The 71787-nt window shown below is 42.5% G+C and overlaps 2 protein-coding genes across 3 annotated transcripts; both read left to right on the top strand.

The window, feature by feature from the left end:
* Positions 1 to 26684: 26684 nt before the first annotated feature.
* Positions 26685 to 40019, top strand: SNRPB2 (small nuclear ribonucleoprotein polypeptide B2). Of its 2 annotated transcripts, none has more exons than XM_003411428.4 (7): positions 26685 to 26793; positions 29141 to 29230; positions 29823 to 29995; positions 36521 to 36661; positions 37444 to 37494; positions 39127 to 39215; positions 39658 to 40019. In XM_003411428.4, exons 2-7 carry the CDS (start codon positions 29167 to 29169, stop codon positions 39815 to 39817), a joined length of 678 nt encoding a protein of 225 aa, XP_003411476.1. In that variant the 5' UTR covers positions 26685 to 26793; positions 29141 to 29166; the 3' UTR covers positions 39818 to 40019. The 2 variants fall into 2 exon arrangements, with proteins under 2 accessions (XP_003411476.1, XP_010589824.1); XM_010591522.3 differs by lacking the exon at positions 26685 to 26793 and adding an exon at positions 26869 to 28356.
* A 6022-nt stretch (positions 40020 to 46041) lies between these two features.
* On the top strand, positions 46042 to 49774 carry OTOR (otoraplin). Its single transcript, XM_023549878.2, has 3 exons — positions 46042 to 47618; positions 47947 to 48086; positions 49211 to 49774. The coding sequence occupies exons 1-3, from the start codon at positions 47504 to 47506 to the stop codon at positions 49370 to 49372; spliced, it is 417 nt and encodes a 138-aa protein (XP_023405646.1). The 5' UTR covers positions 46042 to 47503; the 3' UTR covers positions 49373 to 49774.
* The last annotated feature ends 22013 nt before the right edge of the window (positions 49775 to 71787 follow it).

Genomic DNA, 71787 nt, shown 5'->3' with positions numbered 1-71787 from the left:
TTTAAGACACACAAAAAAGTGGGTTAGGCACAGAGAGCACGGAACACAGTCTGGGGAAGACGGACACACATGTGAGGACCATCAAGGAACCCAGAAACTCTGGGCTCGCAGAAGTCGATACAATGATCTAATTGGTGCCCTGAATCTGACTTCTAGCCCCTAAGCTGTGAGAGAATAAATTTCTTTTCTATAAAGCCACCCACCTGTGGTATTTCTGTTACAGCAGCACTAAGAAACTAAGAGAGATACTAATCGTTAAATGCAAAAAGTAGAATTGGTCGTTGCGTAAAGAGAGGCAAGAGCGCCCTGGTGCTAGGAAAAGCTTCAGGAATAAAATGGGACATCAGCTGGGCCTTTAAGTGGGAGATGTTTGCAGGTGGAAGAAACTAGAAAATATTCCACGACACTTTCCGTGTGGATGGGTGTGCACACTGGGCGAATGTTTACTATTGGCAATTACTTCAATTGCCAGCTGTGTCACTCAGCGTCAGAAACACAAGGCACATGGACCTGCTCACTGAATACTTCAGAGAGCTGGTATCACTCCTTTAAGTTCCAGATTGTTCCCTTGATTCTTACATTAGCTGAGACTTCTGTCGTTTAGACAAAAAGAGTGAAATGTGCTTTGGGGAGGTTAAAACATGATTTATAGGCTGGCATTAACTATTTAGAGTAAAGAATGGACTCTACAAAATCTACTCCCCATCTCAGATTTGAAAACATTGAAGTCAAGTTTTCATTTCTTGCAGACACTTAAATAAAAAAAAATGTTACCATAATTATATATCACTAGAAAGGACTTTATTATGCACTTAAATTGGTGGATTTCTTTTTTTAATCTCTTGAGTAGGAAATTTGACAGAGAGGGTGTCTTGCCTTCAGGTGTTCATTTTCACATTTTGTTTTCAGAAAACAAAACTTGGGTAGTCTCTCCTGCTAAAAAACTACGTTTTCTAGCCTTCTATGTAATTTGGGGAGCCTGTGCAACTAAGTTCTCTCCAAAGTGATGTAAATGGAAATATAGTTTGAGTCCCCTGGAAGCCTACCTAAAAGACAGTGAGAGAAGTCTTCTTTCTTCTTCCTTCCTGTGCCTGGAATGCTGATATAATGGCTGAAGCTCCAGCAGCCATCTTAGACCATGAGATGGTCTTTTGACTGGAAGCATAAAAATAAAGCAAGAAAGGGGAAGAAAAATAGAACAGAAAAATACAAGGAAATTTGGTCTCTAAAGACTTTGTGGACCTGCTTTGGACTGCTGATCCCTGTGTATTTAAGCTACTGGAAATAAATTTCTGTTCTTAGCAGTTGAACACAACTCCCTACTGATACAGATGACTAGAAATGCATAATCAATATTTTCCCAACCTATAGATGAAAGCCTATCAGTGGACCCTGCTGGTGTTGCCCTCTCCACCAGCATTCCAGTAGAAAGGGACAGCCACTGGCCCCCAAGTTGGGCTTCCTGCACTTCCCATAAGTGTGACTTGAATCAATTGTCAATTGGATCAACCCTGTTTATTCTCCTTCCCTCAGTTCTGGGTTGATCTCAAGACTTTGGGGAAAAGAAGAAGTGTCTCTCCTTATGTACAGATTGCGGACTTCTATTATAACCTATATGTCAGAGATGTCCATGACACAAAAGACCTGGGGCATCTTTTAGAAGAGTCATGATTATATTGGCTGGACCTCCCACTCAGAACATGAGAAAACCATTCCTTTCCAAAACTCATGTGGCAGATTGTATTTCCAAAGACAGTGACAATATTATCTATGGTTCCACGTGAACTTCCAGAAATGTCCCTCTTCCCTCATCAAGAGTGGAGTGTGTGTCCCCTCCCCTTGAGCATAGATAGGTCTTTGTGACTGCCTTAATGAGAGTACAGGAGATGAGATCCTATGGAGCTTTTAGGCTGGGTCGTAAAAGGTGATAGAACTTCTGCCTGGCATTCTCTCAGGGCATGTCCCTTTCTAGCTCTGATTCAACATGAAAGAAGTCCAGCTTTTCAGGGATCACCATGGTGGCAAGACCACCCAGAAAGTAGAGAGAGATCCCCAAGAAACCCTGTTGTTCTAGTCCCCCAGCTGTTTGAGTCTTGCTAGCCCAGGTACCAGACATAACACTGACGAAGGCTTCAAGACGATTCTGACCCCAGCCACCCTCTGACGCAAGATACCTTGAGCAAGAACTACCCAGCTGATCCTAGTCAACCCCCAGAGCTGTGAGAGATAATAAACAATCATTGTCATTTCAACCCCCGAATTTTTAAGATGATTTGTTCACACCAATAGATACCCAGAGTCACTGTCTCAGACTATTTGCAGTTTTTTTCTTCCCCTTCCCCCTCCTCCTCCCTCTTCCCTTCCTCCTTCCCCTCCCCTCCCCCTCCCCTCCCCCTCCCCTCCCCCTCCCCCCCCCTCCCCCTCTCATAAATCCTGCATTTGCCTTTGTTCATTAACAGATTATTGATCACCCCCTCGTTGGAGTCAAGTTGCATTAAAAATCTAATTAAAAATCTGAGTAATTTTTTACTCAGCTAACCCTCAATGGCCCCCTATTTTCTATCATTCAAAGAAGCCAGTCACCACTACATATTCAAGTTTATTTCACATTTCATTCCACCTCTAACATTCTGGCACAGTCTATTCATTGTTCCCTGAATATGGCCTATAAATGCTTTATTTGTCTCTGCCCGCCTTCAAAGCCCCCTCTTTCCAGTTTTCTTTGCATAAGCTCAAATTCTCCCACTCCTCTGAACCCCACAGAGCCTGTGCATGGACCATTTTGTATGTTTTATTAAGTGCCTTCTGGGTTAGTTATGATTTTTAAGTGTCCTTTCCTCAAGAAGCTTATAAAGTGTATGAGAGCAGAGATGACATATGAGTCATGCCTTGTAGCTTCCATAGTGTATAAAACATGCTTAAAACAAACCAAACTAAACCCATCACCATTGAGCTGAGCCCGGCTCACAGAGACCCTATAGGGTGGAGTAGAACTTCCCCAAATGGTTTTCTAGGTTGTAAATCTTTACGGAAACAGACTGCCACATCTTTCTCCCAGCAGAGTATTTACAGATGATATTTTTTATTTTATGAGCCAATCTGTTATTTAGCTGAAAAGTGACCTCCAGGAATAGTTTCAGTTCAAAGTTTAAAGTGTATCTCAGGATGATAGTCTCAGGGGTTCCTCCAGTCTGGCCTTTTTTATAAGAATTTGAGTTTTGTTCTATAATTTTCTCCCATTCTATCCATAACTATCTATTGTGTCCCTGGTAAGAACAGTTGTTGGTTTTACCAAGGCACCATCTAGTTCTTCTGGTCTCAGGATAGATGAGGCTGTGGTTTGTGTAGGCAGTTAGTCCTGTAGATTAGTTTCTTCTTTGTGTCTTTGATTTTCTTCTTTATCTTTTGCTCCAGATGAGTAGAGACCAGTAGTTGTATTTAGATGGCCACTCACAAGCTTTTAAGACCCCAGATGCTACTTACCAAGCTAGGATGTAGAATTAAAAATTTATGGGCTATCTTGTGCCAATTGATCGAGTTGTCCCATGAGACTATGATCTTAATCCTTCAAATCTGGTAAACCAATCCTGCAACATGTTTGGTTATGTTGAAAAGTATCCTGCACAGTTCATTTTAAGCCCATCTCTTTCCTCTCCCATTTTACTAAAGGAGAAATCACATGGCCCTTTTAAGATCTTGCTTAGAAATCTCTTCAGCCAAATATCCAAGTTCATCACTGACAATTCCTACCTTCCACCAAACATTTGAACATAATCAGTCAAGTTCTTTGCCACTACATAAAAAGCACCACCCTTCATTGTTCATTCACATGCCCATCATTTCCATTTAAAGCCTCACTAGAAGCACATTTAATGTCCACATGTCTAGCAACATTCTGTTGATAACACCATATGTATTTTATAAGATGATAGAGGCTTTCTCTATGGCTCTCCTCACTTCCTTCTGAGCCCTCACCAGAATTGCATTTGACTTCCATAATTCTACCAACAGTCTCTTCAAGGCAACCTAGGCTTTTACTTTTAGACACCTTAAAACTCTTCCGGTCTCGACCCATTACCCAGTTCCAAAACCCCTTCCACATTTTAGGGTATTTGTTAGAGCAGCACCCTCGCTACCAAATCCTGTCTTATTTAGCTAGTGTTGCTATAATAGAAATACCACAACAGGGTGACTTTAGTAAACAGAAATCTGTTTTCTCACAGTTTAGGAGACTCAACCCATTAAACCAAACCCATTGCCATCAAGTTGATTGCAACTCATAGTGACCCTATAGGACAAAGTAGAACTGCCCTATTGGTTTCCAAGGAGCAGCTGGTGGATTCAAACTGCTGACCTAGTGGCCATAACTCTCAACCACTGCACCACCAGGAGACCAGAAGTCTTAATTCAGGGTGCCGGCTCTAGGGAAAGGCTTTCTCTCTGTGTTGGCCCTAGAGGAAAGTTCCTTGGTGATTTTCCTGTTGCTTTGCACCTATCTCCCCCCGTTTCTGCTTGCTCACTTGTTTGTTTAACCTTTTTCATATCTTAAGAGAGATTGACTTAAGACATACCCTGCACTAATACTGTCTTATTAATATAACAAAGAAAACCCATTTTCAAATAGGTTTATAACCACAGGTATAGGGGTTAGGATTTACAACACATATTTTGGGGGGACACAATTCAATCCATAACAACTCCTCAGGGCAAACCTTGTACAGGGGGTAGCTGGTAGGCAACTCCTTGAGGCAGGGGCATTGGGGGTGGCAAACGGTACTTGGATTGGCCAATGAATTTTCCATATACTTGTGAAGTCCCTGGGAGTTTGGGATAGAGTAGAAAAATGTTCAAGGAGAAGGACCAGCAGGTCTCCCAGCAGATTACCCCTGCTCAAAAGTCTGACTTTCATTGCTCTTAGCATAGCATTCAAATTTCTTAACATGGCTTGCAAATGTTACGGATGGCCTTGAATTTGTTTTTATTAGCCCCATTTTACAGAAGAGGAAACTAAGTCATAGAGAGAGGTTAAGTATCTTGTACAAGCTGCCATAGCTAGTATGTGGCAAAGGAAAGATTTGACTAATCTCACCACCTGGTCTGGCAGGAGACAAAATAATTGATGACCACATGAAATCTACTGATGCAGGAAAATATCAGTTAAGCTTGGCTTTTAGAATGACCAGTTTATTGTATAGCTATTTGGCCAAAGGATAGGATAAATTTCAGCATCGCTTTTGAAACAGGACAAGACAATGCCTTCCACTAAAGACTCTGATGGGCAGGACTGCATAGTCCAAGAACGCCATCTCCAGTTTTCCTCCTTGTATGGGTGTATATGAACCTATAAGCCAGGAGTTGACTATCACTGAACATAAGCATTGCAACCAGAATCTGATAGCCATCCTACTGCTTCCCTCTCCTAAGGGCCCCATTACTTATCAGGAGGAAACCAAAGCTTTGCTGTTGGGATTCATGGTATGTCAGAGCAGGAAGGGACACTGAATAGATTATCAAGAGTAACTGCTCATTTTATAGGTAATGTCACTGAGGATCAGAGAGGGCAAGTAAATTGTTTAGCTCACACAGGTAGTAGTATAAAACTGTGCCTGGAGTTCAGGCATATACTGGAACTGGCTTGTACTATGTTACAAAGACAATTTTTTAAACATTCAGGCACTTTTTAAGTCAGCTGACCATGGCAGGATTATTTACATCATAGAAATCAGAAAACTGCAAATCAGGCTTTTTTCTTCCTCCCTTACTCCTGGAGAGCTGGCTGTTAAACCAGGGCTTTGAACCATTTCTGCCCACTTCAATCACAGCAACGAAGTGAAACCCAAATGGACCAGAATTTTTAAAAGGTGGATGAACTGAAATGACAAGCCCGACTTGAAACATAAGCTCCCTCTTAGAAAACAAAGGCCGTGTACGCATTGCATAGCAACCAAATCTCTTGACTGGCAGTGTCAGAAACAGCTGTGCCAGGCTCAAAGATGGTACCTGACCAGGCTGCTTTGAATGTGTGCTGCTCTCCATAGTCCTGGTAATAATCCAGTCTCTCACACGAGGTTCCTGAATGGGCACACTACACCTCTTCCGAGGCTCCCATTCCAGGGCTTTGACCCATAATTTTTCCCATTGTGGTTCTTGTTCCACTTCACTCAACTTTAAAAAATTCAGGTCTGTTGCAATTTCACTTTCTCGGCCATGACTGAACCAGTTCAAGCCAGTTCAAAGCCCTGTGTAAAACATTACCAACACACCACCAGTGTTAATTTTCTCCCCTGTATCTTGAGAGATTGAACTGAGGTAATTTTGGGCTTGTCTTAGTTTCTTAGTGCTGCTGTAACAGAAGTACCACAAGTGGGTGGCTTTAAAGAACAGATATTTATTTTCTCACAGAATGGTTCAGAAGGCTAGAAGTTCAAATTCAGCATGTGGCTCTAGGGGGAAGTACTCCTTCCTCTATTTCAGTTTCTGTTAGCTGGCAGGCTTTGGAGTTACTGGGCTTGTAGCTTCATCTGCCTCTGTTGTGATCAGAGTCTGTCTTCTCACATAAGTGCTTGCTTGTCTCTGTATCTATGCTGTTCCTTATCATGGAGCAGTGATTAGGTTCAGGACACACCCTGCACTGATATGGCCTCACTAACACACAAAGAAAATCTTATTCCCACATAGGATTACATACACAGGTATAAGGGTTAGGATTCCAATACATATTTTGGGGGACACAGTTTAATCCATAACAGGGTTCTAGGTGTTTTTCTCTGTTCTCCCCAGTCAGTTATCCTACACTCATGTGTTTACCACTCAGCAAGCCGCAGATCCCACACGATAGGCCTTCTCCTCCAGATTTCCCTTCCGAAACCTCTGGACTAGCCTCTCTAACTGCCTGCTTAATATTTACACCTAGACGTACTGTAGTCATTGAAACTTTACCTGCCAAAATAGAACACTTCATTCCTTAACATCTCCTCCAGCCTGCCCTTGCCTTAACCCTTTTCCCAACTATTCACCTAGGTGCTCCAGCTGGAAACCTAGGAGCCATCTTGCTTATTCCTTCCTCCCTCACAACCCCAACACCTCCACATTCAACCCATCGGGAAGGCCTGTCAATTATGTCTCTAAATAGAACTAAAATCTATCTACTTCTCTGCTGCCACATTAATTCAGGTCGCCTTCATCTCCAGCTTGGACAGCAACCATTTCCTATCTGGCCCAGACTTGACCCCTTGAATCCACTTAGAACAACCAATTTAAGGCCTCTGGTTGTGTAACTCCCCTGTGTATGAGTCTGATTTCCATTACACTTAGCACAGTATACAATTATTCTTAATATGGCTTGCACGATGCTATCTGATCCTTCAAATCTCACCTCCATTCACCCTTCCCCTCACCCTCAATCCTTCCATGCTCCAGTCACACCTGTTTTGTTTTGTTTTTTTCTGTTTCTCAAGTTTGGCAAATTCCTTCCCATTTCCAGGCCTTTGCCAGTAGTATCTACTCTGCCTGGAGAATCCTTCATTGTCTTCCTCCTCCCTGCTACCTTCCTAACCACAAGCTCCTTGCTTTTAGGTCTATGAAGTCTCTCCCTCCGTCTCTGTCCTAGTTCCCCACCCCACCTCCTCTGGCTGATTGTATTTTCCACACTGGTTACACCACTGTCTTAGTTATCTAGTGCTGCTATAACAGAAATACCACAAGTGGAAAGCTTTAACAAAGAGAAATTTATTTTCTCACAGTAAAGTAGGCTAAAAGTTCAACCTCAGGGCGTCAGCTCCAGGGGAAGGCTTTCTCTCTCTGTCGGCCTTCTCATCAATCTCCCCCTAGACTAGGAGCTTCTCCACGCAGGGACCCTGGGTCCAAAGGATACTCTCTGCTGCTTTCTTGGTGGTATGAGGTCCCCCAACTCTCCGCTTGCTTCCCTTTCCTTTTATCTCTTGTAATATAAAAGGTGATGTAGGCCACACCCGAGAGAAACTCCCTTTACATCGGATCAGGGATGTGACCTGAGCAAGGGTGTTACATTCCACCCCAATCCTCTTTAAACACCAGCAAAGATTATGATTTGTGTCACATAGGAAAATCACAAAATGTAGGACAACCACACAGTGCTGGGAATCATGGCCTAACCAAGTTGACACATATTTTTGGGAGACACGATTCAATCCATGACACCATTATATCCCTTCCCACAAGGCTTCTACAATGCAAATTTGTCCCTCACCCATGGAGGAATGAAATTGAATTAATTTTCTCTTAAATTGATGATGTTATTAGTTGCCATTGAGTCGGTTTCTAATCATGGTAACCTCCTGTGCAATGGAACAAAACGTTGCCAGGCCCTGCACCATCTTTATAACTGTTGGTATGTTTGAGTCCGTTACTGCAGCTATAGTGTATTTTGAGTGCCTTTCATCCTTGGGCAGGGAGGTGGGGCTCGTCTTCCAGCACTACATCGGACAATATTCTATTGTGATCCATAAGGTTTTCACTGGCTAATTTTCAGAAGTAGATTATCAGGTTTTTCTTCCGAGTCTGTCTTGGTCTGGAAGCTTTGCTGAAACCTGTCCACCATGAGTGACCATGTTGGTATTTGAAATACCAGTGGCATAGCTTCCAGCATCACAGCAACATGCAAGCCATCACAGCACTACAAACTGACAGACAGGTGGTAGTCTCTTAAATTAAGGCTGGTTTATGACTCACTCGTAATTAACAGAAATTGTTAGAAATTTTGCTGCTGGCCTCCCAGACCAGGCTCAAAAGTACCGTGAAACTTCTACCCTATTCTCTTGGGTGTATGCTTAATCTGGAGGAATCTGGCCCTCATGTAAGAAATCCAACTACTCGGAGACCAGCAAGCTGGAGATATCATGCATGGGTACTACAGTCGATGGTCCCATCAGGGCTCCGCCTCTCAGCCATTCCTACCACCAGACATGTGTGTGAAGCTGCTTGGATCCTCTAGGCTAGCCTCTCCTCCAGCTGAGTACTACTGAGTCACCAGGATCAGAAGAGTCACCCAGCTACATCCTGACTAAATTCCTGACACCCAGAGTCCACGAAACATAAACCAACCAGTTACTGCTTTAAACCATTAAGTTTTGGGGTATTTTGTCGTGCAGCAATAGAAATGGGAATGCTTCCATAGTAGTTATCCACAACTCACAAATGTTTAGTTATTTGTCTGACACCCCCACGAGCTTGGAGGCTCCTTGAGAGCAGGTACCGTGTATCTCTTTCTCACTGTCCTATCCACGGTAACTAACATAAGACTTGCTATGTTGTAGGTGTTCAGTAAGTGGACCTCAAAGTGTTACTCTGGTTTTAAACTATCTAATAAAGCTTCACACTGCACAGGAACACCCTACTTTGAATGAAGGAAGGAAAGAGCCCTTCCAGTCTTAGCCACTTGTAATGGAATCTGACGTTTGCAATTTCAGTCACGAGGGAATAAGATAAAACTAATTTCTTTCAGGCTTCTAAACTGACCAGTCTTATTCAGAATCTTCTACCGAGATGACAAAAAGTATTATAGGCTATATTAATATCTTTCAGAAGTTAAAGTAATTTGGCAATATTAAATGTCAGAAAGGGACTTCAAACTAAAGCTGAAAAAAGATTATGATTAAAGAGAGACTATCCAATATCAGTAAGAGATAAACACTATTTCTTATTTTTTACTACCAGTTTTAATAAACTCATTAACCCATGTGCTGATGTTTCTGCCAATGGGTATTAGAGAAAGTTACTATAGTTGCACTGACCTGATTCACCTTAAACAAAATAGACTAGGAAGTACCAGCCATATTTGCATAATTGTCTTGGCTCCCTAGAGAGAAATGATTTTCAGGATTGTCTTGTCTGAACATAATCTGTAATTCAAACTAGAGGCTTCAGAACTTTTCTTTCAACTTCTTTGTGATAGGAATCCAAACTGTCTCTTGGTGTTAAATCTTGCCTGAGATGTCTTATACGTATCCGGGTCTTTTGTTGTAGGATGATTCTGACCACCCCAAAATTGGAATGTGAACATGGCATCTCTGTATGTTTCTTCAGAGTCCTTCCCTGAAGAAATTGTTACTGACCATTAATTATTTTCTCCGCTAGGCCCTAAGATATTTTCTTATACATATAGTCATCTTATAGTAGAGCACAGTCATCTTATACAGATGTTTAATAAATATGGATGAAATTACTCAATAAATGTCTCTTAGAAAATGAATCCTATGGTTATAAATTGATTTCTTTGATTCCCCTGTCAAAAGGTATGAATTATCTCAGATATATAACCTCTGCTGTATCCCAAAACAGCCTGGTGAAACAACTAGTATAAAACTCTTTCCAGCTTTCTAAGAATTATTTCTAAGAGGTGGTAGTATATAAAGTCAGAATGGGTTAGGCTATAATACATTAACAGACATCCCTTAAATCTCGCCGCTGGTGGTGGTGGTGGTGGATGTCGTCTAATCATTGCAGTCACTCCGGGACCCAGGCTTGAGAGAGGTTCCCCCTTTGGATATGCTTCTGTTATGGATTGAATTGTGACCCCCTAAAATATGTGTTGGAGTCCTAACCCCTATACCTGCAGATATAACCCTGCTTGGGAATAAAGTTTTCTTTGTTCTGTTGTTGCTGTGCACCACTGAAGCAATTCTGACTCATAGTGGCCTATAGGACAGTGTAGAACTGCCCACAGGCTTTCCTAGGCTATAATCTTTACAGGAGCCAACTGGCAGCTCTGTTTCCCCAAAGAACTTTTCAATTACCACCTCTTAACCATTGTGCCATCAGGGGTCCTCTTTGTTATGTTAATTAGGTGTCAGTGCATCGTGGGTCCTAAACCTAATCACTTTCCTGTTATAAAAACAGCAGATTAGACACAGAGGTATGCACGCAGGAGGGAAGACAGGCTCCGTGTGAGGATTGCCAAGGAAGCAAAGAAGCCCCGGGGCTACTGACAAGGAAGGAATCTATATGGTTGTGACCCTGATTTGGACTCTTATCCTCCAGAACTATGAGAACATAAATTTCTCTTCTATAAAGCCATCCACTTGTGGTATCCGTGTTACAGCAGCACTGGAGGACTAAGACAGTTTCCAGAATCACAAAGACAGGAAAAAGGCCACCTGGCAAAATGTGCACTGGTTCTTGACGCTTCTGCCAGGAAATGACACATATCCCATGCCTCCACTCTTCATTAGTCAAAGCAAGTCATGTGGCCATGTCAACTTTCCAATGGGTCGGAGAACTACAAGCCCTGTCTCCTTCTGGAAGGAGACAAGAGCCAGAATATGTGCACAGCTGTAACGATGACCGCAAATTAGGCAGTGACCTAGGGCCTCACAAGAGATCAAGCAACCTTTTGCCAAGTGGGGATAATAATTTCACACTTTCTTACCTTCGATTAAAATTTATTTCCAAATATCCAGTAGACGACAGTTAAAATAAAGTGTCAGGTAAACAGCCCCTCTTTTGAAAGAAACAGCCAATATGTCTTTGCGTAAGAAGATAGCACTCTGAGTCTGATAGTACCTCTGTGGCTCCAGAGCTAACTATTGTGCGATACTGGATAATCTACTAACCATTGGCTAAGTGCTCCGCTGTTAACCAAAACGTAGGTAGTACCAGTAGGATTCCACCAGCTGCTCCGAGGGAGAAAGATGTGGCAGTCTGCTTCTGTAAAGATTGTTAAGCTTTGGAAATCCTATGGGGCAGTTCTACTCTGTCCTGTAGGGTTGCTATGAATAGGAATCAACTCAATGAGAATGCGTTTGGGTTTTTACTTTTAAAGAGGAAATGCCTAAGGTCTTGCTACCCCAAATGCGGTGGGGACAAGCAGCAGCAGCATCAGATTCTCAGGCCCTACTCTAGCTTATCGACGGCACTGGGTTTTTTGGGGGGTTACTCTAGCTTAACCAGTTGCTGTCAAGTCAATACAGACTCACGGTGATCCCATGTGTGTCTGGGTAGAACTGTGCTCCATAGGGTTTTCAATGGCTGGTTTTTCAGAAGTAGATTGCCAGGCCTTTCTTCCAAGGTGCCTCTGGATGGGTTTGAACCTCTAACCTCACATTAACCATGTGCACTACCCGGGGACCCTATCCGAACCCCACTGAATCAAAATCTCCAGTTGATCTACAGACACATATTAAAGTTTGGAAACCACCTGAGTAGGACACCTGGGATGTGACCATGAAGTCAATGATAAATCAGGTTTGAAATGACACAACTGAGGCCATAAATTTGTTTTAAAGTTTTCTTTTTTTTGCTTGTTTGTTTTTAATTTGGAGTTTCAGATTGTCATGGGGCTTAAGACTCAAAAGGATTTACAGTGTTGAATGACAAGAGAAGCAAAATCTGCCGTACTTAAGAATTTTACCTGCATAATATTTTGCTTGTTAGGCAGGTCTCATGGGACTGGCATCTTATTATCCTAGTCTGGAAAGGAACAGCAGTGCGTGATGTTACTTTAATAAACTTCAGCAGAGATCAGACGATACCATACCCAGTAAAATCTATGCATTTTACAATACTGAACAGTAAAAAGATTCCCCCTTCTTTGGATTAATTATCAAATCCTCAAAGGCAAGCTACTGCTTCCAAACTTAATGGAATGCATACATTACCACAATCTATCTCAGAGTCTGCCTATTTTGGGAAGAGGGTTTTACCCTGGTTGTAGGAATGACACCTCATTATTAACACAATAACCAGTATTGTGATAGTGCAAATCAAATGTGATAGTCATTTCTGTTTTCTTTTTTCTTCCCTAAAAACAAGAATCTGTCCAAAAAGAATAAAACAGAAAAGCTGAAGTAAAATGAAAGGAGGTAGTTGCATAAAATGATTTCCTCCCTGAATTTTGGAAGGTTTTTTAGGACATTTCAGCCAACATAATTCCAACCATCAAGAAAAAACTGATGTGATCCTCAACAACAATGCCTAGACTTGTTCAACGCATATTGCAAAAATAATTTCACTCTACATAAACTTCCTGATGTAATCACCACCTGGGGCAAGAATGAAGACACAAATTGTTGTACATTTTGTGGCTCTGTCTAACATAAATAAGCCAAAATGTATCCACCATAGTTTTATGAAGCATTTTCCTTTAAATATGGCCACTTCTCAAAACTACCGCAGCAAGATACTGAAAACATTTAATGAGAAACATAAAACACGTTCAAATAAGGTAGAAAAATATATGTGTGTTTGGAGTCACTAAGAGACACCTCGGCTATCATCCTTATAATTCAAACGTTGTGACACAGTTTTATTACCAGCTGTTTGTAGTAATTTTTCTGCTACCACTAAACTAAGTGAGTTTTATCATCTGTAGCTACATGAAGCTTGGTTAGAGTGTTATAGTACTGCCTCTGGGTTTAAGCTGATAAAAAACCTGTTCCACAGAAAAATAAATCATGCTGTTTAACTGGAATACAAGAGCCTGGGACTGAGTGGAACTACAAGTAAACCCATTTGCTCTTCTATTATTTTAAAAACGTGTTCGTTCTTGACATTCAGCTCCTGAACTGACCTCCAAGAGGGAAATTCGGCTACAGAGGAATAGCTGCTTTACTATATACCTGGCCAAATGTTAGATGCTGTAGCGCTCTTAATATAGTTGTGTAACCAGGCCACGCAAGGCTCCCTCCCCTTCATTCCCTTCCTCAGTCCTGCTTTCAATTACTAGTTTCTCAAAATTACTCAGGAAACCTCGGTTTTCAGGAGGACTATTAGCAAACTATTGGAAAGCCCACAGTGACTGTCCAAGGAGAGAAAAGTGCACTAGATCTTTTCAGAAGAAACTGGAAAGGAGCATGCAGACCATTGCCACTGAGTCGGCATTAGATGGTTGCTTTTGACTGTCTAATGTACAGCAGCAGCTGTAACTTATTTGTAAGGGAACACGATGTGTATTCTGTCTTTATGCCTCTTCATTTGCTCTTGTGTTTTCTTCCCAGGAGGAACGTCTTTGCACAGGCGTATCTTGTCTTCTTTGAACTGTTATGAGTTCTTGGCCAGATCCATTTGTACAATACAGTTAGATTATAGCTTATTTTCAGTAAAATCGTTTAACCATTGTGATGGTTTAGATTGTGTATCAACTTGGTTGGGCCATGATTCTCAGTGTTTTGGCAGTTGTATAGTGTTGTGATAACTTCCCTGTCGAGATTTGATACATGATCATCCCACATGATGAGATCTGCTGTAACAAATCAGTCGAAGGGGTGTTTTCTTGGGTGTGTGGCCTGCATTGAGTGTGGGCAGACATTCAGGCAGGGCTCAGGGGCTTTTGCTCATTCTGAATCCTGCAGCTGGCTCCTGTTCTTGGAACTCAAGCTAGCAGCTTACCTGTGGACTTGCCTGCTGATCTTGGGGTTAGCTGATCTTCACAGCCTGTGAGAAACAACCCTGCTCTCCAGCCTACCAATCTTGGGTTTGCCAGCCCCTGTGGCTACGTGAATCAGGAGAAGCCTCTTTCTTGACCTACGGACTTGGGACACTATAGCCTCTACAACCATGTGGCCATTTCCTTGATATAAATGATGCAATATATATGTATTTATAAACTTTACTGGTTTTGCTTCTCTAGAGAACACAGCTGGAGACATTTGGTACCAAGAGTGGTTCTAGAGAAACAAAATTGTAAGGATGAATTTTCTAAATTGGTCCTCAAGTCTGGTTAGTCTTAAAGATGTTAATGACTCTGCTTCCAGTAGTAAAGAGGGTGCTGCTAATCCAGGAAGTGAGGTGGCAATTCAAATATGCAAAATATCAGCATCAATGGTCAAAAAAAAAATAGGTCAGGTATTGGTAAAAGATGAAGCTCTGGTGATTGCATGTATACCTTTCTGCAGTTTTGTCATAATGAGAAGTATAAGGAAGCTGGTTGGTTGGTCCTACTGGTGAAAGAAAGAGATGAGCTCAGAGCTGCAGAGTCAAAGCTCAAGCACTGCATAAATGACCGCAAAGTTACCACTTGTGCCTTGAAAGAAAGCCTTTTTTCTTGTAGTAACAGAGATGATACTGTCAAAAACCAAACCCAGAGTCTTTTTGTAAGAGTGGCTGAATTACAACGCCCGCTCAACTGCCAACCTCAAAAGTTGTCTGAAATTAAAGTAAGGGCATTGATTGGGAAAAAATGGGATCCTGAAACCTGGAATGGGGACATATGGGCAGATAATCATGAAGCTGGAAACACTGAGTCTCTAAATTCCATTGAATCACTCCTGCCAACAGAACCATTAGCCTCTCCACTCCCATCAACACCCAGCTGCATCTAAAGCACCTTTTTCTGAGTTATTGCCTCGGACATTGCCTGAGGCAGATGCTTTACAAAACAATGCTGAATGCTCTCAAAATAAATCCCCACAGATTTTGGCTTCTAGACCTATAACTAGGCTTAAGTCCCAGTGAGCCCCAAAAGGTGAAGCACAAAGTGTAAACCAGGAGGAGGTACACTATACTCTGAAAGAACTGCTTGATTTTCTAATATGCACAAACAGAAACCTGGGGAATATGTGTGGGAATGGCTATTAAGGGATAATGTGTGGGATAATGGTGCAAGGAACATAAAGATGGATCAGTCTGTGTTTCTTGATATGGGCTCACTAAGCACAGATTCTTCATTCAATGTTTTGGCTCAAGAAGATAGGAAAGGAGCTAATAGTTTATTTGATTTGTTCACTGAAGCATGGATTATGTGATGGCCTACACTAAATCAAGTTGAATTACCAGACCTGCCTTGTTATACTGTAGAAGAAGGTATCCAAAGGCTTAAGGAAATTGGCATGCTAGAGTGAATTCATCAGCTTAGACCCACAGACACACACATGGGGTTCGCAGAGGACATACCATTTACCACAATGGTAAGGAACAAGTTTGTGAAGGGAGCCCCAGTGTCTTAGTCATCTTGTGCTGCTGTAACAGAAATACCACAAGTGGGTGTCTTTACCAAAGAGGAATTTATTTTCTCACAGTGTAGTAAGCTAGAAGTCCAAAATTCAGGGCTTCAGCTCCAGGGGATGGCTTTCTCTCTTTGTCAGCTTTGGAGGAAGGTCCTTGTCATCAATCTTCTCCTGGACTAGAAGCTTCTCCACACAGGAACCCCGGATTCAAAGGATGCAGTCTGCTCCTGACATTGCTTTCTTGGTGATGTGAGTTCCCCTCCCCCTACTTATTTCCCTTTCATTTAACTCTTGTAAGATAAAATGTGGTGAAGGTCATGTCCCAGTGAAACTCCCTTTACATGGGATCAGGGATGTGACCTTAATAAGGGTATTACAATCCCACCCTAATCCTCTTTAACATAAAATTACAATCACAAAATGAAGGACGAAGACACAATACAGGGAATCATGTCCTAACCAGGTTGGCACTTATTTTTGGGGAACACAATTCAATCAGTGACACACAGCATCCTTGAAGACTGCTGCGATTGCTATTTTATTTAAGTCAGATTTGACAGTGGGCACTGCCCTAACTGAATTAAGACTCCTAACTACAGTTGGGGTGATTGGAGCCTGTGGTGGTAGGGGCCAAGTGGTGGTACTCTATTACCATAATGGAAAACAGAGTCAAAGCAGTAACCAGGATAGTCTGACTCGTATGGACTTATGGCATTGGCTATTTAGCCATGGTGTCCCTTGAAGTGAAATAAACAGAAAATATACTACATATTTACTTGATCTATATAAGCAGATGAATTCTAGGTCAAGTGAACAGCAGAAGAGAGAGCCACGGCCCCTCAACCAATTCCCAGACTTGAGCTAGTTTACAGACCCAGAACCCCTTGGTTGAGGGGGAAGCCATGCCCCCAGGACTCCAATATACTTCCAAAAATGTATACTGTTAATCCTTCTCCCAGCCTTCCCCAAAGGAATCTATGGCCTTTTACGAGAGTGACTGTTCATTGGGGAAAAAGAAATAGAATATTTGAGGATTACTGGTTACTGTCTCTGAACTGACACTAATTCTAGGAGATGCAAAACATCACTGTGGCCCACCAGTCAGAGTGGAGGCATTCGGAGATCAGGTTATTAATGGAGTGTTAGTTCATGTCTATCTCACAGTAGGTCCAGTAGGTCCCCGAACCCATCCTATGGTGATTTCCCCAATTCCAGAATGCATAATTGGAATAGATATACTCAACAACTGGCAGGACCCCCACATTGGATCCTTGACAAACGGAGTAAGGGCTATTATGGTAGGAAAAGCCCAGTGGAAGCCATTTAGAACTGCCCCTACCTAAGAAAATAGTAAGCCAAAAGCAATACCACATTCCTGGAGGGATTACAGAGATTACCGCCATCACCATCAAGGACTTGAAGAATGCAGGGGTGGTAATTCCCACCGCATCCCCATTCAACTTGCCTATTTGGCCTGTGCAAAAAACAGATGGATCTTGGAGAATGACAATGGATTTTTGAAAACTTAACCAGGTCATGATTCCAATTGCAGCTGCTGTTCCAGATGCAGTCTCCTTGCTTGAGCAAATTAATACATCTCCTGGTGCCTGGTATGCAACTATTGATCTGGCTAATGTCTTTTTTTCCATACCTGTTTTGAAGAACCATCAAAAGCAGTTTGCTTTTAGCTGTCAAGGCCAGCAATACACCTTCAGTTGCCTACCACAGAGCTACATCAACTCTTGAGCCCTATGTCATAATTCAGTCCGCAGGGACCTTGATCACCACTCCCTTCCACAAGATGTCACACTGATCCATTACATTGATGACATTATGATGATTGGACCTAGTAAGGAAGAAGTGTCAGTAACTCTGGACTTATTGGTAAAACATTTGCATGCTAGAGAGTGAGAAATAATCTGACAAAAATTCAGGCACCTTTCACCTCTGTGAAATTTCTCGGGGCCAAGTGCTGTGGGGCATGTCAAGACACTCCTTCTAAAGTGAAGGAAAAGTTATTTCATCTGGCTCCTCCCACAACTAAAAAGGAGGCACAACACCTAGTGGGCCTCTTTGGATTTTGAAGGCGGCATATTCCTCTTTTGGGTGTGCTCCTCCAAAGATGGGAGGAATACACGGTCATTATACCAAAAAGAATAGGTTGACATTCAACCATTTAAAGAGTAGCATACGATCAGGAACTAAAGGTGCTGAATGAAGAAGTCCAAGCTGCACTGAAGGCACTGGCGAAAAACAAGGCTCCAGGAACTGACAGAATAGCAACTGAGATGTTTTAACAAATGGATGCAGCACCGGAAATGCTCACTCATCTATGCCAAGAAATTTGGAAGACAGCTACCTGGCCAACCAACTGGAAGAAATCCATATTTTTGCCTATTTCCAAGAAAGGTGATCCAACTGAATACAGAAATTATTGAACAATATCATTAATATCACATGCAAGCAAAATTTTGCTGAAGATCATTGAAAAGTGGCTGCAACAGTACACTGACAGGGAACTGCCAGAAATTCAAGTGAGATTCAGAAAAGGACGTGGAACCAGGGATATCATTGCTGATGTCAGATGGATCCTGGCTGAAAGCAGAGAATACCAGAAGGATGTTTACCTGTGTTTTATTGACTGTGCAAAGGCATTCGACTCTGTGGATCATAACAAATTATGGATGACATTGAGAAGAATGGGAATTCCAGGACACTTAATTGTGCTTATGAGGAACCTGTACATAGATCAAGAGGCATTTGTTTGGACAGAACAAGTGAATACTGTGTGGTTTAAAGTCAGGAAAGGTGTATGTCAGGGTTGTATTCTTTCACCATACCTATTTAATCCGTATGCTGAGCAAATAATTTGAGAAACTGGACTATATGAAGAAGAACAGGGCATCAGGATTGGAGGAAGACTCATTAACAACCTGTGTTATGCAGATGACACAACCTTGCTTATTGAAAATAAAAAGGACTTACTGATGAAGACCAAAGACCACAGCCTTCAGTGTGGATTACACCTCAACATAAAGAAAATAAAAATCCTCACAACTGGATTAATAAGCAACATCATAATAAATGGGGAAAAGACTGACATTGTCAAGGATTTCATTTTCCTTGGATCCACAATCAAGACCTAAGGAAGAAGCAGTCAAGAAATCAAAAGACACATCGCATTGGGGAAATCTGCAAAGGACCTCTTTAAGGTGTTGAAAAGCAAAGAAGCCACCTTGAAGACTAAGGTGCACTTGACCGAAGCCATGATATTTTCAATTGCATCATATGCACGTGAAACCTGAACAATGAATAAGGAAGACCGAAGAAGAATTGATGCCTTAGAATTGTGGTGTTGGTGAAGAATATTGAATATACCACGGACTGCCAAAAAAATGAACAAATCTATCTTGGAAGAAGTACAGCCAGAATGCTCTTTAGAAGCAAGGATGGCGAGAATGCATTTTACATATTTTGGGCGCATTGTCAGGAGGGATCAGTTCCTGGAGAAGGACATGATGCTTGATAAAGTACAGGGTCAGCAGAAAAGAGAAAGACCCTCAACAAAATGGACTGACACAGTGGCTGCAACAGTGGGCTCAAGCATAACAATGATTGTGAGTGTGGCGCAGGACCGGGCAGTGTTTCATTCTGTGGTACATAGGGTCGCTATGAGTTGGAGCCAACTCAACAGCACCTAACAACAGCAACTACTCTGGCGTATTTATCAAGTGACTCAAAAAACTCTTAGTTTTGAGTGGGACACTGTAACATGTTGAATTGTGTCCCCCCAAAATATGTGTCAAGTTTCTTAGGCCATGTGTGGTTGTCCTCCCTCTTGTGATGTTGTTAGGTGCTGCCGAGTCAGTTCTGACTCCTAGTGATCTTATGCACAACAGAACAAAACACTGCCCTGTCCTGCACCATCCTTACAATCGTTGTTATGCTTTATTTAGCCCATAGTTGCAGCCACTGTGTCAATCCACCTCTTTGAGGGTCTTCCTCTTTTCCGCTGACCCTGTACTTTGCCAAGCATGATGTCCTTCTCCAGGGACTGATCCTTCCTGACAACATGTTCAAAGTATGTTTAAGACATAGTCTTGCCATCCTTGCTTCTAAGGAGCATTCTGGTTGTACTTCTTCCAAGATAGATTTGTTCGTTCTCTTGGCAGTCCATGGTATAGTTAATATTCTTCGCCAACACCGCAATTCAAAGATGTCAGTGCTTCTCCAATCTTCCTTATTCATTGCCCAGCTTTCACATGCATATGATGTGGTTGAAAATACCATGGCTTGGGTCAGGCACACCTTAGTCTTCAAGGTGACATCTTTGCTTTTCAACACCTTAAAGAGGCCCTTTGAAGCAGATTTGCCTGATGCAATGCGTCTTTTGATTCTTTGACTGTGATTTTCCTGTGTGTTATAAATCATAATCTCTGGCTTTGGTTAAAAAGGATAATACTTTTGCCCAGGTCACATCCTTGATCCAATGTAAAGAGAGTTTCCCTGGGTTATGCCCTGCACCACCTTTTATCTTACAAGAGATAAAAGGAAAGGGAAGCAAGCAGAGGGCTGGGGATCTTTTACCAACAAGAAAGCAGCACTGGGAGCAGAGCACCACCTGGGGTCCCTGAGAAGCTCCTCGACCAGAGGAAGGTTGATGACAAGAAATCTTCCTCCAGAGCTGACAGAGAGAGAGAAAGCCGTCCCCTGGAGATGACACCCTGATATTGGACTTGTAACTTACTAGACTGTGAGAGAACAAATTTCTCTTTGTTAAAGCCATCCACTTGTGGTATTTCTGTTATAGCAGCACTAGATGACTAAGACTGGCACAAAATGAAAGAAGGCTCTGCCACAGGTTCAGGCTGCTGTGCAAACCACTCTGCCACTTAGGTTATATGATCCAGCTGATCCAATGGTGCTTGGAGTGTCCTTGGCAAAGAGAGATGCTGTTTGGAGCCTTTGGCAAGCTCCTATTTGTGAATCACAGGGCAGACCCTTAGGATTTTGGAGCAAAGCCCTGCCATCCTCTGCAGATAACTAGTCTCCTTTTGAGAAGAGATATTTGACTTGTTACAGGGCCTTAGCAGAGACTGAATGCTTAACCATGGGACACCAAGTCAATGTGCAGCCTGAGCTGCCCATCATTAACTGGGTGTTGTCTGACCCACAGAGTCATAAAGTTGGACCTGCACAGCAGCACTCCATCATTAAATGGAAGTGGTATATATGAGATCTGGCCCGAGCAGGACCTGAAGGCACAAGTTGTACGAGAAAGAAGTGGCCCAAATGCCCATCGTTTCCACTCCTGTCATATTACCTTCCATCTCCCAGTCTGCACCTATGGCCTCACGGGGAGTTCCGTATGATCAGTTGACTGAAGGAGCAGAAACTCGCACTTGGTTTATAGATGGTTCTGTGTGATATGCAGGCATCTCTTGAAAGCGGACAGTGGCTGCACTGCAGCCCCTTTCTGGGACTTCCCTGTAGGACAGTGGTGAAGGAAAGTCCTCCCAATGCACAGAGCTTCGAGCAGTGCCCCTGGTTGTTCACTTTGCTTGGAAGGAGAAATGGCCAAATGTGCGGTTGTACACTGATTCGTGGACTGTGGCCAATGGTTTGGCTGAATGGTCAAAGACTTGGAAGGAACATGATTGGAAAATTGGAGACAAGGATTTATGATGTCTTAGTCATTTAGTGCTGCTATAACAGAAATACCACAAGTGGATGGCTTTAACAAAGAGAGGTTTATTTCCTCACAGTAAAGTAGGCTAGAAGTCCCAAGTCAGGGCGTCAGCTCCAGGGGAAGCCTTTCTCTCTGTCGGCCTTCTCATCAGTCTTCCCCTGGATTTGGAGCTTCTCTGCACAGCTCTGCTTCCTGCACTGCTTTCTTGGTGATAGAAGGTCCCCACCGCTCTGCTTGCTTCCTTTTTCTTTTATCTCTTGTAAGATAAAAGGTGGTGCATGCAACACCCCAGGGAAACTCCCTTTACATTACACCAGAGATGTGCCCTGAGCAAGAGGGTTACAATCCCACCCTAATCTTCTTTAGCATAAAATTATAATCACAAAATGGAGGACAAGCAGAAAATACTGGGAATCATGGCCCAGCCAAACTGATACGTTTTGGGGGGAACATAATTCAATCCATGACATATAGGGAAGAGGTATACGCATAGACCTCTCTGAATGGGCTAAGGAAGTAAAAATATTTGTGTCTCATGTGAATGCTTACCAAAGGGTGACCTTAGCAGAGGAGGATTTTAACAATCAAGTGGATAGAATGACACATTCCATGGAAACCACTCATTTTCTTTCCCCAGCTACTCCTGTCATTGCTCAATGTGGTCATAAACAAAGTGGCCATGGTGGCAGAGATGGAGGTTATGCGTGGGCCCGGCAACATGGACTTCCACTCACCAAGGCTGACTTGGCTACAGCCAATGCTGAGTGCCCAATCTGCCAGCAGCAGAGACCAACACTGTGTCCTTGATATGGCACCATCCCTTGAGGTGATCAGCCAGCAACCTGGTGGCTAGTTGATTACATTGGACCACTTCCATCATGGAAAGGACAGCATTTTGTTCTTACTGGAATAGACACTTACTCTGGGTATCAATTTGTCTTCCGTGCATGTGATGCTTCTGTCAAAACTACCATCTGTGGAGTTACAGAATGCCTTATCCACTGTCTTGGTATCCCACACAGCATTGCTTTGGATCAAGGAACTCACTTCACAGCAAATGAAGGGTGGCAATGGGCCCATGCTCTTGGAATTCACTGGTCTTACCATGTTCCCCATCATTCTGAAGTGGCTGGCTTGAAAGAACAATGGAATGGCCTAAAGACACAATACGGTGCCAGCTGGGTGGCAATACCTTGCAGGGTTGGGTCATCGTTCTCCAGGAGGCTGTATATGCCCTAAACCAGCATCTGATATATGTTGCTGTATTTCACATAGCCGGCATTCATGGGCCCAGGAACCAAGGGGTAGAAATGGCAGTGGCACCACTGGCTATTACTCCTAATGACTCATTCACGAGATTTTTGCTTCCTGTCCCTGCAACCTTATCCTCTGCAGGTCTAGAGGTCTAGGGGTCTTAGTTCCCTAGGGAGGAATGCTCCCACCTGAAGACACATCATTGAATCCATTGAACTGGAAACTAAAAATACCACTTGGTCACTTTGGGTTCCTTATGCCTCTGGATGAACAGGCAAAGAAGGGGTTATTGATCCTGATTACAAGAAGTCAGATTAATATTACAGAACGGAGGTAAAGAAGAGTATGTCTGGAATGCAGAAGACCCTTTAGGTCGTCTCTTAGTACTACCATGCCCTGTGATTAAAGTCAACGGAAAAGTACAGTAACCCAATTCCAACATGACTACTAATGGCCCCGACCCTTCAGGTATGAAGGTTTGAGTCACCCCACCAGGCAAAGAATCACGACCCAGCTGAGGTGCTTGCAGAGGGCAAAGGGAATACTGGATGGATGAAGGAAGAATGTAGTTCTAAATATCAGTTAAGGCCACATGACCAGTTGCAGAAACAAGGACTGTAATTGTTATGAGTATTTCTGCTTTGTAAGTGTGCATCAAATATTTTTGTTTTCTTCACTTATAAAATATAAGATGTAAACAGGGCTATCACATTTTTGGTTGTATATGTGTCTTCTGTATCATGTTAGGCCCAAGTATGACCTCATAATTGTCTTTATTCAGAGATTACATACGGTTTAAGGAGATGTGTACAGGTGCCGAGTTGACAGGGGTGGACTGTGATGGTTAAGATTGTGTGTCAACTTGGATGTGGCACGATTCTCAGTGTTTTGGCAGTCATATAATGTTGCAATCACTTCCCTGTTGATAACTGATACATGATCACCCCCGTGATGGGAAATGCTGTGAGTAGCCAATCAGTTGAAGGGGAGTTTCCCTGGGTGTGTGGCCTGTATTGAGTGTGGGTGGACATTCGGGCAGGACTCAGGGGCTTTTGCTCGTTCTGGATCCTGCAGCTAGCTTCTGTTCATCTGACCTCCAGTTCGTGGGACTTGAGCTAGCAGTTTACCTGCAGACTTGCCTACCGATCTTGGGATTCATGATCTGTACAGCCTGTGAGTAACAACTCTGCTCCCCGGCTGCTGATCTTGGGTTTACCAGCTCCTGCAGCTATGTGAATCAAGAGAAACCTCTTTCCTGACCCAGGGACTTGGACTTAGGATGTTACAGCCTCTACAACCACAAGCCATTTCCTTGATATAAATTTCTGACCCTGTCTATATATATGCTTTACTGGTTTTGCTTCTCTAGAGTACACAGGCTAAGATAACCATCTTCATTATCATCAGGTAGAATTATTAATAATTAATTGCTCAGATGCCCATACTAATGTACAGGGCAACTTGTTCTTTGTTATTTAAAATTTTTTTCACGTTTATTTTATATTCTCTTTTAATTTGTTAGGGATACACCATAAGTCTTTAACTGAGCTAGAACTATTTACATTTCTTCTAATTTGAATATCTACATAATAAAAAATGTTTTTAAGTGATTGTTTAACATTATTTCCTACACTTATGTGCATCTTCATAAGACTGCATTTGTTTTAGTGTTTGTCTAATTTTCCATCAAATTTCAGATTTTTTAGTTACTGAAGTACATGAGTGAACAAAACAGACAAAAATCTTCACCCTTGGGAAGGTTACAGTCTAGTGGAGTTTATTTCATAACTGTCTAATGATTTCCACGTTGTTTCAACTTGAGAAACGAAGTTTTAATCCTCCTGGAATCCAGATTTCTGGGCTCCACGGAGGTAGGGTGACCTAGCCAGGCCATTGCCCCGAGACGTTCTTTTGAACCTTGAGGAAACTGGTTTCTTAAAGTCACCTTTAAGCCAAACAAGTCTAGTAAACAGCTTAGTAAAGATTGTTTTGCCTTGGACATTGTGCTCTTTTGAGGAATTATTCATATGCAGTCAGTTTCAAGAAACAGAAACTCTGAAGGTCACCCTAGAGTTATGTTTTAGGGTATATCAGTAATTATTTCAATTATTCAAGACAATGCTGTGTTAATTCCTTCCTGACCATAATTTTTCTTTTTTAATTGGTTTTGTTATAGCCCATTTTCCATGGCAATGTCGATAAGATGGGGTATAAGAATCTTGGAGGTTCTCTCCTCTCATGAACATTTTTGACTCCCTAGTTGAAATGTTGCTGCAATTTGTGAATTGTATATTAAATAAACTTCAATCAGTTTCTATTATTGACTTAATACAAATTTTGTTCTAACAGACTTTAGGTGCCCTTTTTGAAATAAAAATCCCCAGCTGATAGAACCAGCTGTCCTCCTTCATCCCTGTGTCCAAGTCATAGCCAGCATTTAAGAAATAACATTTGTGAACCATTTATTTTGTACCTGGAAATGTGCTAATGGTTTTATATTTAGCTCATTTAACCCTCACGGTAATTCCAGAAGAGTTACTATTGTGAACCCTTTTACAAATAAGGAAAATGAGGTTCCAGGAGCTTAGGTAAGGGGAGGATGGGGGAATAGATTTCCCAATCTTAGCTCATAATAACCATCTCATATTTCAGTAGTTGATACTTAACACACATTTGTTGAATGGATGCATAAACAAATATATTTTTGTTTGTGAATTCCTATTTGGCTTAGCATAAACACTACCTACCTGAATTACTCAAAAAAAAAAAAATCTAGGTATTTTCGTGGGGCAGGGAGAAGGTGGAAAGGGTAGTAATAAATTTTTTTTGAGTGAGTTTAGCAGATATCTCATGAGTTTTGGTTATAACTCAAATGTGGTTGTCTTAGTCATCTAGTGCTGCTATAACAGAACTACCACAACTGGATGGCTTTAACGAAGAGAAATTTATTTCCTTACAGTAAAGTAGACTAAAAGTCCAAATTCAGGGTGTCAGCTCCAGGGATGACTTTCTCTCTCTGTTTCTCTGGAGGAAGGTCCTTGTCCTCAATCTTTCCATAGTCGAGGAGCTTCTCAGGTGCAGGGACCCTGGGTCCAAAGGACAAGGTCTGCTCCTGGTGCTGCTTTCTTGGGGGGTATGTCCCCAATTCTCTGCTTGCTTCCCTTTTCTATCTCAAGAGATTGCCTCAAGACACAATCTAATCCCTAAAACAACTGCCACCCATCCTCCCTTATTAACATCACAGAGGCAGGATTTATAACATATAGGAAAATCACACAATACCAGGAATCATGGCCCAGCCCAACTGATACACACATTTTTGGGGAGATATAATTCAATCCATGACAGTTGTTATCATAAGTGGGGAGACGACCAGAGAGACATCAATTCACTTAACCTGGGTTGCCTCTGACATTCAAGCTCATCAGTAGATTGCTGGAGGAGAGTTTCCTCAGAGTCCTAGGAATCAAAAGCGACTTTATTTATTTATTTATTTGGTATGTTAAACCCGGGGCCACCAGACCCAGAAATGGGAGACCATAGCACCTGCCCCATAAGCGGCATGAGAGGCTATGCCTGGAAAATTATACAGGACTTCGGGAGCTGGAAGGCACCGGACTGAGGTTTTAACTCAAGGGCATCGTGGGGGTAATGAATGACGACCCTGCCGTTGTTCCCTTACTCAGTGGTCCGGTTTAACTTTGCACGATCCCGACAAAACCCCTCCCTTTCCTTACTCCCCTTTCCCGCCCCTTCTCCCCGCCCACCACCTAGGCGCAGGCGCAGAGAGATTCCCAGCAGTCGCCGCGAGGCATCGATCGACTCTGTGCTCGACTTCTCGACTAGCCGGCGCTCTATTGCGGCGCGTGGTAGCGTTGCTTCCGGTGCCTGGCTGTGTTTCCTACTTCCGGTTCAAAGAGGAGGAGGCCTGCGGTAGGTCGGAGCGCTTACTCTCTGGCTGTTTTGGTTTTTATGGGCCGTTTGTCCGACTCTCCGCTATCGGAGCCCGGAGAGGACGAGGCGCGGTGGTGGGCCGGGCACATCGGGCCCGGGGTTGGTCAGCGGTGGGCTGAGTGACGCGCTGGCCCGGCGGGCCTCGGATCTTAGGGGCGCTGTCCCTAGCGGGACCGGATGGGAGCGCGGATTCCGCGCCTGTGGGCTGCGGGCCGGGGCCTTGGGGGTGCGTGCCTGTGTCGGGAGTGCAGTCTGGAGGGACGCCAGACTCCTGCTTAACAAACAAGTAACCGATGCTAAGTCCCAGCCTTCCCTCCCCGCCCCTTGTGGAGCCCTGCCGGCGCGATGGTTAACGGTTCGGCTGCGGGAACCCACTAGCAGCTTCATGGGAAAAAAAGACCTGGAGATCGTGCTCCCATAAAGACTGTTGTCGTGTGGCGCGGAGCCGATTCTGCCTCGTAATGACACTATAGGACAGGGTAGAATTGCCTTCTAGGCTTTCCAAGGCTGTAAAGGTTTAGGAAGCCGACTGCCGCCATCTTTATCCCTTGGAACGGCTGGTGGGTACTAACCCCCGACCTTTCGGTTGGCAGCCGAGCGCTTAACCGCTGCGCCGCTAGGGCACCTCCAGGTAAAGATGACAGCGTAGGAAACCCTATGGAGCAGTCCAGCGCTGTCCTGTATGGTCGCTGTGAGTCGGAATCAACTCCAAGGCACACAGGAACAGTGCTCCTTTGCTCCTGTGAGGTGTTTACAATTCCCTGTGAGCTTTCAAGTGACTTTTAGCGGTTCCCTTTTGGATTGGGGAGGTGATTCTGGGAACCTCTGTGCTGGTTCAGGCTTCCATCACACCACGCAGGAGATGTTGCAAGAGCCCCCCATTTGATCTCCCCGCCTTCAGTTGGACCTCTGTTTCTGTCACTTCCCTCTTCTTTGCGACCCCATCCCTTCTCCAGATCGCAGGTAAAGCAAGTTTGAGTAGCATTACCGTTTACCCGCACAAGTTCTGTCCCTGTCAGCAGCCCCGTCGTTTGTCAGTGATCTGTGCTGTTCACATACAGTGGGTGCTCCATAGATGTTTGTGAAACGAGGCAGTATGTGAGATTACCCAAGGAGATAAAGCAAGTTCACGATTGGCCACTAAAAAGCTACACACCGTGAAACAGTGTGGTGGTGTCCGAGAAGTGCAAGAGAAGATACAGGGCTGAATTCCCAGGCCTGCTGCCACGTGTCCTTAGGCAAAGACCTTGACCTGTAAGAAACCAGTTGCCCTCCAGTAGATTCTGACTCAAGACAACCCTATGTGTGTCAGGGTAGAACTGCGCTCCCTTGGGTTTTCAGCGACAAATTTTCCGGGAGTCAGTCTCCAGGCCTTTCTTCCAAGGTGCTTCTGAGTGGACTCCGATCTTTTGGCTAGCCGCCAAGCTGTTAGCTATCTGAACCACCCAGGGACCCGTCACCTGCGATGGCGATGAAGAATCGCTGGTTCAGGGGCTTACTGCTGTTGGACGTTCTCTCGTTTAGCCTTCGGAGTTCTCTCGGGTAGGTGCTGTTACAGTTGTTGCTGTGAAGTCGGCTTTGACTCCTGGCGACCTTCATCCCCATTTTATAGATGTGGACCCTGAGGCTTGAGAAATTAAGGAACTTGACTCCCCCGTCAGTCAGCAGCTCGTGAAGAGCATAGCCACTGTTTGGATTTAGGTCTGGCCAGTGCCAGCATCTGAGTTCCTTTTCACCTTGCGGTACTGTACCGCTCTGTCTGAGCTGCGTTCCTTCACACTGGCTGGGGACGACCGTGGGGTCAGGACGTGTGGCGGTGGTGTGTATCAATGAATAGGGGTCCCAGTGCTTTTTAAGTGTTCTCATGAAGCAGTGCTTGGCAAACTTCACTAATGTTCTATCTTCATGATTTTTAGTGGACGTACCTTTGCTAGTATCTTTTTCATTTTTCTTCAGATCTACTCAATTTTTCAGTAATTTCATTAATAAAAAGCTGTTTCACTAGGTAAATGGAAAAACAGTATCACTTATTATAAGTAAAAGGTAAATATAAAAGTAAGTGCATTGAACAAAATAATGCTATTAAATTCTGGCTAAGTGCTAGTATTTGACCAAGGTTTTGAGCCTGAGAACTCTTCTTTTGTTTAAAAAGGAGAACTAGCAAGTGTGGGACAGGTGTTAAAGACTGCTGCCAAACTGACATTTTCTTGGAGTCAGGATTGAAAGAGAATTGAGAGGTTAATAAGCCTCGTGTTGTATCCTTATGCCACACTGGGCTGTGATTTCATTCTCCCAGTTTATAACACAATATGTACTTTCTCTTTAGGCTGTTTGAACAATTTAACCTAAAACATGGATATCAGACCAAATCATACAATTTATATCAACAATATGAATGACAAAATTAAAAAAGAGGGTAAGTGCTTTAAATATATATACATATTAGTTCACAACTAAAGTGTGTTTACCCAGTACTATCTTAAAAAAATTGAACTGCCCCAAAACTTCTCCTCCAGGCATTTCTCAGTGCCTGCAATAATGGTTTGCTCGTTTTTGTGTAACGATTTAAAGTTTTTTTAATAAAATGAAAATACGTAGGGACTAAAAGTGTGTGGTGGAAACCCTGGTGGTGTAGTGGTTAAGTGCTACAGCTGCTAACCGAAAGGTCAGCGGTTCGAATCCACCAGGTGCTCCTTGGAAACTCTGTGGGGCAGTTCTACTCTGTCCTATAGGGTCGCTATAAGTCTGAATCAACTCGACGGCAATAGGTTTGGTTTGTTTTTTTTTTTTTTTTTTGGACAGTGTGCAGAGTCTGTTTTCACTCATACCGGTATTGTGGTTTCCAGTAACTTTTTAAATTACATGACCAACAAATAGCATGCTGTGTTTTTACTGAAATATGTAACTGTGTATGTGTAGCGAGGAGACATTTCAATGCAGTCATTTTATGAAGACCTTCATCATTGTTTCATTCACACATAACTTTTTTCTACTCTAATTTTACACAGAATTGAAGCGATCCTTATACGCCCTGTTTTCTCAGTTTGGTCATGTGGTAGATATTGTGGCTTTAAAGACTATGAAGATGAGGGGACAGGCCTTTGTAATATTTAAAGAGCTGGGCTCATCCACAAATGCCTTGAGACAGTTACAAGGATTTCCATTTTATGGCAAACCAATGGTAAGTCAGTCTTTCTTACTATTTCAGATTTAGTCACTGTTATGGTATGGCAGATTTGTAAACATACACTGGAAACTTTGGCTGCTGCTTTCTGCTTTTTACTTCTCTGTGTTGGAGGCATATGTCCTAAAAGCTGTAATTTTCTTAAGTGAGCTTAGTTGCATTGAGTAAGGGGCCTGAATATGGGTGTTTAGGTTTCCTTATGAACCAAGGCAAGTCTCCCTCCTTCAGTTAAGAGCTGTGTGAGGGCCTACTGTGTGCCTGGACCTCTGTAGGCTTGGACGTACAGAAGTGAGCCTGATAAAGATGCTGCTAACGTGGTGCTTGTATCCTAGCGGAGGAGATGGTGAAGGAGCAAGCAAGCAAACAAGATGTGGCAGCTGTCGTCTACTGGGTGTTGTGTGTTAGGAAATGTTCGAGGCATTTTACTCGTATTAAACATCACAAGTATTATTGTACTATTATTGCTTCCATTTTACCTGTGAGGGTAGTAGAGCAGAAGGTACCTTGTGAGTCAGTGGCAGCAATGGCATTCTAACCCAGGCAGTCTGGCTTCAGAGCTGAGTTCTCAACCACTGCTCTGTACTGCCCGTACCTGACTCAGGTGTGCTGAGCTCTGGTAAGGAGTGGGGTCCTAATTCTTGTAAGTGCTGGGAGTGAAACATACAGGGTGATGTGATGGAGGATGACTGGTTGGTGTAGAGAAGGTTACTGGTTAGAAACATTGGTCAGGGAAGGGCTTTCTGGAGGAGAGTTTAAGCTGAGATTTGAAGGATGAAGAGGAAACACTTGCAGAGAGAAAAGAAATTGAAGGGCCCCCAAAAGGAAAAGAGCTTAGTGTTTTGAGAGACTGAAGAAGGGCGAGTGTTGCTTGAGTGTTCGGAGCATGGTGGGTGGAGAGGGGAGCTATTCCCAGTGAGGTCGGGGAGGTGGCTTTGATGGCATGGAAGGGAGTTTGGGCTTATTTTATTTATTTTTATAGAAACACATTAGTAGTAGAGTTTAATTCAGTTCTCAATTATAACAGTTCAAATGGGCAAAAAATAACATACACTGGGATGTGTTGTTGTGTGCCGTTGAATTGATTCTGACTCATAGCCACCCTATATGACAGAGTAGAACTGCCCTGCTAGGGTTCCTAGGCTGTAATCTTCACAGGAGCAGATTGCCAGATCTTTTCGACCACGAAGCCACTGGTGGGTTTGAACCACTGACCTTTTGGATACCAGCCAACCACTTAACCATTGCACCACCAGGGCTCCTTCATTGGTATATTAAAAAAAAAAAAACACCATTGCCTTTGAGTCAATTCTGCCTTATACTGACCCTATAGAACAGAGTAGTACTGCCTCTTAGAGTTTTCAGGGAGCACCTGGTAGATTCAAACTGCCAACCTTTCGGTTAGCAGCCATAGCACTTAACCACTATGCCACCAGAGTTTCCCATTGGGATATAGGATATTAAAAAAAATTAATGACAGCATAGGCAATATTCTCATCTCAAAAGACTAGAAATAAATAATAACCCAGACCCAGATAGAATGGGAGAAAAAGTGTAGAACAAATCCAAATTGTTAAAAAAGTCAAACTGGACAGAGGACTCCCTAGGACTGTCGTCCTGAGACACTCTTTAAACCTTGAACTGAAACTATCCCCTGAAAAGATCACCTTTTAGTGAAACAGCACAGTGGCACACAAAATAAAGGATATTACCCGTAAGAATGCTGCTCTAGTAAATAATCATCTGTATATTTATGAGACCAAAAGATCAACGTTTACTCTAAAGCAAAGATGAGAAGATAAAGGCGTAGGGAAACTAGAGTAATAGAAATGGAACAAATGGAACACAATTAAAGAGAATGTTGACGCACTGTGCAAAATGTATTATCACTGAACAAGTTGTGTGGAATTTGTCAAATGGATCCTAACTGCTGAACTTTCACCAAAAACGCAATAATGTATTACTAAAAATAATAGTAATAACCAGAAAATTAAACCTTTGTCTGTAAATTTATTAAAAAAACAGTATGTGCCAAAAGAAAACAAAATCATGAATCAAACAGGAAATCCAGTCTGAAATTTTAGAAATACCGTAGTGAAACCCTACGTATCAGAAGCTTTGCAGTTTAGATAAAATAATGATCAAAGGAAAATTCATAGTTTTAAATTCATAGGCTTTATTAATGATTAACAGTGACTGGAAATGAAATAGTTATATGCATGGAAAGTTTTAAGCTGGGATTGACCTAATGAGATTCTTGTCTGGCTGGGTGAAGACTGGATTGTGGCAGGACCAGAGAAGCGGTAGGTAAGGCAACCAGGAGGCCCTTAGTGTAAGTCAGAGTTGATCGAGGGTTGGATTAGGATGGAGACAGGCTATAAGCAAGAGGTCCTTGCAGCAAGTGAGTTTCAGGATCTTGGGTGTGAATTTCAAAGTGCCTTCCTTCTGGAATTGGAATGTGAAGTGACCTCGTTTTTAGAGTCAAGGCCCAGGGTTTAGAGGACCTAAGACCTCCTCCTGCCATTTACTGGCTCCGTGCCCTTGGTCAGTTTCACCAACTCTAAAATGTAAGTAAGTTGGGACATTCTTTGATCTAATCCTGGGGTCAGCAAACACTTTGTGTAAAGGGCCAGGTAATTAGTCTTAGGCTTTGTGGGCCACATATGGGTCTCTGTTCATATTTTTTGCTATTGTTTGGTTTTTTTTTAACAACACTTTAAAATTGTAAAAAAAAAAAAAAAAATTTTTTTTCTCTCACCAAACCCACTAACGTCGAGTCAATTCCAACTCATAGTGACCCTGTAGGACAGAGTAGAACGGCCCCATAGAGTTTCCAAGGAGCGCCTGGTGGATTCAAACCGCTGACGTTTTGGTTAGCGCTGTAGCACTTAACTACTACGCCACCAGGGTTAAGCCGTACAAAAACAGACTGAATTTGGTCCATAGGATGTAGCTTGTAGAACCCGTTCATTTTACAGATGAACAATCAGTCACAGAAAGGTCAGTTGCTTACCCAAGTTATATTAATTTAACCAGTGTCTGGCTCAGGACTTGAAAGCTAATCTAACACCCATTTTCATGATTTTTTTTTTTTTTTTCTATTACAATTCGGAATTGACTCAAAGGCAACTAACAACAATAATGGGGCCAGTAGGAGTCCCTGGGTGGCGCAGATGGTCAAGCACTGGACTAGTAACCAAAAGGCTGGCGGTTCAGATCCACCCACAGGCACCTCGGAAGTAGGCCTGGCGATCTGCTTCCAAAAGGTTACAGCCTTGAACACCCTATAGAGCACAGTTCTACTCTGACACACATGGGGTCACTATGAGTTGGAATCGACTCAGTGGCAACTTAAAACAAGAGTAGCAGGGATCAGACTTCCTGGTCTGACAAAGACTGGAGAAACCCCAAGAATATGGCCCCCTCAGTAGTGAAGTCACTCCTGAGGTTCACCTTTCAGCCAAAGATTAGACAGGCCCTAAAACAAAATGAGACTAAATGGGCGCACCAGCCAAGGGGCAGGGAGAGAGGCAGGAGGGGACAGGAAAGCTGGTAATGGGGAACCCAGGGTCAAGAAGGGGAGAGCGTTGACATGTTGTGAGGTTGGCAACCAGTGTCACAAACAATATGTGTGTTGTTTATTAAGAAACATATTTGCCTGGTATACCTTCATCTAAAGTACAATAAAAAATTAAAAAAGAGTAGCAGGGGTCAGCAAACTTTTTTGTAAAGGGCCAAATAGTATATATTTAAGCTTCACAGCCCAGATGTTTTCTGTTGCAACTACTCAGCTCTTCCTTTAGAGAATGGAAAGCAGCCATAAAAATAAAATGTATGTGAGTGGATATGACTGCCTCAATAAAACTTTATTTACAAAAACATGCAGCCTGGGCTGCCGACAGTAATTTCGTGAACCCTGCTCTATACCACACTAATCAGTACTGAGCACTTTTTTGTCTGTTAGTGGAGCAAGTTTTCTTCTCATCCTCTAGCCAGCTCTCCCTATTCCATCACTTCACAGCCCATCAGTTGGCAGGAGCATAAGACTGGGTTTTAGTTTGAATCTAAAATTACATTAATGTGAAGGAGCAATTTTTTCCTGCTGAGAGTTTTAAGACTGTTTTGTTGAGATGACAAGTCTGCTTGTGCCTGTTATTCAGATGCAGGAAAGCTAGAAATAGTTTGCTTTGTTTTGCACCAGCTTCACCTTGCCAACTTATTTTCTTTTTAAATCAGTGGAAAAATCCATTAAATTTATATTGAAGGTGTTTCAGGGAGGGCCGTTCTTTGCTTTCGGGAAGGTAGCAGGAACCGCCTTACCCCCAGCATCCTGGCAGAGAGGGAATGAATGGTCTTCTTTGAGCTGACTTGTTTGTGTTTAAAAAAGCCCATTGCCATCGAGTCGATCCCGACTCATAGCTCTTCTGTTTTAACTCCAACGGGCGAGATCAAAAATGAACAAAATTTGCTATAACTTGGAACTCAAAACAAAATTATTTTCTGCGATTCAAGAACATTTGGTTACTTAATGCCAAAAATATCTCAGTAAAGTAAAACCTTCTTCGTAAGGACTTCTCTCATGAAACCACTGGCTTAAATGTAAATCTTGCCTCTTCTCTGCAGGTGACTTATGGTTTTCAGTCTAGACTAGGCTTTCTCAGCCTTAGCACCTTTGACATTCTGAACCAGATAATTCTTTGTTGGAGGGAAAGGGGTTTCATCCTGTGATTTGTAGCTAAGAGCTGTGGCTGAGATCAGAGATTTTCACAGGGACTGGGTCATAATGACAGATAACAGGGTTATACAGTTACACACACAGATCAGGCCACCCGAGATCTGTTCAGACCTGGGACAAGGTTGAAGACCCAAGGGAGTAGGGAGAGAACCCTTGGGACCTAGTCGAAAGTAAGTTTATGCTAGATGTCCATTTCAGTTCTACCATTTTATGGATCACTGTACTCCCTTTGGAAACCCTGATGGTATAGTGGTTAAGAGCTACGGCTGCTAACCAAAAGGTTGGCAGTTCGAATCACCCAGGCACTCATTGGAAACCCCGTGGGGCAGTTCTGCTCTGTCCTATAGAGTCGCTATGAGTCCGAATCGACTCAACGGCAGTGGGTTTTTTTTTTTTTTTTTTTTTTTTAATACTCCCTTTGTTTGGAAGACCTGATTTTTATTTTTCTAACATCCTGTAAAATAATAGTTCTTAACAGCTGTCGGCCTATCTCCTTTTGGTTAGATGTTGACACGGAAGACTTGCAGAGTTGCTTGCAGGTTTTAGTACCCTTGGAGCTGCTGTTACAGCAGCCCACACCAGCCAGAGAAAGCCTTGGGTACTGAGGTGTGGTGGTAGACCCTCTCCCCGCTTGTTGCCCCAGTAAATTCATCTGTAGCAGAAGTAAACAGTCGCTCTTGGTTTTGACAAAGTTTCTGCTTTATAACCCATACTACTTTAAACTATCATTTGTTACCTTCAGATCAAGACTAAATTCTTGCTATAAAGGCAATTTTAGATAGATAGGATATGATCAGAGACATATCAGCTCCAGGGAAGAAATGTTTGCTTGGAAGGGAAATTGTAGATTGTAAACAGGCCCTCCCTAGAAAACAGTTTAACTCAAACGGCAGAAATATTTGGCCTGTTAATTGGACTAGCTACATGATAATACTTTAGGTCAGGCCTTGTAACTCAAAGTGTGGTCCCCAGCCGAGTAGCATCACCATCTCCTGAGAGCGTCTTAGAAATGCAGAGTCTCAGGCATCCCCCAGACGTACTGTGTCAGAGTCTGCACTTTTACAACATCTCCAGGTAATTGGAACACACGTTATAGTTGATGAAGTGCTTTCCTACAGCAGTGCTTTTCAACACGTTTCCGCTGTCTCACAGGTGCATCTTATTCCTGCTGGCTGTGGCATAGTAAGAGTAAGCAAAGGGCCTGCTGCATTAGCTGAGATGCTGTCCTTCTGTTTCCTTTCAAAACATTTTAAAATGCAAAGTGGTGTCATCATCTTAAAAAATTAAATTAGACCCAAAAGAAAGTCATCCCCAATCTTTGGTACCTTACCAATGGAGGTAACACATTCCACAGCTGGTTGACACCTCTTGACCCTTCCTTTGAGAGTCACCGCTAGGGGCGAACAGCCTTCCAATACTGTTTTCCCTCTTCTTTTATGGCCTGGAAAGAGGAGTGGTACAGATATTTTAAAGTCCTGCTTTTCTCATTTGAAATGCATGGTTTTTCTTCTCATAAATACATTTGAACTCTTGGTTCAAGTTATGAATCATACCTGTTGAAAACCCATTGCCATTGAGCCGTTCTGACTCAGGGCAACCCTAAGAGTTGTGAACCATAAGTCACAATTTATTTTCATTTGGCATTCAATATATTTTAACAGATTTCCTTAGGGGTGTGTTTAAAATTAGCTAGCAATGTACTTGTGTAGTGAAATTTGAACTATTAATGACTAGTGTAAACAATCTTCAACATAATGAAAAGTAATCTGTTTTTCAAATAATTAAAACAGCGAATCCAGTATGCAAAAACAGATTCAGATATAATATCTAAAATGCGTGGTACATTTGCTGATAAAGAAAAGAAAAAAGAAAAGAAAAAAGCCAAAACTGTGGAACAGACTGCAGCAACCACAAACAAAAAGCCTGGTCAGGTAAGATGGCAAAAATTAATTTTTTTGGTGTTAAAAATTTGTTGGGTATGTCTGTCTTCCATGAGAGATGATCTTTGCATATGTTTGTATGTTTAATAGGTGGACTTTTAAGAAGCTAGAGTGGTTGACTTAAAATTCCAGTGGTTATGTTTAAACAATAAATTATATACCTTTATATATGCAAATTTATATTAAACAGGTTTATTTGAATTTGTGGACATTAAATTCCATTTGTCTCTGAAATATGTTAATATCTTTTGGCTTCGTTCTCATGTTCTGCTGCTTATAAAATAATACTGTAGATATTTAATCATGAGTACCCTACTCAAGCTTCTTTCTTTGAACGATTCAGGGTTGCAAAATTTAATTTGAAATGCTAGATAAAAAAATGAAATTATCCTTTAAAAAATAGTTACTTCTGGACTGAAAGTAATTAGAAATCAGTTTCACTAAATATGATGCTTGACTTCTGTCCAATTGTTAGGAAAAAACAAGACCGGTCCTTGTTCTTTCTTTTCTATATTTCTCTGTAATTGTGCGGTTTAGAGGTTAAATTTTATCATGTAGTCTTTAAAGGTTAAGGCTAGGTCTTTCAAAAATAACTGACAAGCACATGAATCTTTCAGTCAGAGTTAAGACACAAATTTTTAAAGGAAGTCAAATGGAATAAGAAATCTGTTGAAATTAACATTATTTGCATTTAGTAGTATTTATTTTTATTTAGTAGTTATTTTTTGTAGGAGTTGGGAAATTTTAACTGTTGCCCTCTTTCTTTAATTTAGGGAACACCAAATTCAGCTAATGCTCAAGGGAATTCAACACCAAGCCCTCAGGTAATGTTATTTCCCACGGGGTGCATACTTTAAAGTAAAATTATAAACAATAAATTATTAGCATATGTTTCTAAAGATAGAAGCTAATTCCTTCTACAGGGCACCATACATTAAAACATATGGCCTTTTAACGTAGAACTCATTCCTCAAAATATTCTAGTTTTCTTTAAGAGAGAGAAGACACAATCTGACTTTATTCCTTGTTGCCCGTAAGGAAGCAGTGACAGAATCAAAATGACAGGCGTTAAACTCTCCGGGGGCGGAGAGCAAACACTTTTGTTTTCCCCACAGTGCATAGCCCAGGGCTTTACATACACACACCACTGGTAACAAAAAGGTAACCAGCTGTCTTCACTTCAGTTGGCTGAAGCACTAAATCATCTTTTCTAGTAGAGCCTCACGTCCTGAGCACAAATCTGTTTCAGCCCTACTATTTTTTTTTTTTTTTAATCTCCTTATATTTTAGAAACTGCCTACCAGATATCTTCCCACTAAATACCTCAGTTATGTGTATTAGCGTTTTATACTTGCTTGCTGGGATGCTTGAGTCTGGCAAGATCCTTAAATCCAGACAATTTTCTGTACCACTAAGGTTTTTCTCCTCTGACTAAGTTATTTGCACTTTCTTAAAATATCTGTTTCCTTTATTTGCACTCTCTCAGCAGTTACAGTCCAGATCATAAAAGCCAGGCCTTAATTCTGTAAGGTCTTAGGTTGTTCACTAATTGTTCTTTACACTTGGTCTTTTCTCTTCCACGACACTAGTCTGAAGACAGGGATGCTTTTTGGCTATATATGGTGCCTTCTCCCTGTAGTTCCCCATTCCTTATAACCTCAGAGTGGGAGATCTAATAAGTAGTTTAATACCTAATAACAGTGTTTGCTTCTACTTCTTTGTAACTAGATGCTGTGCCTACCTAATTTACTTGCAAAAAAAAAAAACATTGAAAGTCACCAACTAGTGGTTCTTAGTGGTAATTGTGTTAGTTCCAGGTTTTTTTATATGCTGGAAGACAGTAAACAATAGTGTGTGGTGATGGAGTGTCTAGTGTTACCACCAGATGCGGGGTGGTAGAGAAGGGGTAACGATGCTGCCTTCTCCAGCCAGGCTAAGATCTTTCACTTACATATTCCTCCATATTACGACTGACTCCCAGATGCTTAAAACTTGTTTGTGAAAACCAAAACCCCCTGCTGTTGGGTCAATTCTGACTCATAGTGACCCTATAAGACAGAGTAGAACTGCCCCATAGGGTTTCCAAGGCTGTAAATCTTTATGGAAGCAGGCTCCACGTCTTTCTCTTGGGAGTGGCCAGTGGGTTTGAACTGCCAGCCTTTCAGTTAGCAGGCAAGTGCTTTAACCACTGTGACACAGGGCTCCATGATAAGATTGGTCCTCTTCCTAATTTGTATTAAGTGACTTGAAGAATGTCTCATTTGTTACTGTTAGGTTTATATTTATTTCTCTGGGTTCCTTGTTTTTCAGCTTTAGTGATAGGTGTCTCAGGATTTCACAAGCCTTTGTAAACTGGAATGTAGCTCCCTGAAGTTTAAGTTTTTATGAGGAGCCAAATGGCTTATGGTACTTTTTTAAATTTACAAGCTAACTTTGCTTTTGTTTCTTTCTAATAGGTCCCTGATTACCCTCCAAACTATATTTTATTCCTTAATAACTTACCAGAAGAGACTAATGAGATGATGCTATCCATGCTGTTTAATCAGTAAGTTTCTTCATAAATAAGCCTTCGGACAGGACAAATAGCACTTTCATGGGCTGAGTTCATTCATGCATCACACACAGTAATTCCTAACAGTTTCATTGATTCAGCCTGGGATTAATGATGATTTCAAGCCAGTCTGCAGATTAAGCAAATAACAAGCTAAATTTTCTCTAATTTTCTATTACGAATTCTAATTGATGAGAAAACAGGAAGCAAAGCTTTGATATAATGACAAAATTAGAATTAACACGTTATTCCTGCTCTTCTTTCTTGGTTTTAATTACATTTCAAGCTCTTTCATCCTACTCAGGGTTCTAAGTAGGATATGAGACTTTTCCTGGACTAGTATCAGGAAGTTGCTTTTGTAGACATTTATGTATTAGGTGTCATTTATGTATATATAAATATCTATACACACATACATACATTTTCTTCTTTACAGGTTCCCTGGTTTTAAGGAAGTACGCTTGGTGCCTGGGAGGCATGACATTGCTTTTGTTGAATTTGAAAACGATGGGCAGGCCGGAGCCGCCAGGGATGCTTTGCAAGGATTTAAGATCACGCCATCTCATGCCATGAAAATCACCTATGCCAAGAAATAACATTTGGGATAGTCTTTAAAGGACTTGGCTTTATTTATTATGTTTGTTTTGGTAACATTTGGTGAGGCCATTTTATAGTTGGGGACAGGGGGATAGTGAAAGTAGACATATGTGGGGACTTAATTATCTAGTCCTTCTTTAGCCTTAGTGACTGTGAAATACGAAGGCCTTAATTTTGTACAATAAACTTATTTGTATTCTATACGTTTTTGTTTTTTTATTAGCCCATTGCTCTATCATTAAATGCTTATTCTAGCTTAGAACACATCTTAAAGGACATAAAACTATGTCTTGGGATGCTTTTCTGAGGTTAACTTATTTTGGAGCAGCTAATGGTGGTTTTTAATGGTACAGAAGCATGGAACGTTTTAATAAAAGAAGAGGAGAATTAGACTACAGAAGCTAGTTAGTGACTGCTGTACTGGTGGCGAATATGACCATCCTGGATAATAGAAGCAAACGAGACCTGGGCAGGATCTAAATTTGATCTTCGTATCCCTCAAAGAAATGAATGTGGCATTTTGCTGGTACTAGGTATTCCATGGTTCTTTATGTTCAGTGCTTGGCCGAAGAGGTCATTTAGGAGTAACTCTACTTACTGTTTTCTGGGAAATAGAAGGAAAGGACGTGCTGTCTTCAAACACTACATTTTGTGACTAACTTTAAGACTTCATTCCCTCTTGAGGCAGACTACTCGAAGAATATCTGCTTGGATAATACTAACATCTAATCAGAAGATCTCCAGGGAAAGATTTAAATACTGATATTTAAAAAATGACACTACTGATCAGTTTTTGGTGGTCCTGTTTTAGCATTTTTATAAACTAAACTATTGCTTATCACTTAGAATTTTTATTGTATACTTATAGAAAGACCACTTTTAGATTCATATAAACCAAAAAACAAACCCCCTGCCGTCAAGTCGATTCCAGCTCATAGCTACCCTGTAGGACTGAGTGAAACTGTCCCATAGGATTTCTAAGGAGCACCTGGTGGGTTCGAACTGCTGACCTCTTGGTTAGCAGCTGTAGCTCTTAACCACTATGCCACCGGGGTTTCCTTAGACTCATAGACATGGGTTATTATCACACCACTGTTGTGCATACATAAAAGAGAGAAAAGCAAAATAATTGTTTATTCCTAAGACTTTTTTTACTACATTGAGATACTGACCCTTCTGAGTAACTTTTAACCCAGTTGTCAAGGTCCGTGCACTGTTGTGAGATAACAGGGAATTACTGGAAAAAGGATGATGCTCTTTGATGTTGCAGCAGCGTCAACTCTTGAGGAATTACTCTCCAGTTTTGGTACTTACCTGGTCTCAGACCAGAAAACAGCATCTCACAGACCAGCCTCAGTACGAGCCTCATCGTCCTCGCAATTTGAGTGGTATCGTATTGGAGGAAAAGAGCCCTGGTGGTGCAGTGGTTAAAGTGACTGACTGCTGACCGAAAGGTTGGCGGTTCAAAACCACCAGCAACTCCTCAGGAGAAAGATGTGGCAGTCTGCTTCCATAGAGATTTGCAGCCTTTGACACCCTATGGGGTTGCTATCTACGAGTTAGAATTGACTCAGTGGCAGTGGGTTTGGTTTTTGGGTATTAGAGGAAGTAGAAAGGCCAGTATGGCTTGAGTGGAATGAGAACGAGGGCGGAGGAGAGTAGTTGGAGGATTGTGTAGGTTTGTTTTAGACCAGGGCTTGGAACCATTCTGGTTTGAACCCCTGCCAATAATTTGTATTTCGGACAAGTTCCCAGGTGATGCTAACGCTGCTGATTAGGGACCAATTCTGAGAACCATTAGTAGAGCAGTGGTTCTCGAAATTTATTATACATAAGGATCCCCTGGGGATCTTGTTAAAATGTGGATTCTGATTCAGTATAACTGGGGTGGAAATGCAAATTCTCAGCAGGGGTTTGGACTGGAATGAATCGGTTTGAAGCCCTGGTTTAGACTTTGGCTTATACTCTGGGTGAAATTGAGAACTATTAGGATTCTTAACATCTGTTTTATTGAATTATAAAGGCTTCATTGCTGTTGAGTCGATTCCAACTCAGTGACCCTACAGGACAGAGTAGAACTGCCCCATAGGGTTTCTAAAGAGCAGCTGGTGGATTCGAACTGCCGACCTTTTGGTTAGCAGCTGAATGATTAACCACTGTGCCACCAGGGCTTCTATTGAATTATAGTTTATATAAATAAAAATTAACCCTGTGAAGTGAACAATTTGATGAGATTTGATAATTGTATACAGTTGTGTAGCCACCATAGTTCAGGTACAAAGCATTCCATCACCCCAAAAAGTTTCTTTTTGTCCCTTTGCAGCCAATCTCCCCCAACCCTGAACCTAGGCACCCACTGATCTGCTTTCTGTCAGTGAAATTTCTTCCCATCAAGAATGTCATATAAAAGGAATCAATACAGTATGTAGTCTTTTGTGTCTGGCTTCTTTCACATAATACTTTTGAGGTTCATCCATATTGTTGCATATATCAGCAGTTTGCTCATTTTTGTTGCTAAGTAGTTTTCCATGATACTGATACATCACAGTTTATCTCTTCATCTGTGAGGAGGCATCTGGGCCTTTTCCAATTGGGCTACTATGAATAGCGTGGCTATGTACATTCCCACATGAGTTTGTATGGACTGTTGCTATTTTGAGTAGAGGATGACATCTGATTTTTTCAAGCTTTTTATTTTGAAATTCTAATTCATGTAAAAGTTGCAGGAGTACACAGAGCTCCCATAAACACTGGATTGTTCAATTGTTAACATTTCTAAACCATTTGAGAATACATTGCATACCCGCTTCCTCATTACCCCCTTAGGTGTATTTCCTAAGTCTACTCTCCATAACCATGATATGATAATCAAGATCAGAAAATGAACATTAATCCAATATTATCATCAAATCTAATTTGAATTTTACCGCTTGTCCCAGTCATGACCCTTATAGATCTAGAATTCAATCTAGAATCGAGTGTCACATGTAGTAGTCATGTCTCTCTAGTTTCCTGTTAGTTCCTCAGCTTGTCCTTGTCTTTCATGACTTTAATTTTACATAGAGATAGAGATTATCTATTTACCTGTCTACCTATCTTTGGATGTATTATACAATTATATTAAAAACTACAAGTTCACAGCAGTACCTCCAGTTGTGGTCCAACAGCATAGAGTTTATCCTAGCCCACTGCAGTGCAATGGGTTCCTCTTTACATATATTGCTTTTCGGGCCAAGGTTTGTAGTTCTGCCAAGATGATATGCTAGGACACAGTCTTACTGTAGATTAGACAGTTTACTATGCAAATGAGGTATATAAAACCCTTTGCAGGGATTGGCCAGTTACTATATAAATAAGGTACCTGTGGCCTAGTGAGGGACTTGGTCAGTATGTGATCTCGGTGGGAAGAGTAGACTTAGAAAAAATCCCACAGAGATTGGAGGGGGATCTCATTAAAATCAAGAAGAGCCAGGAGTAGAGCATGTCCTTTGGACCTGGGGTCCCTGTGCTAAGAACCTCCTAGACCTAGGAGACAGAGCTGTAACACTGGAGATGGTGTGAGATGGCACAAGACAGTGCAGTAGCACCAGGGGCAGTGGAGCAAGGTGGCTGTGGTGAGCGTCCTGACCCACTGACCCATGGGAAGAGCTGAATTGCTTAGGCAGGAAGCTTGTTAGTGGAGTGGGGTTCCTCCAGGCACTTGAGGCAGAGACAAAAGAACTGTAACAGTTGCCTAAGCAAGGCCTGGTGGCAGAGCCCAGGACCAAGCAGAGCCCAGGCCCAAGCAGCAGAGGCCAAGAGTGAGACGGGTCTTTGGGCACGGCCGAGAAGAAAAAGCTGAGAGCTCTGGATGGAAGCTGTCCTGACTGATGAACTGTATCCTGTCTCTGAGTTGTTCCTATTACTTCCAATTTGATCCCCATCCTGAATTGTAGCCTGTTACTTCCCTAATAAACCCCATAATTGGGAGTGTGGTCTGTGAGTTCTGTGTGACCACTGCAATGAATCATCGAACCTAGCAAAGAACCAGAGAGTGCCTTAGGAAGGACCGCCGATGTCAGAACGGGTAAAAAGGTTGGAGAGTGGAGGTGCGCCTGACCTCCACCTCATAGAAATCAGCCTTGGGGTGATGCTGATTCTCATTATACCTCCTGAAGTTAGAGAATCGCTGCTGCTACTAGTTTATAGTTGGCATCAGAAGTGGGATTTGTTGCTATAGCTCCTGATTCACAGAACCATGGGACTTTGGAAGAGAAAGGGTGAGGGGGCATGGCAAGTTAAACGTCCGATTTTTGGATGGTTACTTTGGTTGTTATCCGTAATGGCTAAAAGGAAAATAAATGATCTTACGCTGGAGCAGCAGATAGGGAAACTGAGAATAGAAAGCTGCATCTGGAGTGGCTTGGGGTGAAATCCCTGCATGTTAAGCTAGGGTCTTTTGGTTCTACCCAGCCAGAAGCCCAAAGACATACACATATGAATGGGAAGAGAGTCAAGGGGTATAGAGAAAATGAAACCAGAATGTTTAAAAAGGGTTCTGTGTTTATTTGAATGTACTGACTAAAGGAACGTTTCTCCTACCTGGTGTTGTAAAACAAGCCTAAATGTAAGATGGGAATGAATTTTGGATATCATAAAAAGCAGAGAGTGTGTAACTCCGCCTTCAGCCATACTTGATTGGATTTGTTAAAACAAGAACTAAAATTTGCCCCAAAAGAAACACAGGTTCATTTCAATGCAGTAGTCCTGTGTATAGGGTGTTAGGGGCTTAGGCTGCAAGGCTGAGCCCCACTCATAAACTTCAGGAGCAGTAAATTATTTTCATTTGAAAGACATGCAGATCCACCCAGAACTGCTGAGAAGAGAAAAAAGAAAGGAAACTTCTGTTTTTTGAACCATAGACAAATGGTTTGCCATTGGATGCATCCAGGCAGGAAATGTCAGTGTCCATCAGGAGAACCTGCTTCCAGGACTGGAAGTTAAAGGAGTGATCGAGTAGCTAGCCTGGCCTGGGGTGTCCCAGCATCTGCTGCCGGTAGAGACAGCATACAGACAAGTAGCCCTTGGTAACATTTTACTTGCAAATAGGAGTTTAAACTTTAAATTCCTCAGCAAGCATTTGTGCCTCGTCATCCTGCTCAAGGCTCTGCAGTTGCTGAGGTGCAGAGAAGGACTCTGTCCCAAGCTTTCTCACCTCCTCCCTCTGGATTTCCAGAAATATTTTCTGGGCCTTTAACCCCAAAAAGACGATTTTCTCTTTTGGCTCCTAAATTAGCTCCTCTGGCAGGAGTTCTTAAAATGGAGGCTGTGGCCCTCAACTTCGGGTCTAAGAAAAGGCTTGTACAGATGGGTGGGTGGGAGCAGCAGCCTGGCCGTGACCTCCAAGCTCCGGACTTAGCTGACCCCTTGACCTCTCTGACTTCACTTCAGTTCTCTCTCACTCTCTCTGTCTTCTGAAAATGCTAAACCCATTTGTCTTTTGCCCTTTGAGTTTACCGCTTGGAAGCCTTTTCCCCCAGATACTGGTATTCAGGTGTCTTGCCTAGATGCCACCACAGACAGCCCAGTTTAACACAGCCACACCCTACAGCCCTCCAACCCTGTCAGTCTATCATATCACCGTGGTGCACTGTCCCAAGGCACATATCACTATCTGACATTTGTTGTTTGTTTTCTTGGTGGTGGTTTGTCTACAATGAAAGCTCCCTGTCTTAGTTATCTGCTATAACAGAAATACCACAAGTGGATGGTTTTAACAAACAAGTTTATTCTCTCACAGCCTAGGAGACGAGAAGTCCGAACTCAGGGTGTCAGCACCTAGGAAAGACTTTCTTTCTGTCAGTTCTAGGGGAAGGTCCTTGTCATCAATCTTCCCCTGGTCTAGGAGCTTCTCAATGCAGGGACCCTGGGTCCAAAGGACACAGTCCGATCCTGGTGCTTCTTTCTTGATGGTATGAGGTCCTTGTGCTTTTCTTAGACTGGAAGTTGAGGGCTACAGAACTCCTGCCTGAGGAGCTAATTTAGGACCTGAGGGGCAAATCGTCTTTTGGAGGCTAAAGGCCCAGAAAATACTTTTGGAAGTCCAGAGGGAGGAGGTGCGCAAGCTTGGGACAGAGCCCTTCTGTGCACCCCATTGACAGCAGAGCCTTGAGCAGGATGGCTATGCACAAATGCTTGCTGAGGAATTTGAAGTTTAAACTCCTATTTGCAAGTAAAGTGTTACCAAGGGCTTCTTGTCTGCATCCTGTCTCTGCCAGCAGCAGGTGCTGGGACACACCCGGCCTTCCCCAGGCGCTCGGAAGGCAATGCTTTTCTTCTGTCTCTACCTTCCTATGGTTGAGAAGGCATCCTGTGAACATTAGCCTTCCTTTGCTAGGTTGTTGGCTGGCTTGGATGTGGCTTTATCTCTGCGTCAAGGGACCTGTACACAGCCTGGCAACCTGAGCGTGCGCAGCCATGTTTCTTAAAGTACCCCTTAAACTCGGTTGTCTCCTAACTCTCCTGGGCCGAGGGCTGGTCTGAGACTGTGAGAGCCTGTAAAACAGCTGCCGGATCACCACTAAGACGATTTAACCAGTGTTTTCCTTTTCCCAAAGAGATCCTTGTACACGCCCAGATTACAGGAAGGAAAATTGCACAAGCATTTTGCTTTAAAAATTATTCCTAATTCATTCTCACCTTGAAGTGTAGCAGAAACTAAAGGTTTTAAAACCTCGGTTCTAATCTGACTGTGGGTTAATGGAATTAGCACCGTACCCAATCCTGCTGGGTAACCTTTAGGTAGGGGGGTTAAGTAAGGCCTCCGATGGGCCTCAGTGTCCTCATCTGTAATGCAGGTATTGAATAAAGTGAGCTTCTAGTGCCCAGAACATTGCCTGGCACTTAGTAGGTCATCAGTAAATATCTGTTGAATAGATGGTCCTTCAACTTTAGTGATGACTAGGAGTGCCCCTCTCTCCATAGGGAAGACGCTGGAAACAGGGAGGGGGGGATGACACAGACCTTAACTTCGCTATCTCTTACATGATCCATGAGTATTTTGAGATTGAATTTCAAAAGTCTCAGAGAGAGGGAGTAAGAAAATATTTGCTCATTTCTCACAGCCCGCCCATTCCTTCCTTTCCCCAATAGTAGAATCTAGCCTAGTGCGTTACAACCCATCCATACTTCTAAGACTCCTATCACAAAAGATTTGTAAGCCCTCAGATCTTTTTATTTATCTATTATATAAATTTATATGTGTATTAATTGGATTTGCTTAAATCAAAATTTTTGCACTAAAGATATAAATCTTAGATTTTCAGTAGCACATCTTTGCTCATAAGGTGAAAGAAAATGAGGGCTGAACTAGAAAATAAAAAATTATTTTAAAATCTCTGAGTCCTTTTAACAAAGCCCTGTTAGTTGATGGAATAAGCCACAGCTGAAGTGGCTTTAACACTGGTGGTCTATTTGGAAGAGCATTCATGTACAAAAAAGACATGAAATTTGATTCTCTTTGGAAAATCAGACACTGACTAGCCCCTGGAGCCAGTAGAGGTTAGGAAAGCAGAGGGAGGTAGACTCCTTCCCATTGGTCAAGGCATCTACCCAGATGTCCAGCTCTCACATAAAAGGAAGAAATCACTAAAGCCAGTCCCCACTTCTAGTCAAAAGGTGCTAGCAAAAACAATCAAAAAAGGAAGATGGCAAAAATAGTTTTACTTTTCCTCTCAGGTGTTGTAGCCATATGGACTGTGCATGGAATATTTATGGACAGACTTGCTTCCAAGAAGCTCTGTGCAGATGACGAGTGTGTCTGTGAGTATTCTTCTCATGCCTTTCTCTTATCTTTCTATTATGTAATTGAAAATACATTCACTAACAGCACAGAATCTAATTTGACTTTGAAATGAATATTCTCCAATGTGTACGTTCCTTTATTTGGAGAATTTGCTTGGAGAAGATTTTGTGAGACGCAGCTTTAAAACCTTGCTTATCTTAGTCTTCTTGAGTTGAACATGAGCTGTGTGCTGTGAGGTGTGAGTCACTCTGATTTCTGAGTTTTCTGATATGTTTTGCCTTTTCACTATATTATAAAATTCAGGAGCCTAAAATGTCGTCATTTCCATTTTTTTTTTCCTAACAGATACTATTTCTCTGGCCAGAGCTCAAGAAGATTACAATGCCCCGGACTGTAGATTCATTAACTTTAAAAAAGGGCAGCAGATTTACGTTTATTCAAAGCTGGTAAAAGAAAACGAAGCTGGAGAATTTTGGGCCGGCAGTGTAAGAGATTATAAAACTATACAGACACCTTGACGCGTGCTGCTCTTCTCTTTCCTCTGTTACCTATCTTAAAAGCATTTTAATTTTGAAAACAAGCTGTTAAGAAAAATGTAGAGCTTGTAGATGCAAATACAAAAATTCATGTATATGTGCCACTCTTGCATTTTGAAAAAACAAAGGTATTTCTTAACAAAACCAAATGCAGGTTTCTGTGATTTTTGGGCAAGAAAACCAAGTCAAACACATTGGCGGCTTGAGTATCCCAAGCAGTTTAATCTTATTTTAAAATGTTTGAGAAGATTTTCCAAGTGAAAGACCTTCGTGTTGGCAGTCCGTATAAGTCTCTATATTCTTTTAGGAAACTTTCGCCCCTTCTTTAATTCCAATGAGTCTGCTTTCTTCCGTTAAAACAAAAAGGGGAGAGGGAACCTGGAGAGGGATAACAGTCAATTCACTGCCCTTGCCTGCGGCCCCAAAGATAGGTTCTCAGGTAATGAAGGATTAAATGTTAAACTCACTTAAGTATGAATTTGAATTTTATGAAATCTGAGAAATAGGAATCCTTTAATATAAAAGTATCTATTTACTTTTTTTTTTACTTGTTTACTCTTTTTATATATGGGTTCCAGAAAGATTTCAGGCAACTCACAAGGCTGCGTAAAATAAAAACCAGTATGGCTTCCTGTTGAGCTGATTCAGACCCATGTTGACCCCGTGTGTGTCAGAGTAGAACTGTGCTCCACAGGATTTTCGACGGCTGATTTTTCGGAAGTATATTGCCAGATCTTTCTTCAGAGGTGCCTCTGGGTGGACTCTAACCTCCATCCTTTTAGGTAGCAGCCAAGCATATTAACTATTTGCACCACCCAGGGACTCTGGCATAAACTAATGATAAAATAGTGAGAAAAGTAGACTGGGTCACAAAAGGATAAATACAAATTTGCTGTGTGTGAACTTAGTTGCTATAATTGAACTTCAGAATTGGCTGTGAGCCCCCTGGAATCCACAGTGAAAAGGGAAGCATGGCCAGTTGTGTAATAACTCTCATTCTCAGCAAAGAGTGGTGCACCAGGGTTTTTCAGAAGCCTAATGCCAGCTCTACTCTGACTGTTGCTATTTTTTAGGTCTATAGTGACGGCCATGAAGACGAAATGGGGATTGTGGGATATTTCCCCAGTACCTTGGTCCAGGAGCAACATGTGTACAAGGAAGCCATCAAGGAAGTTCCCACCACGGTAAGCACCTCAGATGTGGCCCAGGAGGACTCCGACCTTGAAGTAATGTGAGCTAGTGTTAAAAAACGCTTCATGTACCCTCGAAGAGAGATCAAAGCCCCCAACTGCCGATGGAAACTTCTGAAATAATGAAGTTTGGAGGAGCGTTTTTACCTACTGAAAAATATTAGTGGGTTTTCTCCATACTGCCCACACGTTTGTTTTAGGTGCAAGTTAACCTGGGAAGAATCAAAGACACAAAAAATCTAAAATAATACTCTTACTGATGGTTACACTTACTTAATAAAGACTTGGGTTGGGGAAACATAATAGTACCTGTATTTGATAAAGAAACGCTGGCGGCATGGTGGTTAAGTGCTATGGCTGCTGACCAAAAGGTTGGCAGATAGAACCCACCAGGCACTCCTTGGAAACTCTATGGGGCAGTTCTACTCTGTTCTATAGGGTCACTATGAGTCGGAATGGACCTGATGGCAACAGGTTTACTTTTTTTTTTTGTTTTTGGCATTTGATAAAATTAGAGCATTCTGGAAAAACCTTTGAAAGCCTTATTTTTGTGGTAGATAGATTTCTACTTACATATGACATAAAATCATACTCTTTCTAATGCCCCATGGTCCCGTAAGCCCAGGAGAGAAATAAAAGATCGTTTCTGAGTTACTTTATAAGGTGGTTGTTTTGAAAGGTGGAAACCATTCTCCTGGAGCTAATTGCTATACTAAATAACTTCAGAAACATTGCCCAACCTACACAAATGTGACTCACTGCTCTTTGCTTTTTAGCATTATGCTTGAATCTTTCAAATAGCCATTAATTAAAACTTTATTTGAGAACCTGTATTTTAATTAGTTTTTTACTACTTAAAGTGATAATTATTTCATACTCTTTGGAGTTCAGCCTTCATTTATTTTTAATCCAAATTTCTCTTTGATTAAATACAATTTTTAATAAATGAAACCTTCATCTCCTGTGTGGCCCGGCCTACTCAGGTCAATCTTTTTTATTTTTTTCCCCCCCAGGATATTGACTTCTTCTGCGAGTAGAAAATTAGTCAAAATGGCAGAGAGAAAGAGAAAGGCAGAAATAAAGAAAAAGCAAAAATAACCAAAAAAACTTATGCCCCTAATTTCTAGCTTTTGCTTTAAGAGTTTGTTACTTTTCTTGGGGCTGAAGGTGCAGGTAAGAGGAAGTTCAACTCAGTCTTTTGTTTTCTGCTGACCTGATCTTCTTACAAGCTGGGGCAATTGAGACCCAGTGAATTATTTTTCCACCTACAGAATCTCCTTTTATATGGCAATACACAAAGAAGATGACTTGCTTATAGTTACTTCTAGTATTAGTCCTTCCCAGCTCTTTGGGTGCCCCCACATAAACTTGATGGGTCTCAGGTCTTAACCTGTGGACAATGATATACTAACACTCTGACCAGCTGAAGTGTTAGTACACCTGAAGGTACTGTGTCACGCAGGGGTGTCTAGAACTGTTACTTTTAATATCGATGCCCTTGAGAAGCACAGCTGCTGGCGAATAAAAAGAGCTGTCTGGACACATTGGTATTTCAATTTTGCCTCTAACTTTCTCTTAAAATAGTTTCACAAATCATTTCCATTGAATAATTTTGCCTTCAAAGTGATCAATTTCCTCTCCCCAAATTTTAAATAAGTATTTGTATATATATTGGGGGAGGGGTATGGAAATATTTTTAATGGAATATTTTCCCCTTAAAATGTACGTTCATTTGGGTTAAGGAGCCCTGGTAGTACAGTGGTTAAGTGCTCGGCCGTTAACAGGAACGTTGACAGTACAAACCCATCAGCTGCTCCAGGGAAGAAAAGTGTGGCAGTTTGCAAGCATAAAGATTAAGCAATATAAACCAAACCCATTGCTGTTGAGTCGATTCCAGCTCACAGTAACCCTATAGGACAGAAAAGAACCGTCCCACGGGGTTTTCAAGCAGCGGCTGGTGAATTCAAACTGCAAAGCTTTTGGTTAGCAGCCAAGCACTTAATTACTGCACCACAGGCCTCCTCTGTAAAGATTACAGCCTTGGAAACCCTGTGGGGCAGTTCTTCTTTGTTTTATGGACTCGACAGTCGGCGGGCGGTGGGGGGGATCGCTTGGGTATCATTCAAGCTTCAAATCATCAAAAGACTCATGGAAAAAAGTCTGGGGGTTGTTTTCTCTATTTTGAATTTCAATTTTGAATTTCCTTTTCCTGTGGCAGTTTCTCTAGTAGAGTGTGAGGTAGGAAGAAATCTGGTGAGGGCAGGCAGGTTTCTTCAGGCCTAAAGGGCTCACAAGTTTTCTATATTTAACTGGAAATCTGCTTTTATTGTGTATCACTAATGCCATTACTTTGATGCAGTCCTGAGTTTTTGTTTGTTTACATGTCATTGAAAAGCCTGTACTATACTAAAAAAGTTTCACAATTTCTGAGTTTTTTTTTTAAACATTTTTTACCCCAGGGTATAGAAAGTTTGGGGAGGGGCACGGGAATGGAGCTTGTTCGTGGGTTTTCTGTGGCTTGGTCATCCTATAAACAAGAAGAGACCATTTAGGGCCTGCAGAGAATTGGGCCTCGGGGTTAGTTTTCAGTTGTGTCCACTGTGACTCTGGGTGAATGTGCTTTTGCCAAATTCTTATGTACAATTCTTATGTAGGTTGGCCAAATAAAATGGTACAAAAACAAAACAAAGCAAAAACACAAAAAAAGAATAAACCTCAAGGGTTTTTTCCTATCTCACTTTATTCCACAAGAGATTTCAGGCAGCATTTAGGACTCAACAAAATTTTAAAGAGGCATTTGCCTTGCCTACTTTTCTATCTGGAAACCCTGGTGGCGTAGTGGTTAAGTGCTATGGCTGTTAACCAAAGGGTTGGCAGTTCAAATCTGCCAGGCGCTCCTTGGAACCTTGATGGGGCAGTTCTACTCTGTCCTATAGGGTCGCTATGAGTCAGAATCGACTCAATGGCACTGGGTACTTTTCTATCTGCCTGTCCCTTGCAGGCATCCCAATTCCAGGCACTGTTTCCCCTCCCCAGATACTCTGACCCCACCCCTCCAGACACCCAGCACCCTCATTGTACCTTTAGTCTGCCCAGTGCCCCCATCTGGCTAGCCCCTTGCATCCAGCCTTGTTCTAGCTGCATAGGGCATCAGGTTGCAGAATTCCTCTTGACCCTTGCTCCAGTCACCTGCCCCCACCCAGGACTGATCGCATCCAGGTGTTTGGAGGTCACTGATAGGTTTAAACTTCCAGGGGTCAATTTGCACGTAGCCTCTCTGAAGGCAAAGTGTCGTTCCTGGACCAGCAGCTTCAGCATCACCTGGGAGCTGGTTAGAAATGCAGGATCTCAGCCCTGCCCCAGGCCTCCTGAGTTAGAATCTACATTTGAATAAATTTCCCAGGTGACTTGTGTGCACATTACAGGTTGAAAAAATGCAGATTTTAGTTCCATCCTCTCATCTTACATATATAAACAAAAAAGCCAGAGAACCTGAGAGATAAAGCCACTTCCCCAAGATTAAACAACAGGATTTCAGCGTTCCTAAACTGGTACTTTCCCGCCGTATCCAGGCATTATTCTAGTAGTCTACTGATCACTACCTAGAGAAACGGGCCTGGGTCGTGAAGAGGTGAGAGCTTGGAAGTGGGGCAACGAAGCCTGCTGGGGACCCTTCCCAATTGGGGTAGCTTTCTTCCTTCCCACAAACAGTAAGGGTACCTTAGCACTTTTAAGAAGTTGTCAACTGCGACATAAAAAAAAAAAAATCTAGGCCTGGGAACTCTTAAGGGTAGCCTAACTTGCAGGCTTTCTTGATACTCCAAACCAAGGGATATATATATATGTATGTGTGTGCGTGTATATATATATAGACAGAGAGATACCATATTTTTATGCAAATAACACCCACCTTCTACTTTTGTTAGACAACCCTGCCCTCCCTCCTCAAGGTATTTTCATAAGAGCCGCTCTGCCAGTTTTATTATTTTTTTTCACATGTTGCTATAAAAAAATTAGCCATAGTGTGCTTACAAAAATACCTTGGAGGGGGAGTGGGCGTGATTGGTGAACAAATGAAGATGTGTGTTATTTTCATAAAAACACAGATAGATATAGATATACTTGAAGCTGCCTAAGTCCTTCATTCTGTTCTGATGATCATTTATTAGTAGCTGGGCCTAGCTACTTGAAAACCTGCCACGGCTACCCTGGCAATCAGCTCCATCCTGCAGAATGTTTGGCTACCCAAACTCATCCTATCATAGCTAAGGTATAACAAGAATGAAGCCTCCAGACCCTCGCTCACTTTTCCCAAAGTTATATACCTGTCATGGATTGAATTATGTCCCTCCAAAAATGTGTTTATCAATTGTGCTGAGCCATGATTCCTGGTATTGTGTGATTTTCCTGTATGTTGTAAATCCTGCCTCTGTGATATTAATGAGGGAGGATGGGCAGCAGTTGTGTTGGTGAGGCAGGACTCAACCTACAGGATTAGATAGTGTCTTGAGGCAATCTCTTGAGATACAAAAGATGTAAGCAAGTGGAGAGACTGGGGGACCTCATACCACCAAGAAAGAAGCACCGGGAGCAGAGCACGTCCTTTGCACTCGGGGTCCCAAAGTGAAGAAGCTCCTAGTCGGGTGAACATTGATGAGAAGGCCAACAGAAAGATAATGACTTCCCCTGGAGCTGACACCCTGAATTTGGACTTGCAACCTTCCAGACTATGAGAGAATAAATTTCTCTTTGTTGAAGCCATCCACTTGTGGTATTTCTTTTATAGCAGCGCCAGATAACTAAGACAATACTTAAGATCTTGCTGACTCTCAGATGACCCAAGACTGATTACACAAGATTAAACAGAACAGGGGAGTTATCATTCGTCTTCTATGCTGTGAGATGCTCAATTCAATCCAATTCGGGAAGAGTTTGTTTTCCCAAGTGGCTTGTACAGCCTCTTGTGGAAGAGAAATAGGAAATCTAATTTGCCATCTCTGACCTCACAGAATATGGGGAGTAAGACTTCAACCCATGAAAGGATAAGGACACAATACAGGGGAGTAGAGTTGGAAAGAAAGGGAAGTAGGTGTCATCTTACGAGCCAGCTCAGGACAAGTGGTCAGTTCCAACTGCTTACCACTACATGTCTAGGTAAGTACAGAAACTGATCAAAGGTGAGAAGCACTGGGGCACAGTGGGTGCTGGGAAACAATAAGATGAAATCGTGCTTAAGGAAAGTGTGTTGGGTGATACTGGTGGCTCAGCAAATTTAGGTGCCCAGGGCACCACAGAGCTTTGAAATAAGATGAGTTCAACAATAATGCGGGGGCGGGGGGGCAGGGATGGTGGTGCAATGGTGGTTCAGTGGTAGAATTCTCACCTTCCATGCAGGATACCTGGGTTGATTCCTGGCTAGGGCACCTCAAGCACCACCCATCTATTAGTGGGGGCTTAGGTGTTGCTGTGATGCTAACAGGTTTCAGCAGAGCTTCCAGATGAAAACAGACTAGGAAGAAACACCTGGCACCTACTTCTGAAAATCAGCCAGTGAAAACCCTATGAATCACAACATCGCTCATGGGTACAGCGCAGCAGTGTGTATGGGGTCACCACGAGTAGGTGGTGACTCGACAGCAACATGAATGCCGACGTTTTCCGGCTGTGCTTGTTTAGGTAAGTGTCCTACCTGGCTGGACCTCAGTTTTCTTGAGTATAAATGGGATTAATAGCACCTTTTTTTTTTTTCCTTGCTGGATTGTTGTGAGGAGTAAATATCATGTCTGTACAGGATCTGAACATAGTAGGGCCCCTACGCAGCAGCCATTATTATCTGACCTGGTGGGGCTGGAGAGAAAACGGCCTCCCCTTGAGAATCTGCTGCTGTAAACCGTGCCAGATGCTTCCTTCACAGAAAAGGAATCACAGTTACCGATTCGGACCATCTGGAATTTCTTGATCAAAACTATTTGCAACCCATTCCAGGTTATATAAACTTTGAAGCTTTTTTTCCAGAATGACCTGAAAATATCTGAAATATTCCAAAGTCATTTCACTAGCAATTTGGTGACATGATATGGAATGAACGAGTGTAATTTTTGTTTGAAGTCTCAATTCTGGCCACAGCCCCTTATCAGTATCAACAAATGAGGGCAGTCTACACCCCACTGAGGCCCAGCAAAACTTAGCAGCACTAAAATATAACTTGCTTATTTGTGTAACCTGTGGCCAGAGAGTGTCAACATGTAAATTCTCACATCAAGGCTCAATATAGTAGGATTATCAAATCTGCATAGAGCCACCCTCACCAAAAAACCCCCCCAAAAACCCAAACTCATTGCCTTCAAGTCAATTCCGACTCACAGCAACCCTGCAGGACAGAGTAGAACCGCCTTATAGCGTTTCCAAGGCTGTAATGTTTACTCGCATGACACAGTGACAGCCTCAGTGGCCAGCAGGAAGAGACGGTACAGCCACCAACTATCACAGGTACCCACCTGGAGATAATGGTACTGTGACTTCCACTTTTTCTCCCAAAAAATACTCATGGGTGTGGAATGCATACTAATAAAAAGTTTTGTCTGGGCATGTGGACTAGGTTAAGTGATTTTATATTGGATGACCACCACCCGCCTGTCAGTTTGTCGTACTGTGGTGGCTTGTGTGTTGCTATGATGCTGGAAGCTATGCCACCGGTATTTCAAATACCAGCAGGGTCACCAAGGTGGACAGATTTCAACAGAGCTTCAGTCTGGAAGAAAGGCCTGGCAATCTATTCACCCCTACAGACACACAGTATATTCCCACTATAATTACAGTCCCTGTTGTTAAAAGTTATGACTCCAGGCACAGTGGTTGGGAATACTCCTTTTGCTTTCTGCAAACCTGCAACAGGTAAATTACCTCTCGGAGATGAAGATCAGAAAGTTAGTCTGTAAGTTCCTGGCCATGAATTCATACAAACCGTTCCTCACAGGCCTGGCCAGGGTTGTTCAGACTTAATACGTGAAACCACAAAGTGAAATGGAGTAACAGAAGTGATTGCTAGGAGAATTAGTCGACTTTTACCAGAAACATCAGGGGATTGCAGTGAGGATTTCGTGAGGACACGGTTTGTGAAAACTACGTGAGCCACAGTTGACTTAGTTCATTGTGACTGAATTGAGCCACCGCTTTTGTGCAGTGAAGGTTTAGAAAACCCCAGCACATTCCATACGCTTGGAAGAAAGAGAACTCTAAGGGGTTTCAGCCCCTTTAGCATCACCCTCTCCTGACTTTAGATAAACGTGGGTGAGTGTGCCTTAGACCTGTGTGCTTTGTGGATCAGATTCAAAACATGGGAACGTTAAGCCTATTCATGTTCTACTGAAACACACCTCTGGAGGGGGTGGATATTTCAGCTATCAGGAGATGAAATAGAAGGAAGCACAAAGAAGAAGTCTCATTTCTTCAACAACCAACCTGATCTATCTGAAATGGTGACAGAGAGAGGGATAGAAACAGAGAGAAGACACTACTCAAGCTAATGATATTCCATGTTCTACTATTTTTCTGGGATAAAGGCCTTCCTATGCTATGATGTCTTCTCAACTGCGTCGCCTACAAGTGCCACAGTAGATCAGTAATTTAATCAGGAAATTACCTATCGATCCATACTCTATATAATCTAACCCATCATTAATCAAGATAGAGAACACTCACCAAACTATGGTTTAAATATTTCTCCAAATGGAAATTGCTTTTCTGTCACATATGAGCAATTGTTTGGATAATTTTTCCCAAGTATAGGCTATGCATGCTATAGTCTGTGTGTTTTGGGGTAAAAAATGGGGTGCTGGTACGAATAGGTTGCCCACATCCCCACCTCTCACCTCACCTTGCCTCCCTCCCCTTTTTCCTTTTTGCTCCAGCATGGGAATTTATTCTGGCCAAATGCATCAGCAGAGATGGAAATATTAATTTAAAGCTATGCCACACTGGGGAGGAGGGAATGCCAATGCTGGGTTTCGGGTTTGTATAAACCAAAGACAGAACGCCTGAGTCGCCACTCCGGGGTGTCCAGCTGCCCCCTCACTGGGCCCTCTGTTACGCTTGGTTTGCCAATTCCCCTTTGCTCCTTCCCTTCTTCCCCACCTTTATGATTCCAAAGGGACTGAGGGGCCTTTGTTTGCCCCTAGATCTTTCCTTGGGCCTTAAATTACTTCTATTACTGGACTAGGATTAGCAGACAGCGCTAAACCTTGAAGCCCAAGAGCCACATTCAAAATAACACTGGTGTCTTGGAACAGAGTCAGACCATGATCAGATGGACAGCAGACAGAGGATGGGTCACCGGGAGCCTGCTGGGGTCTGGGAATTATTGGCAATGCTGTTCTTCCCTGCAGAAAAAGGCAAAGGGGCTCTGGGGCCATTCAAGGCAATCAAAACCAAACCCACTGCCGTGGAGTCGATTCCGACTCATAGCGACCCTATACATGCCCCCAAATCCCACTTTTACCTGAAATAGGTAGATGAATTTGGGGGGGAGCGGGGAATAAATCAATATTTTTGAGCATCGACTCTAAATTAGCACCTTAGGTTGGTCCACAAAAGCAGACTCTGAGACAAAGACCCATGGACAGTGATTTATCAACCAAATACTCCCAAGAAAGCTGTATGGGAGGAGGGGAAGCAGGACAGGGAAGGGTAGGAAGCCCAGCAAGGGTGGAATCTCAGGCAAGGCCCACAGTGGGTGGCGATTGCCTGATCTCACAGGCGACTCTGGAATGTAAGTTAAAAAAAGAATGTAAGTTAGACCTCAGAATCTGTCCTCGCCCAGGGGAAGGAAGCTGAGCTTTCATATTCTCACACCTGTCAGTCATTGGTTAAGGGTTGGGGTTGGGGACGAGGAACATGTATTTCCAGGCAGCTCTGGTTCTCTCTGTATATAGGTAAAGCTGGCTCAAGTGGCCAAGGCAGTCGTTCAAAAAGGAGCCACGGGTACTGGCTTTTGGAACAAAGAACAGCAAAGCCAGGAGGTGCATGACAAGGCTAAAACAGCACCGAGGGGCTGTGGCAGAGCTCGAGCACCACTGGGGCCAGGCTCTGCACACGTGCCTGTCATTCCATTTCATCCTAACCGGCAATCTGGTGGAAAGGCGTGGTGATTTGTCTATGGAGCATGTCTCCAACCACGTGTTTTATGGGTTACATGACTAATCACCTCAGAGTTCCTCCTTGAAACTTTAGTGTGACTCGGGTGACATCCAGTGGTTAGCTTGGGATTTGGCATACATACAGAAAGACGTTTCTAACCTTGAGTCCACAGCCCAGCTTCCGCATGTGGTTAGTAGCACTTAGGGTCATCAGTGTCACGGCTGCCAACTTCTCAGATGGGCTGGACGTACTCCGTACTCCACCCTCCACTGCCACAATCTTAAGCCTGCTTAAGATATGGCATATTGGTATGCCATCATTGCTGAACTTACAAGAAATTCAACTGATGTGAAAATTCACGTCATGGGAGAAGGCAGGCTTTCCACTTTCAGACCCATTTTGCATGTTTGCTTTGGTATGGAGCCCTGCAGAGCTTAGTCCATTCAATCCATTTATAGAAAAGCAGCAGTGGCACCTTGGAGACAATTAACACAACCCCTAGTCCCCTCCAGGGGCACCAAGCGGTGGCGGAAAGAGCACAGGACATGGCATCACAAGTCACTCACTTGTGAAGTGTGGGAACAGGATATGAACCTAGACAACCTGGCTTCAGGACCCAAGCTGTCCACAACCAATCTAGCTGCTGTCGGGGCGGCTCTGACTGATGGCGACCCCATGAGTGTCAGGGTAGAACTGCGCCCCACAGGTTTTCAATGGATGATTTTTTGGAAGTAGATCCCCAGGACTTTCTTCCAAGGTGCCTCTGGGTGGACTCGAACTTCCAACCTTTTGGTTAATAGCCATTTGTACCACCTAGGGACACTTCCCTGGAATAAAGGAAAGGAAGTCTGGGTTTCTCAGCCAGTGGCGATTTTGCCTCCCTGCACCTGCGGAGCATTTGTCAATTTCTGGAGACATTTCTGATTGTTCCAAATGGAGGAAGGTGCTACTGGCATCTCGTGGGTAGAAGCCAGGAATGACAGAGAATTATCCAGACCCAAAACTCGACGCTGAGGTTGAGGAATCCCGATATAAGAACGAGCATTCATCACTAGGCGAGTTTTGAAAGAATGCCAAATGCTAGGAGGCCTAAGCAATTATCCGGCCATGTGTTCGTTCTCTAAAACTGTCTGTGCAGGTTTACGATGCAAAGGGAGCCCTGGAGGTGCAGCAGCTAAGCGTTTGGCTGCTAACCACAGTCTGAGCCCACCATCCACTCTGCAGGAGCGTCGGGGGACAGCCCGAGCAAGGAAAGACCCTGGCTGTGCGTCCCGGCAGATAATCCGCAGAACTGACACACAGCCCTTTCCAGATTTATACCTTCGGAAACTTACTGACGCCGGCAAGCAGCTGCTCTCGGGTGGCGGTGGTAGCAGGCTGGAGTATAACCACCTAGCAAGGGACCCAAGCTTGTATACCATTCCAGCTGGGAACAAGGCTCACCGTTTTCTCCCGCGTCCTCGGGCAGTCAGTGTTCCCAGGGACTTCACGTCCAGGCCCAGATGTTTTCCCTCTTATTGCTAAGGCATTCTTCGGCCTTGGCCACTGGCCCAGTCATGCCACTCCCGGCCTGAGTCCATCCCGAATTCATCCCCAGCATGCTTCAGGGAAGAGCAAAGCTGACTCCATTAGGGAGGGGATGCACATAGCTGAATAGCATTACCCTACAAGGACCAAGCTGTGGCAGTCTGCTTCTGTAAAGATTACAGCCTTGGAAACACTATGGGACAGTTCTACTCTGTCCTAAATGTCCCTGAGTCCAAATAGACTCGACAAATGGGTTTGGGTATTTTTTTTTTTTTTTGGACTCTGCAACACAGACCACCACTTTCCTATCCACATAGCACATAGAGAATCAACACTTTGTAATCTGCTTGTTACAGATGACCGTCGGTGTTACCCTTTCTCTTGATTTTAGACACTTTCCTTTTGCTCTGATTTCACATTTCACCAAACGCCCCTTCTCAGCTCTGAGAGGGCTCCTGGCTTGTGAAGTGTTGACGTGAGATGGGACCTGAGCTCTATTTATGTTGCTTCCATGTTCGTTTTCAGTCTCCTTAGGAGATTGTTTAATTGCTTGTCAAACAGCTATCATGTCTTCCTAGCTTTACAGCTTCTTCCAGAAGTTGATTACAATGTCCTATTATTTTTCAAGTAAAAACAGCACTTTCTTACCCCTCCATAATGTATGCGCTGTCAATTTCCGTAGCACCGGCTGTCTTTCCCCTACACAGATCTCTTTTTCCTTTCATCTCCATTCCTTTGCTATTGTCATCCCGTTTAACCTTTCTCAGGGGGAGCTTCCAGGGCACACGATGATATTTATAAAGTCTCTGTCCCTTTTGTGGAAACAATTAGAATTTAAACACTGTACACTTAAGCTCAATGTTGAAATTCTTCATTTCTTAGAGGAAGAATTTACTTAAACATTAATAACTGTGGTATACATTTTTTAGTGTATGATTCAATTCTAAGAGGAGAAAGGTATACAGTTTTCATCTATTAGAATTGTGGGTTTGTTTAAAAGAGATACGTAATTGGAGGCCTAAAGCCTAATTTTAAATTTATTACTTTGTGTCATACTGAAAACACAAATGGGTATAAATTTGGGGAAAATGAATGAAACCTAAACTTAACGCCTTCTTGGGTTTAGCTTGTTATTCCTCATGAGCTTGAATAAGGCCTGAATGATTTTTTTAAGTTTCTATTGAATTTAAGTTTAAAAGAACCAAACAGTAATGCCCTTTTCCTTAAAACCCCTGCCCTGATATGACATAGTATTGCATTTTTCCAAGTGGACAATTTGTGCAAGAGGAAAGCAAAAGATGGCTAAAATACAAATTAAGGGTTGGAAGCTGGATTCAGGTTACTCCAAATTCTACATGCTCATACCTTCTCCCCTCCTAAGATGCCTGACAAGGGAGGGTCAACTGCAAAGTCAAAGAAAAAAAAAAGAGGGAGACAGTCACTAAATATCAGCTTAATTAACAATTAGGCAAGCATCTGAAAACATCTCCCAATACAGGGCTTCTCTGGCAAAGGCTGGACTGGAGAAAGGCTGAATTAGACCAGGAAGTCGGCTTAAGGTGTACTAGTTCTTACCTCCTCAAATCTAGGTCACCTGAGACTGTGGAACAGGATTCAAATGACTGATGCCACTCAACTACAGGCTGAGATATCACAACAAGAGAGAAAAAGAAGAGCTGATGCTATTGAGACCCGGTCCGCATCACTGGCATCTCCTTGCCTGATGGCACTTTGTGGCCACTGGGGTTTGCTCTACTGCTTCACAGTCACCTGGAGCTGCCAGGGAATTAACTCTCCCTCGAAGCAGCCTTTGACCAATGACTCACAGGGGTGGGTATATAATATGGCAGCCACCCCTTCCCCAGGGGATGAGCCCTAGGTGTGTATTCTACACTGTTTCCCAAAAGTCCTGAGAAAATTTGAATTCCAGGTACCCACAGGGATGACTTTTGATAATATACCCTTGGTGGCTTCCTTCTTTTCCCCACTCTGCTGCTGATGTTCCCTGGAATCACTTCCTAAATAAAGTACTTACACACATATCCTTGGTTCAGATTTTGCTTCTCAGGAAACCCAGACTAAGACAAAAAGCATGGCTGGTTCTGCCCCCAGCAGGCAAGCCTTGTCCAGGGAAGCTGGAAGCAAAGCAGGAAGTGGGAAGACGGCCTGCATGCAAGGATACATAACTATGTGTCTTCTGGGGCCAGTAGTCCCTATCCACTAGCAGAACTTGTCCAACAAGTGTCTCAGATCCTGACCAATAAGATTTGTAAATTTCTTTTCCATTGGGGAAAAGATAGTAGAAGGCAAAGTGGCAAAAAAGTTGGGATTTTTCCCTCAGGTTCCCATCCCATCCCCCCACACCATAAGCCCCTACCCCCCCCCACAAAAAAAAGCCACAACAAAAAAGGTTTTCCCTCCCAACAATTCAGGTTTATCCTAGGTCATCCACACTTGAGAGTGACAAACACTCCAAACTGCCTAGTCAGGCGCCTAACCATCAGGACTCCCTCCCTGCTTATATCCCTGCGATAGCACTAAATATATTTGTCTTTAGTTCACATTCAAAGCTTCTCACCAGCCCCAGTCACCTATCACTTTCCAATTCATCACGGTCAGACTTACAATTCAAACAAGGCAGTTCTTTAATTCCTCCACTTCTTGGCAAGAACACGGCTCACAGCTGTGAAAAACTTGTAGCCTTTCAGGTGTATTTTACTGAAAGATAAGATTATGCTTGAAGCAAGGGTCAGGCAAACATTTGCCTAATGGCTTAGAACCGCCAGGAACATTTTCTCAAATGGGGAAGCCGAATAAAATGGCTGCCACATTGAGAAAGGTCTTTTCTTAAAGGTCAAACAAAAATATAACGGGAAAGATAAAAATAGTTTGAAATATATATGTATATATTAATAAGGTGAGCTGATTCTAAGTAGAGATTTGGTTTTTTTCTTTCAAAGTTTGAAAAAAATTCATATGTCAGTTTTAGAAATGCAAATGTTTTCAAAAACAAATGTATAATTGAAGAGGTGTAACCAAACTGGACCTCGCTGCAGCCTTAAATTTTAACCAGGGGGAAAAGTCATTGTTTGGAGGCGCCAATCCCCTCTTCCCAGCAAGACCAAACTAAGTGCCCTGCTCCTTCTTAGCAGCTGCCCCTCTACCGGCCCTCATCCCAGGTAGCCCGATGTTCCAGCTTGCAAGGCCCAGCCCTGTTTGCTGCCACGCCACCCTTTCTGTTTGGATCCCATTTCCCCAGGGCACAGTGGATTGGGAGACAGACCAGCCACTCTTGAACCTGTTACAGGACCTGACATTTGGCATTTCACAGGTCCAACTAGCACAGTGCCTTTCTTTCTGCTACAGGAAGGCGTTGCAGATCCTGGTGGGGAGCTGGGGATGAGATCTGGGTTTGGGAAGCATCTCAATTTTCCTAAAGCCCCACATATAGGTAGCCACCGATATGTAGAGCAGGCTTCAAGCCAATGAATACTTGTTCCATGACCCAGTGAGTGAAGAGGTAGGGATGTAATTTGGTGCTTTTCCAAGCCTTTGGTCATCCTCTCCCATAGGAAGTTTCAGCACCTTTTCTTATTTCCACCTGATTTAATTCAACCCTCCCAGAAATTTGTTAGATGGAGCAAAAATGACACTCTTAAGTACCTGGACGTGATACATGGTTTTGCCTCTGCAAGCCTTATGGCAGGTAGTTAACTTCATCAAGAGCCATTGATACCAGTTATCAAAATTTTGAATGATTTCTCCGACTCATGGTGAACCCATGCACAATGGAACAAAACGCTTCCCATGTGCGCCATCCCCATGATCAGTTGTCGTTAGACTGTTGTGATCCATAGGGTTTTCACTGGCTGAGTTTTTAAAGTAAATCACCAGGCCTTTCTTCCCAGTCCATCTTAGTCTGGAAACTCTGCTGACACCTGTTCAGCATCATGGCAACACATAAGCCTCATGGGAATTGAACCTGGGCCCTGGTGGCACAGTGGTTAAGAGCTTGGCTCCTAACCAAACGGTCAGCAGTTCACATCCACCAGCCACTCCTTGGAAACCCTATGGAGCAGTTCTACTCTGTCCTATGTGTCGCTATGTGTGGGAACCGACTCGACTCCTACTTTTTTTTTTTGGTTTATCCCACATGGAAGGTGAGAATTGTACTACTAAACCACCACTACCCTCATGAAATATGTCTGTATTGGTTGGTAAATAGTCACTGTCCTGAAGCCCCCAAGTGTCCCCTACCTGTCTTCCTAGCCTTATTAGCCCCTCCCTTGAGATTACCAGGACCTCGACCAATTTCTGGGTTAAGGCCCGGCACAGCACTTGTCCTCCAGGACCCTGCTCCGTTCTGACTGGCCGTGCCCGTGCTCTCTGTGTTGTACTTTTTTTGGTGGGGCTCAGCTTTCTGCGCTTCCTTTCTTTCTGGGATCTGGTTCTTCAAGTCCTCACTTCTTTGGTAGATCTCTGATGACTTTAAACATATTTCATGTATTTTTTTTCCAGCCGTTCTAGTTTTTTTTTTTTTTTGGTGAGAGTTTTGGGACGCAGTAAGCTACTTTCTCATTACTGGAAGCAGAAACTATATGTAGACTTCTTATATGAGGCAGATGAATCCTTATTTGCTAAGCAATTGAAGTTTGGTTATTTGCAGCCAAAAGAATTCCTAACTGATAAGCTTGCTTTTACACGCATGATCCGGGCTCAGTGAAGACCAGGGTATATGGTCTAAAGTGAAGAAAGCCAAGCAGCCTGCCTTGATTAGAGGAGAGACCCATAAAACACAGAGTCTTTAAAAATACATCAGGGTAATCAGAGAAGGATCATTTGAATTTGTTCATTTTGAAAAAAAAAAAAAGAAGAAATTCATAAAGTGTACTAATAGGCTGAAAGGGTTATTAGAGAGAAAACTTTGGAAACTGCTGAGTGGTAATATTTCTAACACAAGTTAATAACTTGCTAGAAACCCAAGAGGAAGGCATTTCATCTTAGCTTTGCCATTAAGCACAAAGACTAAACTTCAGCACAAGATTTATAACACCCAGAGCTCTGCAGATTTCATTAAAAAGTACTAAATAAAGCCTGACACCTCCCAAGGTGTCCCATGGCCTAGGATGTGGAGAGCTAAGGGGCTTTTTCCAAGGTCAGACACTAGGTAGCTGGGATCTGTGAACAGTGGAGCCTGTGAGTACGAGGTTAAAGGAGAAACACAGTTAAAACACACATCACACATTTTACACACACACACACACACACACACACACACACACACACCTTGATACGGGTAGTTGATAGGAATAGCCTGTCTACATCTCACGTCCTCTGTGGCAGATAGTATTTTCCAAGGATGGTCCTATCAACATATCTCAGCCTGCGTGCTCTTTTTTGTTTTTTTAATAACTCAAACGGCAGTATCTTATTTGCATCATATGGTTATAATTCGGGGATTTCATTTATAGAATATTTTATTGTTTTTTTGGTGAAAATTTTACACAGTAAATTAGGTTCCCATTTGACAATTTCTATGCAAGTTGTTCAGTGACATTAGTTGCATTTTTCACAATGTGTCAGCGTTCCCTTGAATTGCATTCTGATTGTGCCGTTTCCAGTGCTCTAGTTTCCCTGCCCCCTTATCTTCTCACCTTTGCTTTAGAGTAAATGTTGACCTTTTGGTCTCATACAGATGGCATTTTACTAAAGCACCATATTTATGAGTAATGTGCTTTATTTTGTGTGCCACTCAGTTATTTTGCTAAAGGTGATCTTAGGGGATAGTTTCAGTTCAAGGTTTAAAGAGTATTTCAGGGCAATAGTCTCAGGAGTCCTCTGGTCTCATCTGGTCCAATAAGTCTGGACTTCTTAAGAATTTGAGTTCTGATCCATGTTTTTTCTTCCCTTCTATCAGGGTCCATATATCATGGCCCTGATCAGAACAGTCCATAGTGGTAGCCAGGCACCATCTAGCTTTTCTGGTCTCAGGGTAAATGAGGCCATGGCTCGTGTAGGCTATTAGCCCTGTATACTAGTTTCTTCTCTTAGACTTTGGTTTTCTTCTTACTCTTTCGCTTCTGATAAGTAGAGATTAATAGTTGTATCTCAAATGGCTGCTCACAAGCTTTTAAGACCCCAGGTGCTACTGAATCCGCTAGGATGCAGCACATTAACTCTGTGTACCAGATTATGCCAATTAACTGAGTTGTCCCATGAGACTAAGGCCCTAAGCCTTCAAACCTAGGAAACCAATCTCACAAGGTGTTTTGTTATATCTGAGAAGAGTCTGTAATTGTGACTTCTATGAATATATGTGCTTACACATACATATCTGTATTTACATGCACATATAAATACTTCTACATGTGCACACATATGTATCATCTGCAGCTACCCATATACCTATATGGCTGTACACATATATATGTGATCATACACTCATTTTTTGGTCATTGTTGGTGTTGTTACCAAGTTATATACGTCAAATTATTTTTCTTAAGCACCTCTTAGTGACGTCGTTTACTTTGGTCAAGCCGTGCTTACTATACCCATATTTGGTACAACTTTTCCCATCACCAAACATAACAAGTATCCGTGATCTAGAGTTTGAGTCTTCCTCCCTCCACCCCTTCTTGGTAACCACCAATGAACACTGGCCTCTCTATGTATATCTGTTCCTGTCTTCTTATAAAAGTGGGATCATAAAATATTTGTCCTTATGTGATTGACTTATTTCACTTAGCATTATGTCCTTCAGGTACATCCCTGTTATGTGGCATGGCCTCATCATTGTTCTTTACGGTTGCTTGGTATTCCATTGTATGTATGTGCCATATTTTGCTTTTCCATTCATTTGCTGATGGGCACTTAGGTTGTTCCCATTTTTTTGCTAGTGTGAATAAAGTTGCAGTGGACATAGGTGTGCATATGTCTGTTTGTGTCACTAATATTAGGTCTTTAGGGCATATACCTAGGAGTGGGATTGCTCAATCACAACGAAGTTCTATTTATAGATTTTTGAAGGCGTGTCATACTGTTTTCCGTAGTAGTCCCACCAACAGTGGATAAGGGTTCCAATCTTGCCACATCCTCGCTGACATGTTATTATTATTATTTTTTTAATCAGTGTCATTTAGGTGAGGTGAGACCGTATCTCACTGTAGTTTGGATTTGCATGTCTCTAATGCCTTTTAATGCTCATCTTTTCATGTGCCCATTGGCCACTTGCACGTCATCTTTGGTGAAAGTTCTGTTCATATGCTTTGCCCATTTTATAATTGGGTTGTTTGTCTTTTTGCTGTTTTGTTGAAGTTTTCTATACAATTTAAAGATTAGACCCTTTTTAGATGTCATTTCCAAAGGTTTTTTTCCCCAGTCTGTAAATTGTCTTTTTACTCTTTTGATGAAGTCTTTTGATGAGCATAAGTTTTTAAAATTTTTATGAGGTTCTATTTATATAATTCATCTTCTGCTATTTGTGCATTTTCGGCTATTTTTTCTCATGGATTGAACTGTGTCACCCAAAAATATGAGTATCAATTTGGCTAGGCCATGATTCCCAGTATTGTGTGATTGCCCATTTTGTTATCCGATGTGATTTTCCTATGTGTTGTAAATCCTGCCTCTATGATGTTGATGAGATGGGATTAGCAGCAGTTATGTTAATGAGGCAGGACTCAATCTACAAGATTGGATTGTGTCTTAAGCCAATCTCTTTAGATACAGAAAAGAGAAAAGCAAGTAGAGAGACAGGGAGACTTCATACCATTAAGAAAGCAGCGCTGGGAGCAGAGTGCCTCCTTTGGACCCAGGGTCCCCACACCTGAGACACTCCTAGACCAGGGGAGGATTGATGACAAGGACCTTCCTCCAGAGCCAATACAGAGAGAAAGCCTTCCCCTGGAGCTGAAGCCCTGAATTTGGATTTCTAGTCTACTAGACTGTGAGAGAATAAACTCCTGATTCTTGAAGCCATCCACTTGTGGTATTTTTGTTGTAGCAGCACTAGATAACTAAGACATGTTTGTTATCCCATTTTTTACAAAAGATTAGGCTGCATAGTTTTCTCCCAATTTTTTTTTTCTAGGAACATTATAATTTTAGGTTTAACATTTAGATCTTTGATCCCTTTTGAGTTAGTTTTTGTGTATGGTATGCGGTATGGACCCTGTTCCAATTTTCTTCAAGTGGATATCCAGTTTTACAGCATCAATTATTAAATAGACTGTTTCTCCCCCATCGAATGGACTGTGACCCCTTGACAAAAATCGGTTGTCCATAAATAGATGGATTTACTTCTGAGTTCTCAGTTCTATTCCACTGGTCTATGTATCTATCATTGAACCAATACCAGGCTGGCAGGCTCAAACCACTGACCTTCTAGTTAACAGCCGAGTGCTTAACCACTGTGCCACCAGGGCTTCTTTTTTAGGAACTATCAAACCATTTTTCATAACAGCTGTTCCATTTTATATTTCCACCAGCCATGAATGTTTCAGTTTCTCCACATCCTCTCCAATATTATTTTCTATTTTTGTATTGTGTTGTTGTTAGTTGCTGCTAATTTGCCACTAAGTCGATTCCAATTCATGGTGACCCCATGTGTTAGAGACTAGAACTGTTCCATAGGGTTTTCTTGGCTGTAATCTTAGTAGAAGCAGATATCCAGGGCTTTTCTTGTGCAGTACTGCTGGCTGGGTTTGAACAACCAATCTTTAGGTTAGCAGTCGAGTGCAAATTGTTTGCACTGCCTAGAGACCTTATTACAGTCATCCTAAAACCCAAAACCAAACCAGTTGCTGTGAAGTCAGTTCTGACTCATGGCCACCCATGTGTATAGAGTAGAAACGTACTATGTAGGATTTTCAAGGCTGTGACCTTTCAGAAGCAGATCGCCAGGCCCTTCTTCCAAGGCATCTCTAGGTGGGTTGGACGCACCAACCTTTCTGTTAGTGGGCAAGTGCTTAACCATTTGTACCACCCAGGGGTTCCCTGTAGCCACTCCAGTAGGTGTGAAGTGGCATCACATTATGCTTTTGATTTTCATTTCCCTAATGACTAAAGATGGTGGGCATCTTTTCATGTGCTTATTTATCATTTGTCTTTCTTCTCTGGTGAAACATCTATTCAAGTCCTTTGTCCATATTTTAATTGGGTTGTTTGGCTTTTTGTTGTTGAGTTGTAAGAGTTTTTGTGTCTTTCGAATACTAGACCCTTATCAGATATATGAAAAATGCTGGTGGCTTGCCCTTCCTGGTGAGGTACTATAACCTATATTGGGAACTGAGGGGAGAGAGAGAGAGCTATTTTTTGGCTGCATTTGCCTGGAGTGGAGCTTCCATCAAGCTGAGCTGGTAGCGGAGGGGGCAGATCGTGGTTCAAAACTCACAGATATTGCTATTCTTGCTGAGTTTTAGTAGATTTTCTTGAATATGTGTGGCTTTATTTGTTGAATGCCCTTAGGATAATTTCCAGAAACAATATATATACATATATATATGCACACACACACATATATATATATATATATATACACACACACACACACACATATAGGTAAATAGCTTTGTTTTGGTGAGTGGATGACTGGAGAGCTAAGGGATCTCAGAGTACATGAGATAAAAATTACATAATGGAGTCTGGAACAAAGACCTACTATTTCGGTTACCTGGCTGCTAAGGGAGAAGAGAAAGTAGGAAGACTTCAAAGAGGTGGGCAGTAGATTAGGATGGTATCACCACAGGTGAGAGCAGTGGAAAGGAGTCATCCCACAGGGTTGCAGACAGCAGTCAGAAGCTGATCATTAGGTGAACTGGCAATTCTCATGAAGAGGTGAAAGAGAAGGGAAACAATGAATATGATGACAAATTTTGATGTTATAATTTACATGTCTAAAAAAGAAACAGATAAACCCTAACCATAAAACTAACCCTAAACCCTAATCCTATACACTGACCCTAACCATAAAATAAACGTAAGCATAACAACTAAACGCAACCCTAGCCTTAACCCTAAATCTAACCCAAACCCTAAACCATAACCCTAAACACTACCCTTATCCCCTATTCCCTACCACCTATTCTCACCCTCACCTTAACAGCAACCCTAGCTCTAACAACAACCCTAACCCTATCAACAACTCTAACAACCCTAATACTAAACCCAACCCCAACCCCTAACCTTAACCCTAAACTCTAGCCCTAAGCCCTAAACCCTAACCCTAATCCCTAAACCCTAACCCTAATCCAAGCCTTAAGCTCTAACCCTAACAGTATCCCTAACCCTAACACCAAACACCAAACCATAAAACCTAACCTTTAATTTTAATACCTTAACTCTTAAACTCAAACCCTATACCAAACCCAATCATAATACCTTAACCCCAAGGTCCTTATGGTGAAATGAGTTCCTAATAAAATGGCATGGCATCAGAGGTCCTGTGACTTCATGGGGAGAGATAATCAACATTATCCGCATCTACCCAAAGCTGATTTTGAGGTGAAAGTCAGACATACCTCCATTTTCCAACCTTTTACCAATTCTGACACGAGCTGTCCCTCCATGGCACTCTACTCTGCTGGGTTCAATAATTTGTTGCAATGGCTGCACAGAACTCAGAGACCATACTCATGATTATGGAGTTTATTAGAAGTAGCACACTGCAGTTCAGGACCAGGAACACAGCTTGGAAGTAACAGGAACAACTCCGAATACATTCTTCGATCAGGACAGCTTCTTCTAGGCTGCTGCTACCTGGCCCTCAGTCTTGGCTTGGGCCCTCACTCTTGGCCCCATCTCTCGGCCCCTGCTCAGGCCTGGCCTCTGTCCTGCTTGGGCAAGCGTTACAAATTCTTTAACTCCTCTGATAAATGTCCAGAGGCACCTCACTCTGCCAAGAGGACTCCTGCCCAAAGGCATGCAGATCTCTTACTCCATGGATCAGTGAGCCTAGCTCCACCAAGTGTCCAGAGGCACCCGACTTCACCAGCAAGCCTCCTGCTCGAAGGCTGTCAACTCTCTCACTCCATGGGCCAGAAAGCCTCCCGTACTGTCTAGCACTGGTCTCCTGGTTCTTACTGTCTCATGCATCTGCTGCCTACAGTGTTACAGCTTCCAGTCTTTTGGGTCTAGGAGGTTCTCAGCCCAAGGACGCTTTCTCTGTTCTTGGCCTTTCTTCATGATGGTTACCCGTTAGCCTCTGGGATTGGCTCATTTTAAACCTAGTGGGATGACAAAACTAACCAATCCCCTAGAAGGGTTCCATGAACCTTATTTGCATTAGCAAATTTTCCAGTGCCCTTGATGGGCCAGCCACAAGCATGTTATCTGCATAGTCCCACTCAATCATTTTGTCATTTTGTGGGCGTTATAAAGGGCCATATAAAAGCAATTCACTTCACTGAAGTTCCTTTATGTGTCTTTTTTCCTCGGTTATTTGGAAAACAGCTTGGGAGATTTTTATTTCCTTTAAGCCCTGGGAGTTGTTAACTTTGCCTTAGTTCTCTGGAGAAGCAATTTGGGGGAGGGGGACTCCCAGGTTATTCTTTACCCCAGAGTGTTGGTTTCTTTTCCTGGGTGGTTCCCCAGGTTGACCGACATTTCCTGAGTAAGCTGTAAACAACCTGATGGTTTGATACTTTAATCTGGTAATTAACATGACCTAAGATTGACATGTCATGGGTAATAGAGGAATGGCTGAATTCTGCTCTGGTGAAGGGGCCCCACCTTGTAACTGATGAGGATTGGGATGTATAAATGGCTGAAGCACAAGCGTTTTGGAGGCTTCCTGTCTGAGA

This window comes from Loxodonta africana, chromosome 24 (genome assembly GCF_030014295.1).
Source record: "Loxodonta africana isolate mLoxAfr1 chromosome 24, mLoxAfr1.hap2, whole genome shotgun sequence".
Taxonomy (NCBI): domain Eukaryota; kingdom Metazoa; phylum Chordata; class Mammalia; order Proboscidea; family Elephantidae; genus Loxodonta; species Loxodonta africana.
This window is presented reverse-complemented; position numbering and strand designations above follow the sequence as displayed.

What these genes read in the sequence shown, in the direction of transcription:
- SNRPB2 (XM_003411428.4), top strand. Translation starts at nt 29,167, where the DNA reads ATGGATATCAGACCAAATCATACAATTTATATCAACAATATGAATGAC. An exon ending in TGACAAAATTAAAAAAGAGG is followed by an intron (nt 29,231 to 29,822) that starts GTAAGTGCTTTA and finishes AATTTTACACAG; the next exon opens with AATTGAAGCGATCCTTATAC. An exon ending in ATTCAACACCAAGCCCTCAG is followed by an intron (nt 37,495 to 39,126) that starts GTAATGTTATTT and finishes TCTTTCTAATAG; the next exon opens with GTCCCTGATTACCCTCCAAA.
- OTOR (XM_023549878.2), top strand. Translation starts at nt 47,504, where the DNA reads ATGGCAAAAATAGTTTTACTTTTCCTCTCAGGTGTTGTAGCCATATGG. An exon ending in TGCAGATGACGAGTGTGTCT is followed by an intron (nt 47,619 to 47,946) that starts GTGAGTATTCTT and finishes TTTTCCTAACAG; the next exon opens with ATACTATTTCTCTGGCCAGA. An exon ending in GAGAATTTTGGGCCGGCAGT is followed by an intron (nt 48,087 to 49,210) that starts GTAAGAGATTAT and finishes GCTATTTTTTAG; the next exon opens with GTCTATAGTGACGGCCATGA.